The 72,089-nt window shown below is 43.4% G+C and overlaps 1 protein-coding gene across 2 annotated transcripts; it reads right to left on the bottom strand.

The window, feature by feature from the left end:
- Window positions 1–37,950: 37,950 nt before the first annotated feature.
- Window positions 37,951–61,273, bottom strand: LOC126346516 (uncharacterized). 2 transcript variants are annotated; one of them, XM_050002206.1, is made up of 3 exons: window positions 60,838–61,273; window positions 49,114–49,275; window positions 37,951–38,894 (listed from the first exon to the last, which is right to left on the bottom strand). In XM_050002206.1, the coding sequence occupies exons 1-3, from the start codon at window positions 61,194–61,196 to the stop codon at window positions 38,813–38,815; spliced, it is 603 nt and encodes a 200-aa protein (XP_049858163.1). In that variant the 5' UTR covers window positions 61,197–61,273; the 3' UTR covers window positions 37,951–38,812. The 2 variants fall into 2 exon arrangements, with proteins under 2 accessions (XP_049858163.1, XP_049858154.1); XM_050002197.1 differs by lacking the exon at window positions 37,951–38,894 and adding an exon at window positions 43,771–43,984.
- Between the last annotated feature and the right edge of the window lie 10,816 nt (window positions 61,274–72,089).

Here is a 72,089-nt window from a genome sequence, read left to right as displayed (position 1 = left end):
TGTTTGGAAACTCTTCACAATGCCTCAAACTCTTCCAGTTTCCATACGTTGTGATGTCTCCCATATTTTTGTCAATAAGAAACACCGCCTCTGCCTTTTCTTTCAATCCTCCTGTGTGTTGTGAGAGCAGAATAATTTACACCATGCGATGTCCAGCTATGTGTGAGAGCTAATAGATCGAATGTGTTAATGTCGCTTTAGTGTCTGACACAGTCCTCAATGTCATGCTGGGAAAAAAAAGTATGGCGATGTATGCAGCTGTAGGCTTACTCTGAAGGTGTTACAGCAGAAAAAAACGTGTATCAAACTGCTTATGAAAGAACAACACAGGGATCCTCGCTTGAGATTGATAGTCCATGGGGTATGGTCCTAATACAGTACAGGCGAAGAAACTTTACACTGGTCTGTGCTAGCGGCTTCGATCACTGGTCACCTGTTCCAGTGGATCAATATCTGTATAATTAACAGGATTTCCACATATGCACAATGCCAGCATGCAGACGGTATTTGTTTTCGATGTATTGGAAGAGAGGCACGTGGTAATATATTACTGAGTTCTCTATGTGATGACATTAGTGGAGTTTTTATAGTTCATCATTTATCGTTTATCGCTGTAAGGTAGTACAAAATAACACAGGTACAGGGAATTTTTTGGGTGACAGATATGAATGCCCCCTGAGGAATGCAGATCTCCTTTGGACTGCAGAACCTGTATGTAGTTTGGAGACACGCTGAAATGCAGTAGGAAAATCCTCGTCCTTCTTCCAGATCCCGTACGATGTGTAGTCTTCCTAACTTTCCCGATAAGAAACACCACTCTAACTTCTCAAACTGTCTTTTCTCTTACCTCGTGTTGCAGGCGAAAGCTTAGTTTGGCCTTACACACTGTAACGGTTGGCGGAGATACGGCAACATGTTGTCGTTTCCACAGAGTTGTCAGAAAACGGTTTTGTCACATTACCTCAGCTCACATAGTTTCTCCACGCGTCGCAGAACGACTCAGATATAGCGCTCTCTGACTTCCGTTCAGTTCGGACTTCAATTGGACCGATGGCATGGACAAAGCTGCAGGGAGGGCAGGGCAGAGACTGAGGAAGGGTTATAGGATGCAGAAGGACTGCCTAGAAAAACCACACTGGAGTTTTGCTGTATGGGGTCCTTAGCAGCTAGGTTCGAAAAAGGTGACTCGTGTAGAGATAAGAGTGTGCAACGAATATGATTCATCAGTGGCTGTAATCATTAAAAGACGTCTCCACAGGATCCAATGCAAGTATATGGTTGAATGGATAGACTTATTTCCAAATTGCACACAGCATTTCAGCCAGAAAGCGTAACACTGTAGATACGGAAAGTCAATGTATTGGTCATAGGATTCTTACGATTTCAATCTAGAGTTGCATTTTTAAGTGATTCCTTGCATAGCACACCATCTACTGTATGTGATCATTCTCAATCAACCATCATCCTCCCTCGCCTATAGCCCCATGGATATATCGTAGAACCTCTGTTACACTGTCCACATGGTGTCGATGTAGAAATCGCTACAAATACTGTTTGTTAGCATGGGAAACATCTGCAGCGAGAAGAGTGAGCTGCAAATATCGGCTTAATACCACGTTCCTTAGCTGAATCACTTTCTAAATTCGGTGATAAGGGTGATTTTATTTCGAGCTTCCAGCGCTGGCGACGTGCACCCACACTTTCGGTCTGTTAATACACACTCCACGATCACTGTCTGCACTACTGCCCATTAAAACTGCTACACCACGAAGATGACGTACTACAGACGCGAAATTTAACCGACAGGAAGAAGATGCCCTGATATGCAAATGATTAACTTTTCAGAACATTCACAAAAGGTTGGCGCCGGTGGCGACACCTACAACGTGCTGACATGAGGAAAGTTTCCAAGCGATTTCTCATACACAAACAGCAGTTGGCCGGCGTTGCCTGGTGAAACGTAGTTGTGAAGCCTCGTGCAAGGAGGAGAAATGCGTACCATCACGTTTCCGACTTTGATAAAGGTCGGATTGTAGCCTATCGCGATTGCTGTTTATCGTATAGCGACATTGTTGCTCGCGTTGGTCGACATCCAATGACCTTTAGCAGAATATGGAATCGGTGGGTTCAGGAGGGTAATACGGAACGCAGTGCTGGATTCCAACGGCCTCGTGTCACTTGCAGTCGAGATGACAGGCATCTTATCCGCATGGCTGCAAATGATCGTGCAGCCACGTCTCGATCCCTGAGTCGACAGATGGGGACGTTTGCAAGACAACAACCATCTGCACGAACAGTTCGAAGACGTTTGCAGCAGCATGGATTATCAGCTCGGAGACCGTGGCTGCGGTTACCCTTGACGCTGCATCACTGACAGGAGCGCCTGCGATGGTGTACTCAGGACGAAGCTGTGTGCACGAATGGCATAACGTCATTTTTCGGATGAATCCAGGTTCTGTTTACAGCATCATGATGGTCGCATCCGTGTTTGGCGACATCGCGGTGAACACGCATTGGAAGCGTGTATTCGTCATCACCATACTAGCGCATCACCCGGCGTGATGGTATGGGGTGCCATTGGTTACACGTCTCGGTCACCTCTTGTTCTCATTGACGGCACTTTGAACAATGAACGTTACATTTCAGATGTGTAACGACCCGTGAGTCTACCTTTCATTCGATCCCTGCGAAACCCTACATTTCAGCAGGATAATGCACGACCGCATGTTGCAGGTCCTCTAGGGGCCTTTTAGGACAAAGAAAATGTTGTACTGCTGCCCTGGCCAGAACATTCTCTAGATCTCTCACCAATTGAAAACGTCTGGTCAATGGTGGCCGAGCAACTGGCTCGTCAGAATACGCCAGTCACTACTCTTGATGAACTGTTGTATCGTGTTGGAGGTGCATGGGCAGATGTACCTGTACACGCCATCCAAGCTCTGTTTGACTCAATGCCCAGGCCTATCAGGGCCGTTATTACGGCCAGAGGTTGTTGTTCTGGGTACTGATTTCTCAGGATCTTTGCATCCAAATTGCGTGAAAATGTAATCACATGTCAGTTCTAGTATAATATATTTGTCCAATGAATACCCGTTTATCATCTGCATTTCTTCTGTGTGTAGCAATTTTAATGGCCAGTATTGTATATTCATTGTTACAGTATTGTGTGGAAGGCCACTTAATTTGGAAGTAATACCATAACTTGGTTTATAAAGCATATATATTTTTTTTAGAAAGGATATCGTTAGCGGTACTAGTGGTATGCCTGTAAAAACACGACCACTTTTAATGCAGGGTCACAATAACACGATCCTTGCGATCGTGTTTTCAACACCTGGTCATTTATAAGATGTTTTCGTCTCTGTTCCTAAGAGACACTGGTACCATTCGCAGGAAAAAGAAATGAACCATACTAGTATCGATACATCGCAGATTTTTGCTCAATATTGCTTGGTGCCACCAGCAACCACTTATTAGCAAAGTATTATACTTCGTACTGGGGTGTGATAGGTTTCCTGTGATCGGTAGGTTTATAAAGTTTGTTTTGGAGTGTAAAGTTACTGTGGTCATTGTCCAGGCGTGTCCTGTTGTAAGGAAGTTATAGATTTGGCGAGGGAGACTTTAAGGGATGATGAAGGATTTTACGTGGACAATCATGTTACGTCATAAATGGGATGTAAATATTAATATTGTTATTGATATTTCGAGAGCCACAGCCGTCAGGGGCGTGTATTTCCGGTAGTTCGCTCATGGTTGAATATCGTCATACAGGGGGTGCAATCGTAATATTTGACTGTACTTACAGTGATAAATAAATGGCTGGTTTCGACGACACCAAATGCCGAGGGGGGGAGGGGGAGGGGGAGCACGTGGCGGAGGTAGCTTGTGGGCAGAACGAACGGGCATTTTAGGATTAAGGCTCTCTAGAGTGGCGGTACAAAGAAATGTTCCAGCCAGTCAGCTAGTCACCCCTTGCCTGCAGTTGCCGGGGCAGGTACTGGTGTCAGCGCTCTTCGGATGGCTGATAGCGAACTAATACTCAGCATGCGTTGGGCTGTCTCCTTGATCGCCTATGTTGGATGTATTCTCCGTGTAAAATTGAGCGATTCAATATCGATCACTGCCAAGTATTGGCGCTGAATGCATTGGTAACATCCGAATTCCTACCAATACAGTCAATCCTCAATATCCTCCATGACCAGGGGTGGAGCACTTTAGCATATACGCACATCCACGATGGCGGCTGCAGCTGCGGCCATGGCAGTTGTTTTTACTGACCTCAGATTGGCGCCAGCAGTGTATGAGGGAAATTATATATTGCGTGTGGACATTGGGCCATGAGCTTGAGGGATGTGTGTGTGTGTTTATTGATCTCCAACATCTAGCCATGACAACTACCTGACTAAAAACCCTAAGAGATTGTAGTAGATCTAGTAGAAAGAGAATCAATAAGTGGGTCAAAATCATCTATTCATTCTCCCAGCGACCACACCGGCACCGAAACTTAAGATAACACAGAGAAGGCCAAAATACTGAATTCGGTCTTCCGAAGTAGTTTCATCGGGGATGATCCTAACACTGTCCCTCCTTTCAATCGTCGTGCGAATGTTGAAGTGTCAGCTACTGAGGTAACCGATTGGTAGTTGAAAACGAGCTACAATCTCTTTGTAGTGGAAAGGCTTCATGAACAGATGAGATACCTATAAGATTCTATAAAGATTATGCGAAAGAACTTGCTCCCCTTCTAGCGGTAATTTATCGTAGGTCGCTTGAGCAACGAGAGGTACCTAACGACTGGAGAAAAGCGGAGATCATTCTCGTTTTTAATAAAGGCCGTAAGACAGATTATAGACGTATATCATTGGAGTCAATTTGTTGTAGAATTGTGGAACACGTTTTATGCTCAAGAATTATGACATTCTTGGAAAATGAATATCTCCTCTATAAAAATCAACATGGATTCAGCAAACAGAGATCCTGCGAAACTCAGCTCGCTCTGTTCCTCCATGAGATCCACAGCGCAGTGGACAACGGCGCTCAAGCTGATGCCAGTTCCTTGATTTCAGTAAGGCATTTGACACCGTCCCTAACAGCCGTTTAATGAAAAAAAATACAAGCTTACGGAGTATCGAAGCAGATCTGCGATTTAATTCAATACTTTCTTGCATATAGAACTCAACACGTCGCTCTTAACGGAACTACATCGACAGATGTAAAGGTAATATCCGGTGTACCACAGGAAAGTGTGGTAGGATCGTTGCTGTTCACAATATATATAAATTATCTAGTAGAAAGCGTCGGATGCTCTTTAAGGCTATTTGCAGATGATGCAGTTGTTTATACCAAAGTAGCAATGCCAGAAGATAGCAAGAATTTGCAGAACGACCTGAAGAGAATTGATTAATGGTGCAGGCTCTGTCAGTTGATCCTGAACGTAAATAAATGTAACATATTGCGCTTACATACGAAAAGAAGTTCACTACAGTACAGCTACACTACCGATGACAAACAGCTGGAGACAGCGTCTGCCGTAAAATATCTAGGCATAACTATCCAGAGCGACCTTAAGAGAAATGACCACAAAAAACAGATAGTGGGAAAAACAGACACTAGACTCAGATTCACCAGAAGAATCTTAAGGAAATGTAACTCATCCACGAAAGAAGTGCCTTATAAGGCGGTTGTCTACCCGATTCTTGAGTATTGTTCATCTGTCTGGGATTCCTATCAGGTAGGACTGATAGAGGGGATAGAGAAGATCCAGCGAAGAGCGGCGCGTTTCGTCACGGGATCGTTTAGTTGATGAGAGAGCGTTACGGAGATGCTAAGCAAACTCCACTGGCAGAAGTTACAAGAGAAACGTTATGCATCACAAAGAAATTTACTATTGAAATTTCGGGACAGCACTTTTTTGAGTCAGACAACACATTACTTCCCGCCACATACATCTCGCGTATTGACCACGAGGAGAAAATTCGAGAAATTAGAGCCAATACAGAGGCTTACCGACAATCATTCTTCCCACGCACTATTCGCGAGTGGAACAGGGCTGCAGGGATGAGATAGTGGTACCGAAAGTACCCACCGCCGCTCATCATTAGGTGACTTCCAGAGTATGATGTAGATGTAGATATAGATGCTAAGGAATGGATCATGGTTTAAGTGTGTCGTGTTTATTGCTTCTCAGTATATTGCAGAGGACTCTGTCATGCAGTGATACTTACTGTTATCTCTATCCTATCAAAAAGTAGGCCCGACCTCCTTCTGAATGTCGCAGATAGAAGCAATTTAGGAATTCTATAGTGCTTTAAAAACCCAATCGAACGTCAGATTCCCGACTGACCAGTCGACTGCTTCCGATATCAGTATTGCGAGCATTCTTCTGTCCAGCCTCTCCTGCAAATTGTTTTAGGACATATCAGGCAACCGAGCTGATATCTCCAGTTTTCAGCTTCATTCAACATGATGGATGTCCAAATGACCTCACTGTGTTCGTATCCACCGATAGGAGGCAAGGGAAAATTAGTCCAGCATTGTTTGGAAACGGAGTGGTTGCAGGATAGAATCTTGCCAAATATTTCAGTCCTAGTATCCACCAATAAGAAGCTAGGAAGAACTGTCTCACACAAAGGGTATCGATTTAATTAATTAGTAAGGGAATATTTCCCGGACATCAGGTAAACATTGCTAGGTAAACATTGCTTTGTTTGCGATTTGGTCCGACCACGAACGACGACGAGTGCAGACCTGGTAGTGGCATACAAGAGAGAGAGAGAGAGAGAGAGAGAGAGCTCTTGTGTTTCAACAGGAATTTCTCAGGTGTCAATATCAAAGGGTTGCGGCAACCAGACGCTTTTGTTCGGGAATTAGCACAACATCCGGTCTGTCAGTTGCTGGGCCTAGTCAAATGTAATGAAGCCTGCTCATGTGGGATTAGCGATGCGGTCGATCTGGCGTGCGCTGCGCTGTGGTAATTGCGAAAGGTTTTTGACATTGTTGAGTGTTTCATGATGGTATTCATTGCGTGACTGGAATAAAACGAAGAGATTCATTTAATTACTTCTTTTCAAGGCATTTTACAAGGTCTGCATATTCCAAAACAGCAGAGAATGATGAACAAAAGCGATCCAGTCCCTGCAAACCAAATTTTTTATAAATAAACAATATACCCTCTGCTATGTAACTGAATTTCCTGTCGCGAGATCCTTACTCTCCAGTACGGAGCCGCTAAATTCCGGATAATATGGGAGGAGGGAACGGGGAAGGGGAGGGGAGAGTGGGGGATTTATAAGAGGAGTAGGATTTCTTAATTGATCAATTTAATTAATTGGCCAATCAAATTGATAGAGTGGGAGGGATATACTCGAATAACTCAGGTCTGAAAGTGTACTTGTATCGATTAGGGGAAGGAAGGAGTGTTGGAGGTTTTCAGAGGGGTCTGGAGGAGCAGGAGGAGGAGGAGGGGGAGGAGGAGGGGGAGGAGGAAGAGGTTCCTCAGAAAGACAGGTTATTCCCAGGAGATGATAATCTACTTAACAGAACAATAGGTTAAGGTCCTGACAATCGACAGATGAATAGGTTTGCTCCTCAATGTATACTTGTCTCTGATGGAGGCAATCTGCATTAATAAAATGTGCTACAATGAACATTTCCCACTATTGTAAGCTATAGGCAAACACAGGAGACAAACATGTACGAGAACCAAGAGGGAACAATAAGGGGTTCCCGGGTTCGATTCCCGGCGGAGTCAGGGATTTTCTCTGTCTCGTGATGACTGGGTGTCGTGTGATGTCCTTAGGTTAGTTAGGTATAAGTTGTTCTAAGTTCTAGGGGACTGATGACCATAGATGTTAAGTCCCATAGTGCTCAAAGCCATTTGAACCATTTTTTTTGGAACAATAGGAGTGGAAGACCAAGAAAGAAGTGGTCAGATTAAAGAGTGTAATACCGGAAGGTCGTCTTTCACCCTTTCTGTTCAGTGTATATGCCTAAGATGCAATGATGGAAATAAAACAAAAGTTCAAGAGTGGGATTAAAATTCGAGGTGAAACGATATCAATTTTAAGACTCGCCGATGACATTGCTATCCTCAGTGAAAGAGGAGAAGATTTACAGTATTTGTCAAATAGGATGAACATTCTAACGAGTACAGAATTTTGATTAAGAGTAAATCAAAGAAAGACAAAGTAATGAACCGTAGCACAAATGAGAACAGCGAGAAACTTATCAGGATTTGTGATCACGAAGTAGATGAAGTTAAGGAGTCCTGGCACCCAGAAAGCAAAATAACCCATGAGGGACGGAGCAAGGAGGACATAAAAAGTAGTTTAGCCTGTCTAAGAGAAGTCTCCTAATATCAAGCAGAGGTCTTAATTTGAGGAAGACATTACTGAGGATGTACGTCTGGAGCACAGCATTGTATGGCAACGACACATGGACTGTGGAAAAATCGGAACAGAAGAGAATAGAAGCATCTGAGCTGTGGTGCTACAGGAGAATGTTGAAAACAAGGTGGACTGATAAGATGAGGAATCAGAATGAGATTTTCACTCTGCAGTGGAGAGTGTGCTGATATGAAACTTCCTGGCAGATTAAAACTGTGTGCCCGACCGAGACTCGAACTCGAGACCTTTGCCTTTCGCGGGCAAGTGCTCTACCAACTGAGCTACCGAAGCACGACCCAAGCCCGGTACCCACAGCCTTACTTCTGCCAGTACCTCGTCTCCTACCTTCTAAACCTTACAGAAGCTCTCCTGAGAATTTTGCAGAACTAGCACTCCTGAAAGAAAGGATATTACGGAGACATGGCTTAGCCACAGCCTGGGGGATGTTTCCAGAATGAGATTTTCACTCTGCAGCGGAGTGTGCGCTGATATGAAACTTCCTGGCAGATTAAAACTGTGTGCCAGATCGAGACTCGAACTCGGGACCTTTGCCTCTCGCGGGCAAGTGCTCTACCAACTTGCGTTTCTTTTTTTTTTTTTTTAGAGAGTGTTCAGTTATGAGTAGGTGGAGACAAGGCGGGCAGGGGTCGGGGTCGGAACCCGAGGCCTGGCCGCGATGGTCCCCCTCTCGTCCCTGAATCACTCCCTCAAAGTGGCTTTTTGATTTATTTTTATTTTATTTTATTATTTTTATTATGTTTTTTTTTCACCAGGAACAGGGTAAATGAACAAAAGATCTTTATTGGTACAAACGTAAATACAACAGAGATGCCATCCTTCCTGCGAAAAAAAACACAAGACATTATACTCGTACAAGGCGAGCAATTTTTTTTTATGAACAAGGTGTAGGAAAAAAGGATAATAATACTGATTTAACCTAAGAGGTGTGAAGCAATGTACAGTGGATTGAGGGAAAAACCAGTGTTTTCTCGTATAGTGCATAAAAGAAAGGAGGCGCGTGTCCATGCGCCTACTCCACTGTGGGTTACAATGTAGAAAGCAGCGCGAGGGGTCTCAGATGTCAGCAGGGAGGGGGGGGGGGGGGGGGGGGGGACGGGAGTGCTGTCGGTGTGTGGCACCATCCAGCTGAGCGGTGCTGTCGTAAAGATCGCATGTAGGCTCGTAATTGGCGAAGAAGGCGCGGTAGCGCGCACGGTGTTCGACTTCACTGTGGGCGGTTTGTAAGTACTGCCAGAAATCAAGGCGTGATTTGCCGCCATCATTATACATGTAGGTGATCGTCCATCCCTTGACCCATACAATCGCATGATTCTTGGTGGCGGGGAAATAAGTATTCTCAGGATGGATAAAAGTCCTTGGGTCAATCGAGTCCGGCGGAACGCGGAGGTAACAGGCAACGAACTGTCAGGCAAGTTTCCAGACGTCACTGGTGGCAGCACAAGTCAGTTGGTGGACATCGTCATCCACGAGGTGGCAAATGGAACAAAGTGGAGAGTCTTTTAGTCCTATGGCGTGAAAACGATGATTTGTGGCGAATTTTCATTTGCGACTTGGTACCATGTTGCCCGGACGTTGGAGGGAAGAAAAGGCTGGTGGATGTGACGCCAAACCGTTGGCCACCGCGTGGACAGATATCTCAGTTCGATATTGTTGCTGGATATGAAACGAAGGAGTGGGGTGTAAAAATCTTTAGGTCGAGGAGAACACGTGGTCGGTAAGTGTGTGTGAGCATAACTGAAGTCGACGATGAAATCGGAAATGTGCGAGAGATGGTGCTTGATGTGTCTGACTGGTACTGGTGGTGTTATGGTCGCGGGCACAAGAATTTCCAGCAAGCTGCGCCTAAGGGAGGTGCCCCCGTGCCACTGCTTGTGCATGGTGGACATGTACAAGGACGCCGCGCGGAGTCGCACATTGACAAGACCGAGGCCACCCGCTCGCGGGGGAAGGGTGAGCGCGTCGTAGCGGACCTTAAAGAGCGTACCGGCCGTAAGGAAGTATCCGAAGGCAGCCTGGAGGCTGCGTCCAATAGTTGATGGCAGCGGGAAGACTTGTGCGATGTGGACCATTCTGGACGCCACATGTTGATTCAGGTATTGGACACGTTGTAAAGAATCAAGTCGTCGGAGAAGATTTTGTCGCACCGTCGTGCGGATAGTTTGGAGAGCACGCCAAAAATTGATGGCAGCGGAGCGGCGCACGGTGGAGGTGAAAATGATACCAAGGTATCGTAGTTTTTGTACACAAGGGAGAGGTGCTAAGTCGTCGTGTGAGAGGCCGCGCCCAATGGGCATCGCCGCGGATTTAGCCACATTCATGTTACTGCCCGCTGCAGTGCCGTACGTTGATATCAAATCAAGTACAGTGTGTGTTTCACTCCGCGAGCGGATCAAGAGGAGAAGGTCGTCCGCATACGCACGACATCGAAAACTGTGCTGTCGCAGAGTGAGACCAGAAAGGTGGCTCGTCAGACTCCCGATTAGTCGCTCCAGGCTTATGGCATAGAGTAGGGTCGAAAGTGGGAGCCTTGCCGTACGGAACGCCGGATCGCCACTGGTCCTGCCACACGGCCATTAACCTGAAGCAGCGATTCGGCGGTGCCGTACAGGCGCCGAATTACGTGGTGGAAAACCTATGCGGTTCATCACTGAGAACAGAAAAAGATGCCGCACTTTGTCGAATGCGCTGTCAAAATCAATGGCAACCACTGCGGCGTGGAGTCTGCACGCCGCTGCCAGTGCAATTAAATAGCGACATTCTCCCATGGCCATTTGTATATTAACAGTCTGAGTTAAGCAGAGTCAGGGGACGGTAATGTGCTGTCGCCATACCTGGTGTCGGTTTGTGGATGGGTATAATAATTCCCGTGACGAAGGACGGCGGTGCGGCGTTTCCCATCGTCAGCAGTTCATGAAACATCGTTGTCCACCATGACGCCATTAGTGTGAAGAAAGCGCGATAAAATTCTATCGGCAATCCGTTGACACCAGGTGACTTATTCAGAGCACCTTTTTTTGATTGCATCGTGGATTTCCTCACGCGTAATAGGCTCCATCAGCTCGTCCGCTTCGTCGCTGGTGAGGTGCGAGTTACGTGTGGTAACACAGACTCCTCAGCGTGGTTGTTGGTAGTCTCCTCCTGATACATTGTGCGGTAGTGGTCAACAAAGGCACTGACGATTTCGGCCTGGCAAGTGACGTGCTGTCCGCGACAGGTGGTGATCTCGGTAATGAGTTGTTGTCGTCGATGTTTCCTATCCGAGGCGATATGATGCATGGTCGGATGTTCTTGTTCCGCCGAATCTTGACATCGGGTTCGCACCATAGCCCCTTGCAGTCTACGGCGTGTCAAAGTTACAATTTTTGCCTTAATCCTGCTGCGTTCCCTCTTGGTGTCGGGTGTGGGCGGTTGGGCGTCCCGGTCGCGGAGAACGGCGTAGAAATAGTCGGTAGTGTGCCGGCGCCACATAGCAACTTCCTTTCCATACTGAATCAAAGTACGTCGAATGGCAGGTTTGGCACATTCCAGCCACCAGGTCAATGTTGTGCAGTATTTAGGTAAGCGACGCTCACAGGTGGCCCATGTCTCGGTAACACGTTGAAGACATTCGGGATTACGAAGATGGGAGGTGTTTAGCTTCCACGGTGTACGACTACGCCAGACCACTTGCTTGGGGAAAAGAATGTTGCAGATGTAGGCACAGTGGTCCGAAAAGGCCAGGGGCCAAAGTTCTGCACCTTGGACTGCAGGTGTGAGTTCCCGAGAGACGTAAATTCTATCAAGGCGGCTCGCGGAGTGACTCGTCTGGTAAGAATGTCCAGGCACGTCGCCGTGCTGAACTTCCCAAATGTCGCGGAGCAACAGATCTCGGACGACAAGACGCAGTTCTTGACAGGTGTTGTAGTGAGGCACTTGATCTTTAGGGTGCAAGACACAAGTAAAATCACCCTCAAGCAAGTAATGGTCGCAGCGTCCAAGAAACAAAGGAGCGATTTATTCTGAATAGAAGAGTGCCCTGTCGCGTCTGCGAGTGGAGCCTGACTGAGCGTAAATGTTGACGATACGCGTCCCCATGACGGTGACGGCCATGCCTCTGGCAGATGGGAGGTATGTGATATCGGCCACTGGAATGCCTTCTCTGGCGTAGATGGCTACGCCGCGTCCCAGGTGGTCACCAGGAGAAGGAGAAGTGTTATATCCCGCGACGTCTGGAAGTGTGGTCAAGTGTACTTCCTGTAGTTGTGCGATATCGACGTCTGACGCCCATCTCATCTCTCGCAGCAGTTGAAGTTTCACTGGTGAGCTAATGGTGTTAGTGTTGATCATCGCTCTTCGGTAGGTTTGGAGCCGTCCCCCGCCGTGGAGGGGATCTCCACCGGCGGAGGATGAAGAGGGGCGAGGCAACAGGCAACATCGAGTCGTGCCGTGCGCCACCTGACGGCGCTATCAGCGGCGTAACGATGCTGCCGTCTGGGGTAACTCTGTCCCCAGCGTGTGGTCCGGGTCCTCATCGACGTCCTCACTCCACACCATTGAGGGCGCTGTCGTTGTGATGGTCGTACGTTCCACTTCGGTCGTAGGGGCGGAGGACGTCTCGGCGGCAGTCGCATCGGTGGAGTCCATTGGGTCAGGATCACCTGAGCGAGCCAGTAGAGTAAGCATTGACACAGCCACAGTCGGCGTCATGTTGTCGTCATTCGTATCGTCGTGTAAGTTCTCCGAGGCCTCGTCGGGTCGGACGGCCTCTGGAGCATCAGGGGGAGGTGATCCGTCTCGTTCCGAGACTGTACGCCGCCTCCTCTTGCGCCGCACCCGGAACAGGTCTTGGGTTGGCCGTCGTATATGACAACCGCGCGGCACCCGCTAATTTGAGGTAAGATGGCACGTGGCGATGAAGGTCGATGGTGATCTGCCGTACACCGTTAAGAACGGGGTACGTTTGGAATTACGCCTAGCGTTCGGCAGTGTGGCCATGTACAGTGCCATAGGGGCGGAAAGCAGCGATAACGTCTTCCGCCGGAAGCTCGAACGGGAGTTCGAAAACTCGTATAGTGCGCATTCCTAAGCCGGCATGGTCGACAGTGACCGCTCCGACATTGCCGTCGGCGTGGCAAAAGCGTAATCCATGTTTGGTGTCACGAAGTATTCTTTCACATACCGCGTCATTGACGACTTTGACGTACACAGTACTGCTTAATATGGACAAATGGATGCCCAAGATGTCGGAAGTTGGGATCTTAGCAACGTCGCCTAGGAAGCGTTCCATTTCCAAGGCCTTTGGTCGTGCGTATTCGTTTGCAGAAGGTGAATCGTAATGTTGATTTTCGAAAACGGTTGGCCATGGCTCTAGTGCACGTAAGCGACACTTAAGTGACGGCCGCTGAAATGTAAACAACGGCGAGCGCGCGCGCTCCGCAGGCGGAAAAAACAACACGTCCGCACTGCGAAAGCCGGACTGCCCAACTGAGCTACCGAAGCACGACCCACGCCCGGTACCCACTGCTTTACTTCTGTCAGTACTTCGTCTCCTACCTTCCAAACTTTACAGAAGCTCTCCTGCGAACTGGGTGCTCTGCATGGGTTTCAGTTACCTTACCACTCAGCTATGGAGGCAAACGAAAGTAAAATCAGGCCAAAGAAACAATCAAGTCGGTAGGTGGAGAGGGGAGGGGGGCAGTAGGGTGTTCAGTGGACTAAGCATGCGACAGAGCTGCCCTCCCACTACTTGTTGAAGATGGTCTCAGTACCCTCCACCTCTGAGACAGTATAAGGACCTGCTCAATTTTTCTTTCGTCAGCAGTTAGTATCGAGTATAAGTCAAAGTCTTTTCTTTATTGGAATACTACTCCAAAAATGTAAAATAGGGTGTGGCAGAAGAAATGGCTAATTGCATCTGAAAGCAATTAAAACAAAAGAGAATGAGATTTTCCAGAATGTCCGGCACACAGTTTTAATCTGACAGGAAGTTTCATATCAGCGCACACTCCGCTGCACAGTGAAAATCTCATTCTGGAAACATCCCCCACGCTGTGGCTAGTCATGTCTCCGCAGTATCTTTTCTTTCAGTGGTGCTAGTTTCTGAAAAGTTCGCAGGAGATCTTCTGTAAAGTTTGGAAGGTAGGATACGAGGTACTGGCAGAAATAAAGCTGTGAGTACCGGGCGTGTTTCGTGCTTCGCTAGCTCAGTTGGTAGAGCACTTGCCCGCGAAAGGCAAAGGTCCCGAGTTCGAGTCTCGGTCGGGCACACAGTTTTAATCTGCCGGGAAGTTTTCAAGATAAGGAATGGCGAGGTTCTCTGGAGAATCTACAAGGAAAGGAATACATGGAAGTGGCTGACAAAAGGAACGGACAAGATGGTAGGATATTTGTTAAGACCTCAGGAAACAGTTTCCGTGGTACTAGAGGCAGCTGAAGAGAGTAAAAAATGTAGAGGAAGACAGAGATACAGATACATCCAGCAACAAATAATTGAGGACGTTGGTTGCAAGTGCTATTCTGTGATGCGGAAGGTTGATGCCGGCACGGTAGCTCAGCGTGTTCGGTCAGAGGGTTACGTGCCCTCTGTAATAAAAAAAACTGAGTTAATCGATCATCAACGAAGTTAAAAGGAGGTCTTACCACGTCCGCCCAGAGCAGACGAAACGAACAAAAGCTAACAAAATGAGATTTAAAAAAAGGGGGGTAGCGTCTTTGATTCATAATCAAAAACGTCTTCGGTTCCGGGTTCGATCCCCGCCACTGCCTAAATTGGCGGCCGAAGACTTCCGGCATAAGAAGTCAGCCTCATTCTGCCAACGGCCTTGTCAAAGAGGGCGGAGGAGCGGATAGAGGTTCAGGGCACTCTCTTGTCCTAGGGGTGGGAAATTGCCCCTAAATGCGGAAGAATCAGCAATGATCAAGGACATGAGGATGCAGAAGGCAATGGAAATCACTGCATTAAAGACACGTAACGTGTATCCACAGGACATGTGGCCTGTAGTTGAAGAAGTGTCATGATGATCTCTCCATTGGCAAAAGATTCCGGAATAGTCCCCCATTCGGATCTCCGGGAGGTTGTAGGGGAAGGAGTAGAAGAAAAGGTTAAAGGAGAATATGGGCTTCGGACAAGGAATGAAAGAGGAGAAATACTAATTGAGTTCTGTAACAAGTTTCAGCTAGTAATAGCGAATACTCTGTCCAAGAATCACAAGAGGAGGAGGTATACTTGGAAAAGGCCGGGAGATACGGGAAGATTTCAATTAGATTACATCATGATCAGACAGAGATTCCGAAATCAGGTACTGGATTGTAAGGCGTACCCAGGAGCAGATATAGACACAGATCACAATGTAGTAGTGATGAAGAGTAGGCTGAAGTTCAAGACATTAGTCAGGAAGGATCAATACGCAAAGAAGTGGGATACGGAAGTTCTAAGGAATGACGAGATACGTTTGAAGTTCTCTAACTCTACAGATACAGCAATAAGGAATAGTGCAGTAGGCAGTACAGTTGAAAAGGAATGGACATCTCTAAAAAGGGCTATCACAGAAGGTACAAAGAAAGTAGCTGCGAAGAAACCATGGGTAACAGAAGAAATACTTCAGTTGATTGATAAAAGGAGGAAGTACAAACATGTTCCGGGAAAATCAGGAATACAGAAATACAAGTCGCTGAGGAATGAAATAAATAGGAAGTGCAGGGAAGCTAAGACGAAATGGCTGCAGGAAAAATGTGAAGACATCGAAAAAGATATGATTGTCGGAAGGACAGACTCAGCATACAGGAAAGTCAAAACAACCTTTGGTAACATTAAAAGCAACGGTGGTAACATTAAGAGTGCAACGGGAATTCCGCTGTTAAATGCAGAGGAGAGAGCAGATAGGTGGAAAGAATACATTGAAAGTCTCTATGAGGGTGAAGATTTGTCTGATGTGATAGAAGAAGAAACAGGAGTCGATTTAGAAGAGATAGGGGATCCAGTATTAGAATCGGAATTTAAAAGAGCTTTGGAGGACTAACGGTCAAATAAGGCAGAAGGGATACATAACAATCCATCAGAATTTCTAAAATCATTAGGGGAAGTGGCAACAAAACGACTATTCACGTTGGTATGTAGAATATATGAGTCTGGCGACATACCATCTGACTTTCGGAAAAGCATCATCCACACAATTCCGAAGACGGCAAGAGCTGACAAGTGCGAGAGTTATCGCACAATCAGCTTAACAGCTCATGCATCGAAGCTGCTTACAAGAATAATATACAGAAGAATGGAAAAGAAAACTGATAATGCGCTAGGTGACGATCAGTTTGGCTTTAGGAAAAGTAAAGGCACGAGAGAGGCAATTCTGACGTTACGGCTAATAATGGAAGCAAGGCCAAAGAAAAATCAAGACACGTTCATAGGATTTGTCGACCTGGAAAAAGCGTTCGACAATATAAAATGGTGCAAGCTGCTCGAGATACTGAAAAAAGTAGGTGCAAGCTATAGGGAGAGACGGATCATATACAATATGTACAACAACCAAGAGGGAATAATAAGAGTGGACGATCGAGAACGGAGTGCTCGTATCAAGAAGGATGTAAGACAAGGCTGTAGCCTTTCGCCCCTACTCTTCAATCTGTACATCGAGGAAGCAGTGATGAAAATAAAAGAAAGATTCAGGAGTGGAATTAAAATACAAGGTGAAAGGATATCAATGATACGATTCGCTGATGACATTGATATCCTGAGTGAAAGGGAAGAAGAATTAAATGATCTGCTGAACGGAATGAACAGTCTAATGAGTACACAGTATGGTTTGAGAGTAAATCGGAGAAAGACGAAGGTAATGAGAAGTAGTAGAAATGAGAACAGCGAGAAACTTAACATCAGGATTGATGGTCACGAAGTCAAAGAAGTTAAGGAATTCTTCTACCTAGGCAGTAAAATAACCAATGACGGACGGAGCAAGGAGGACATCAAAAGCAGACTCGCTATGGCAAAAAAGGCATTTCTGGCCAAGAGAAGTCTACTAATATCAAATACCGGCCTTAATTTGAGGAAGAAATTTCTGAGGATGTACGTCTGGAGTACAGCATTGTATGGTAGTGAAACATGGACTGTGGGAAAACCAGAACAGAAGAGTATCGAAGCATTTGAGATGTGGTGCTATAGACGAATGTTGAAAATTAGGTGGACTGATAAGGTAAGGAATGAGGAGGTTCTACGCAGAATCGGAGAGGAAAGGAATATGTGGAAAACACTGGTAAGGAGAAGGGACAGGATGATAGGACATCTGCTAAGACATGAAGGAATGACTTCCATGGTACTAGAGGGAGCTGTAGAGGGTAAAAACTTTAGAGGAAGACACAGATTGGAATACATCCATCAAATAATTGAAGACGTAGGTTGCAAGTTCTACTCTGAGATGAAGAGGTTAGCACAGGAAAGGAATTCGTGGCGGGCCGCATCAAACCAGTCAGTAGACCGATGACCAAAAAAAAAAAGATTGCTTCGCTTTTCTACCTAAGGAATCGCACCAACAAACAGAAAGTGGTACAAGCATCTTTTGACGCGACATTATTCTTCAACTAGTATGGAAATAGCTTTGAGCGAGTGACGTAGACACATATGTTAAAATTAGCAGGACTGATGCCACATCTAGAGACAACAGTATCAGTAGTTGTACAACTTTAACAGCGACGTCGATTCATGTGTCTGAGTACAAAGTCGTTTACGATAACCATGTCACTGACGTACATAACGATTAAGATAGTTTTGGTGACAACAAATTTTTCAAACGACACTACACAGTGACACGTTTCTCTTCACACAGAATTTGCAGTCATTGCGACAATATGGTGACTTCTAAAGAAGGGGTGTATCAGTTTACCAATAAGTGGGCAACAAATCTTCTCAAATCCTGTGTCTTGAAGTATGTCACCACAACAGAGGACGTCATCAAGGGTCGCCAGCACATCGAAACAACGCAGCAGAAAAAAAGAGTGCTTCTGAATGTCGTACAAACGGCTGCCAAAATGTAACAGCGCACAACTCTGCCAGACCGTAATGACGACCAGACCTTCGTCGCCGCGAGCTGCCACGGACAAAGATCTATCGACGTAGCAAATCTTTGCACTGTTGAACCATTTCCGCGGCGACCTCCTTCAGAGTGACGACATCCGCACCTAGAATACTGGCTCCGTTCGAAACATATCGAAGTGATTCGGAAACACGGCTTCCTTCGCAAATGTCTGAGCCAGATAGCGGTATTTAAACACCTCTCCACATCCAATGCGTGCCAGTCAGCGCCATACTTATGACGTAGCCGCCACCACCGTCTCCAACCGCTGACTGCATGTCTGGGCTCCTCGGGAATTATGCCTCCACCGCTCCACATGGTACACTCTTTTTCTATACAGGATGGGGCCTCTCCACGCCCACACTTACGTGGTGACCAAACCAAAAGTTCTACTGCCACCTCCGCACGTGTTAGTTTTTGAATCGGGAGTCACATGATGTGGGCTGGGAAGTTGTCCATGCGTCTGGGTAGAATTACCCATTGACATGGTTCATCAGGAGACAGAAAGTGGACGAAAGCGATCGAAGGCTAGCAGTTTGTAAGGGCAGAGGGAACAAAGTGCCGAGGCAAGCGCCAAGGGGATAAAAGCTCTGCGACAGTAGGACGGACAGGAAGGGCAGTAGCGGCTTGCTAGCTGCGACAGCGCATGAAAGGTGAGGTTATGTTAGTGCGAGGTATCGTGCATCGTTACCTTTCTCTCTGTTGGGAGGGGTCAGTCCGGACCCTCAGCGACCCATATCTGAAAGCGTGGATGACGTCACGGAGAGAACTGCTGCGAAGCTCAGTACTAGTCCATGCGCACTGAAGAGAAAGCACTGGCTGCGCATATTCCCTTTCAGTCACTATCAGGCAGCCCGGTAAATCCTTCCAGTTCTCCATCTTCAGAAAGAGAATCAAAGAAGGGCAGTAGCGGCTTGCTAGCTGCGACAGCGCATGAAAGGTGAGGTTATGTTAGTGCGAGGTATCGTGCATCGTTACCTTTCTCTCTGTTGGGAGGGGTCAGTCCGGACCCTCAGCGACCCATATCTGAAAGCGTGGATGACGTCACGGAGAGAACTGCTGCGAAGCTCAGTACTAGTCCATGCGCACTGAAGAGAAAGCACTGGCTGCGCATATTCCCTTTCAGTCACTATCAGGCAGCCCGGTAAATCCTTCCAGTTCTCCATCTTCAGAAAGAGAATCAAAGAAATCGCTCTCGCTGTCAACATCTATACCACGTAAACTTCTTATTATTTCGTCTGTTTTATCGTCTAAAGAGATTTCTCCTTCCACGTACTGTCGCTAAATTTTTTTTTAGTCATTGAATTAAATTTCTCTTCACATACATGTTTCACAGATGAAAAGTTGCAGGGAACGTTCCTACAGGCTACCTACTCTTTCACAACAGATGAAAACTATACTCTATTGTATTTAATTCCAGATGGCAGTCGGCCGGGGTGGCTGAACGGTTCTAGGCGCTACAGTATGGAGCCGCGCGACCGCTACGGTCGCAGGTTCGACTCCTGCCTCGGGCATGGATGTGTGTGATGTCCTTAGGCTAGTTAGGTTTAAGTAGTTCTAAGGTCTAGGCGACTGATGACCTCAGAAGTTAAGTCCCACAGTGCTCAGAGCCATTTGAACCATTTGAACCAATCCAGATGGCAAAGAGGAATGGGTAAAGCTACACAACTAAATTCATAGCATCTTATCGACGGAATAGTCGACGGTCCTTGGCTCGGTTCTTCGAACAGGCTCACGTAGAACAAGTTTCAGCATGTCATCCGAGAAAGAGACATGTTCCTTTGTCAACCGTTTTCTGTCTGTGGCAGAAATAGACGCTGGAACTTTGTTTACTTTAACCTTGTGCTATCGAGCATTGTAGAGAATTAGTACACAGCTAGGTTTTCATTTGGGAATCACCTTTTCTGTCAACCACTTTTCATACTTTAGATTGTTCATGTGGTTGTGGAAATCTCTCGTTGCTTGATTTGACTTCTATATGACAAGCGCATTAGGAATAAAGCCATTTTTATCGCCTGCATGAGTTGTTATTAGGCGTTGTCCGTTTCATAGCGGTTTGGGGCGACCGTGAATTTTTTTAGAATTCCATGATTTCGTACTCACTTGTGATGAAATCTAATTTCCTTAACAACGGTCTTACGCTAGTGTTACTCATTGAAAGCCTACAACTTCTTTCAAATTCTGTTTAATTCCTTCCGTTGCAGGCGCTCGTTTTTCTGTAAGATAAAACTTGTATCCAGTTCTCCTGACAACGGCCTCATCAGAACTTTCAATGTCTATAATTGTTTTTTTGCTTACTTTTTTATCTTTAGTTACAATTTTCCTTCCCCTTCCAGATTCCTATAGCCTGTCTTCTGTCCTAATTTTCTGGATAGTGCTACCCAAAACCCCTATGGCCACTTTGGGCTCTCAGTCGAAATTGTTGCACCCGAATGTTCCTTCCCTCGTGGACGCAAGCTTCCATAACCATTAAAACGTTATTTACAATTTTCCAAGACAGACTATTTATGCCTTTGGATTATGAAGTACTAACAGTAGCCGTAATTTCAATCTGAAATCACTGTGCGCTAGTGATACAAGCACGAAAAAAAGACACAACCCACACACTTGGCAAACTGAAGGTAATAGATGTAGATGTAGCAGCCAAATATATTAGCGCTGAAAAGAAGCTATTTGTACATGTGCCCACCTGACAGTTACATTGTAACGGTCGCGCAGCATCCAGGTAGTTGGTGCGGAGTGTACGACGCAGCAGCGAGATCCAGTCAGCTCGGCACCTCCGCTCTCCAGGCTGCAGAGTGTGTTCTACAGCCCGAGCACTACCGCTGAGCGAACCTGCCTATCCCTGGCGCGCCGTTCTGTCCAAAACAGTAGTTGCTTGCCACAGTGCAAGAGGTAGCAAACGTTATTCGCCGCTCTTCTCGGGTCGCGCCTTTGCCAAATGCCAGAAGCAGGCAGCTGAAACCTGTGGTGTTGGTTTAAGGACCGTTCAGAGTATAACCAGCGAAGCTAAGACGTCTATGTAAGCCTGCGGCTCAGCTGTTTTCAAATCAGGAAACAACACAGCCGCAAAAAAGAAGTGTGTGAGGTAGACGATTTTGCGAGAAACCTTTTGCGGCGCATAGTGTTCAGCATGTATACTGAAGACGAGTATCCAACAGTAGAGAAACTAGTTCCGCGCATGAAAGAAGCTGAGAATTTTAACGGAAGAAAATGCACCATGTTGAAGATACTGAAAAGACATGGAGTTCAGGTATCAGAAAACGAGCGATGGTAGGAAGTTATTAATGGAATGAAGCGATATTGTAGCTGCAAGGACTGTGTCAGAGTCTTCAAACATGTAGAACTTAATTTAGAGAAATTATTTATCTCGATATTTTATACGATTTGGAATGTTGTGATTGAGTTCAGCATTAATTAATTCTATGTAGAAGGTTGTGTGTGCGCGCGTAAGGAGCCTCGTTAGTAAGAATGCAGTTCTTAGAGTTCACTGTGGAACGATGGTTATGCTAGCGCGCCGTCAGCTGTCTCAGTGCGTGAACTGACGGAAGGAAATTGGCAGTGTCGCAACGTATCTTCCCTCTCCCTCTGCGCAGAACGCGCAACGCAACCGCCTTCGTAGCTGCTCTCCACTCTAGCAATAAGTTGGCTGTCTACATCGTCTGCACCTTCATTCATTTCCGGCTGGAAGCCACTCACCCACATCTTCCTCTCAACACACATTGTATTTGGTGTTATAACTTTTGGAGGTTGAAATGGTGTACCACAGGAGGGCAGAAATGGAGCAGCAGTGGCAGTCAGCAAAAGAATTCAAGTAAGTGCTGACTAAGTTTTTGGGCCTATCATGTGTGTTTACTTTCCTTTCTTTTCCGTTAGATATCTTGTACGCTTCCGTAGGTGATGCTGGAAGTAGTAGTGGTGGTAGTAATAGTAGTAGTAGTAGTAGTAGAGAAAATATTTGCCGGCGCGAGGGCGGATGAGGTACCTGAAGTCCAAACTGATAATGATGCTTTGCATATGGAAATAGATAGTTTACAGGGAGAAAGAACAACTTAAAACAATAGGAATCGGAAGTAAGGTTTGGCGGAACATAACAGCAAACCCAATGTTGATATCTACGAGTTGACGGAGGATGATAGTGCTAGTAACACCATTTTACAGAGAGCAGAGCAAAAGGACCTTGATCCATTTTCGCGGGGGATCTACCTGCTGAAATGTTGCGGAGGGAGAAATCCAGGGCTATAGATGGAAAGATCAGTGGTGGGGAAGTGCCGTGTGCCACAGAGGTTTATGGGCACTGAAATTTCCAAGGAGAAGGAAGAGGGAGATGGGAGATAGCTGTCAGAAGAGAGCAAGAAGAGCAGGTACCATAGGAGCCCAACCTGTGGAGATATAACGAATACATATCATTAGCGCAGAGTCTAAATGGATCCAAATGGTCTCAGCTTGTAGTTTGAAGAGCAACCTAGGAACTAACAATGTCCATGCAGACCCACATAGACACCAGCAGAGGCTTGCAAAGAGCTGACCCAGTTCTGGCAGATGAGTAGAAAACAATGAATTGGTGAATGAGTAGTAACAAAATGAGATTTCTGCAAGACAGCACAATCTACTGAGCACAGAAAACCAAGAGACTGTAATTCTAATAATAACCATTACAGTTCGCTTGGAGGAGAGCAGTGTAAAAGGTTTGATGGACATCAAAAGGACCAGAATTGGTCATTTTGCCATCACTGATAAGAACAGAGTGACACCCACGAATGTAAGATTCGACCCTGGGAGATGTCAGAGGGGCCTCATCCTCATCCTACCTCTTGAAGGTAAGAGGAGGAGTGGTCAGAATGACAGTAAGTCACAGCAATATCAGTATCCAAAACAGAATGAACAGCCTTGAGGCCCACACAGCGTGGGTCCTGTGTCTGACTCTAAATAATAGGCTTTTGGTCCTGAAGACGCTGGGGAGGGGGTCCTACAGGGAGCTGCATGCCTGGTGGGTGCCAGATAAGAGAGTTTATTTTCTAGCCAAGGAGGAGGAGCGGTTCCATGAGGGGAGCGAATAGGACGACAGGAAAAGGGGACAAGAGGGAGGTAATGAGGAAGAAGGAGGAGGAAAAGATGCAACAATAGCAAAGGTAGATGCTAAAGGTACTAGGTGGAGATGGTTGAATTTCTGTCAGGTCTCTGAGTAGGATAGACAGTCTAGAGTTTTGAATTCCTGAATCTTCCTTTCTTTTTTATAGATCATGCAGGCCAGCAAGCTAGAAGAATGTGAACCAGAACAGTTCACACACTTGGACAAGGGGGAGGGCGGGGGGTGCAGGGACTCCCAACATGGATAGAATGGCTGCAGTCGTCGTAAATAGGATTCGCCTCACATTGTGAAGATGTATGACCAAAACGGGCACACTGGAAGCAGCGTATGGGAGGTGGGATATAGGACTTCACGTTGCAGTGCTAAACCATAAATTTTACTTTTTTCAGAAGCGTTTCCCCCCCTCAAAAGCGAGGATGAAAACGCCCATGTCAATGTGAATGTCCTTAGGATTTCTCTGGACTCACCAAATGAAATGAATGACAGGACATGTCAGATTAGTCCTGATTTCCTCATCAGACTGAAGGAGGAGGTCCGTGTGGAAGATAATGCCCTGGATCATATTAAGGACTGGTGAGGAATGATGCTCAACAGCAAGTCTCCTAAGCGCTTGCAAGCATGAAGAGAAGGCAAATGATTGGCAGAAGAGGCTTTACTCAGATGGGAAGTAGATCGCATCTTACTGAGCCAACTTCACAAAAACTATCTTTGATATGTTCTGGCAAAAAAGAGCAGTTTGATAACAGCGAAAGTCTTTCCATGTGTGTGGGAACAAACCAAGTGATGGGGAAAGGATTTTTTTTTTTACCCAAGCTGGCAAGCCAGCCCCCCTCCTAGGGGGTGCTAGGAAGGAGAAAGCCAAGGATGCAAAAGCAGGAGCAGAGAGAAAATAGTTTGTCTGAAGAGACAGCTGCAGAAGAGAAGTCATACGTATAGGTCTTAGCACGCATCATGTGCACAGCATCCAATCAGATACCACCCTCTCTGATCAAGGACTCACCTCATGGGCGCTATACAGCAGCAGCAAAGGCCGCATGGCACCGCTGCCATTGCTGGGATTTCTGGTGCCCCAAAAAGACGAGCAACCACTCCTATACATACAAAAGGCAGTGAAGCTAGGGTACCAAAAGTGTGACGTTTTTTCAGGGGGTCAACCAGATGGGTACACACAAACTGGCTGCACATGCTGTGAGCGTGGGGTTGATCTGCCATTCTGTTATTCTGCGCAACGGATTAATCTGAGATGTACCCTTTACCCTGTGGCTCCTTAAAGATGCAATTTCCACCCCCACAATACTACAGATGTCAGACAGACGCTTCTAACGTTCTAAAGAGAAATGCCTGAATAACTTTCAGCAATAAATATCTTCTGGAGTCGTTCACTGCAAGGAAAAGACACAAAAATTCACAAAATTTCTTATGTAACTAGTGGGATACTTGGGTACTGGAGTAGTGCTAGTTAGTGTAAGAAAAACATGAAACTAACGAAAATTATTATTTATTTTGCAAAAATTCTGAGAAATCGGAATGGCACTTTTAGTTATGAATTGAACAAGTTATATCCTGGTTCTTTTCAGAATGTGAAGTTACCTCTCAAGGATAGGATTCGCTAATGAAATTTCTATACATAGTTTAAGATTGTTATTGACTTGGCAGAATGGCTAAGAGGTGCGCCGACTCAGCTTGAATAATTATCCTTCAGAATGTTGCTAGATACGGTGGAGGCTGTCGCGTGTGAAATGCAGTGAAGAGTACTGTTGTGGAGGAAATACGGGGCTCGCAATAGCTGTAGCGCACAATACCATAAGCTGCGATGATTGCTGTCTGTGCTGCTCGCTGCTGACAAATAAGATAACTCTCGTTATGCCAACTAGCTCTGCAGATGATGAAGAAATTGAAGAAATGTACGATGAAATAAAAGAAATTATTCAGATAGTGAAGGGAGACGAAAATTTAATAGTAATGGGTGACTGGAATTCGAGTGTAGGAAAAGGAAGAGAAGGAAACATAGTAGGTGAATATGGATTGGGGCTAAGAAATGAAAGAGGAAGCCGCCTAGTAGAATTTTGCACAGAGCACAACTTAATCATAGCTAACACTTGGTTTAAGAATCATGAAAGAAGGTTGTATACGTGGAAGAACCCTGGAGATACTAAAAGGTATCAGATAGATTATATAATGGTAAGACAGAGATTTAGGAACCAGGTTTTAAGTTGTAAGACATTTCCAGGGGCAGATGTGGACTCTGACCACAATCTATTGTTTATGACCTGTAGATTAAAACTGAAGAAACTGCATAAATGTGGGAAATTAAGGAGATGGGACCTGGATAAACTGAAAGAACCAGAGGTTGTACAGAGTTTCAGGGAGAGCATATGGGAACAATTGACAGGAATAAGGGAAAGAAATACAGTAGAAGAAGAATGGGTAGCTCTGAGGGATGTAGTAGTGAAGGCAGCAGAGGATAAAGTAGGTACAAAGACGAGGGCTGCTAGAAATCCTTGGGTAACAGAAGAAATATTGAATTTAATTGATGAAAGGAGAAAATATAAAAATGCAGTAAATGAAGCAGGCAAAAAGGAATACAAACGTCTCAAAAATGAGATCGACAGGAAGTGCAAAATGGCTAAACAAGGATGGCTAGAGGACAAATGTAAGGATGTAGAAGCTTATCTCACTAGGGGTAAGATAGATACTGCCTACAGGAAAATTAAAGAGACCTTTGGAGAGAAGAGAACCAAGTGTATGAATATCAAGAGCTCAGATGGCAGCCCAGTTCTAAGCAAAGAAGGGAAGGCAGAAAGGTGGAAGGAGTATATAGAAGGTTTATACAAGGGCAATGTACTTGAGGACAATATTATGGAAATGGAAGAGGATGTAGATGAAGACGAAATGGGAGATACGATACTGCGTGAAGAGTTTGACAGAGCACTGAAAGACCTGAGTCGAAACAAGGCCCCCGGAGTAGACAACATTCCATTAGAACTACTGACGGCCTTGGGACAACCAGTCCTGAGAAAACTCTACCAGCTGGTGAGCAAGATGTATGAGACAGGCGAAATACCCTCAGACTTCAAGAAGAATATAATAATTCCAATCCCAAAGAAAGCAGGTGCTGACAGATGTGAAAATTACCGAACTATCAGTTTAATAAGCCACGGCTGCAAAATACTAACGCGAATTCTTTACAGACGAATGGAAAAACTGGTAGATGCAGACCTTGGGGAGGATCAGTTTGGATTCCGTCGAAATGTTGGAACACGTGAGGCAATACTGACCTTACGACTTATCTTAGAAGAAAGATTAAGAAAAGGCAAACCTACGTTTCTATCATTTGTAGACTTAGAGAAAGCTTTTGACAATGTTGACTGGAATACTCTTTTTGAAATTCTAAAGGTGGCAGGGGTAAAATACAGGGAGCGAAAGGCTATTTATAATTTGTACAGAAACCAGATGGCAGTCATAAGAGTCGAGGGGCATGAAAGGGAAGCAGTGGTTGGGAAAGGAGTGAGACAGGGTTGTAGCCTCTCCCCAATGTTATTCAATCTGTATATTGAGCAAGCAGTAAAGGAAACAAAAGAAAAATTTGGAGTAGGTATTAAAATTCATGGAGACGAAGTAAAAACTTTGAGGTTCGCCGATGACATTGTAATTCTGTCAGAGACGGCAAAGGACTTGGAAGAGCAGTTGAACGGAATGGACAGTGTCTTGAAAGGAGGATATAAGATGAACATTAACAAAAGCAAAACGAGGATAATGGAATGTAGTCAAATTAAATCGGGTGATGCTGAGGGAATTAGATTAGGAAATGAGACACTTAAAGTAGTAAAGGAGTTTTGCTATTTAGGAAGTAAAATAACTGATGATGGTCGAAGTAGAGAGGATATAAAATGTAGACTGGCAATGGCAAGGAAAGCGTTTCTGAAGAAGAGAAATTTGTTAACATCGAATATAGATTTATGTATCAGGAAGTCGTTTCTGAAAGTATTTGTTTGGAGTGTAGCCATGTATGGAAGTGAAACATGGACGATAACTAGTTTGGACAAGAAGAGAATAGAAGCTTTCGAAATGTGGTGCTACAGAAGAATACTGAAGATAAGGTGGATAGATCACGTAACTAATGAGGAGGTATTGAATAGGATTGGGGAGAAGAGAAGTTTGTGGCACAACTTGACTAGAAGAAGGGATCGGTTGGTAGGACATGTTTTGAGGCATCAAGGGATCACAAATTTAGCATTGGAGGGCAGCGTGGAGGGTAAAAATCGTAGAGGGAGACCGAGAGATGAGTACACTAAGCAGATTCAGAAGGATGTAGGTTGCAGTAGGTACTGGGAGATGAAGCAGCTTGCACAGGATAGAGTAGCATGGAGAGCTGCATCAAACCAGTCTCAGGACTGAAGACGACAACAACAACAATAACAACTATCTGGATTGACCTTCGCCAATCGAACTCTCCCTACGCCTTGATGAAGTCAAGGATTCCTATTCGCCCCTAGTCTAACTATTGACGTGGTAAACCGGTCAGATAACCAGTCCACCATGATGCCACTCAAAAATTAGCTCAAAGTTGTTTAACTATAACTCTGTCCGTTCACACCGCACAATAAGTGTGTTGGCCAAAACAGTGAACAACGCTTAATGCAAGGACTCAATATAGAGTCGCACTTCGATTCCCTCTCGACAGAGGTGCTCTCTCAGTGAAGTACTGAGGAGAGACTTGTTCCTCGCTCGAAGAGCAACAGCGAAACAGCGCCTCTCCACGCCAGACATGAAGGGGTATATCTTTCGGTCTCTTCTATTACTCCTTCAGTTCAAGGCGTCAGAAATATCGTCTGCCAATCAGCATTGCTCTTCTAAAATGAGAGAATGACGTTTCGTTTAAGGCGACCAATCTGGAAATCTGAAGTATCGGCGTTTAGCGTTTTCTGTCTCCCTGTGAAAATCTCTGAAACTGCGTGCTATGTGTAAAGAATGCGTAGGTTGCACGCTCCCATGCAATGCAGTGGAATTTGCTTTTAAGCCGAACACAGGGTCGTTCCCCCTTTCATTTGGGCACACACTGTTTGCTCCAGGGGCGGCTGAGATTGACTCGTCCTCTGAAGGGAACGGCCTCCTGGTGTGTGGTCTGCCTCTCTCGAACTAAAAGCTCCTGTGACCGTCGTGTCTGAAATGTATGTGTGTAAGCCAGCATCGAATATTTCAACCCCGGTGCACACTTGTTACTTCCAAATCGTTTACATGAATTCCTACAACATTGACTTTATCTTATCGAGTTCAGGTTCGAATGAAGTGTCTTGATGTGCGGAATATGATTGTGAGGGCGGAATATGTAAGCAGTGAAGGTCAGGAGACCACGACGTATTACAATGCTAGTGACCTAGTGATAGGGGGGGGGGGGGGGGGGGCTACAGCAGGGAAGAAAGGGGGAAGGATGGAGGGAGAGGAAACGATGCCAGAAATGGTGGGGAGGGATTTCTTCCCCAAATGGCTCACTCTAAGCAAACAATTTAGAAAGAGGGTCAAATCCTAAATGGGGTTAGAAAAAGCCAAGACAAGGAAGAGTGGAAAAACAAAACAAGAGCCGGCCGCGGTGGTCTCGCGGTTCTAGGCGCGCAGTCCGGAACAGTGCGTCTTCTACGGTCGCAGGCTCGAATCCTGCCTCGGGCATGGATGTGTGTGATGTCCTTAGGTTAGTTAGGTTTAAGTAGTTCTAAGTTCTAGGGGACTGATAACCACAGCAGTTGAGTACCATAGTGCTCAGAGCCATTTGAACCATTTTTTGAACAAAACAAGAGCAAAAAGGAATAGCTGACCTGAGGGAATAGCTGGATCCTCATCAAGGGAAACAGCAAGGGAGAAAGAGGGGGAGGAACTAGGATGGAGAGTAGTGGATATGGGGAAGGGAATGTATCCCAGAAGAGAAGAAAGGCTGCTGTAGCTCAGGGCCTAGTGTGCGTCCCACACATACCCACAAAATAGCTGTGGGCTGTCTGGGGGGGAGGGGGGGAGCATTGGGCATTAAAGAGCCCCTACAGCTAAGTGCAATCTAGGAAGGTCATCTTAGTGTGATAACAGAGAATCAAGGTATGTGAAGTATCCGGTTACACAAAGAATCAAGCTATGCTACCACAGGAATATGTTGTCCATCAGCCAAAAAGTCCCTCCGCCTAATGGCTCACTCTGTGAAAACAATTTAAAAAGAGGGTCGAGCCCCAAGCAGGGCCAGAAAAAAGGGAGAGTGGAAACATGAGAGAAGAGTGAAAGGGAATAGCGGAACTGAGGAATAGCTGAATGGTCATAAAGGGAAACACCAAGGGAGAAAGAGGGGAGTAGGAGAGGGAGGAGCTACGATCGGAAGGAAAGGATATGGGGAAACGAATGTAGCCTGGGAGAGAAGAAAGGCTGCAATTGCTCGGGGCTTCACTTGTGCCACGTATGTAACCACAAAAGAGCTGTTGGCCATTTGGGGTGGTGGTGGTTAGTGTTTAACGTCCCGTCGACAACGAGGTCATTAGAGATGGAGCGCAAGCTCGGGTTAGGGAAGGATTGGGAAGGAAATCGGCCGTGTCCTTTCAAAGGAACCATCCCGGCATTTGCCTGAAAATCACGGAAAACCTAAATCAAGATGGCCGGAGACGGGATTGAACCGTCGTCCTCCCGAATGCGAGTCCAGTGTGCTAACCACTGCGCCACCTCGCTCGGTATTTGGGGTGAACAGATGACATCTAACAGCCCCAGGTTTCCCCTAAGACTATGTCCATTTCGACAGCGAATAGGATAGACAATCAAGTTATGCCAAGGATTAGGCTTCATTAAGAATTAAGATATCGAAGGATAGGGCTACATTAAGAATAAAAGTACTCTGAGGAATGTACTATCCATCAGCCAAAAGGGCCCAGGTCGACCAAGGAATAACATTGGTGAGATTAGTGGAATGAGGCAGACCAGACGATCCAACAACAAACACATCAACATACGGAATCATCCCCAAGCCAGTCAATGCTTTTACAGTGGGCTGACAAAAGTCATGGGATAACAGTATGCTACACATACAGATGGTGGTACTATCGCGAATACAAAGTCTAAAAGGCCAGTGCATTGGCGGTGCTGTCACTTGTACACGTGAAAATGTTCCGACGTAATTATGGCCACACGACGGGAATTAACAGACTTTTAACGTGGAATGGTAGTTGGAGCTAGACGCATGGGACATTCCATTTCAGAAATCGCTGGGGAATCCAATACTCCGAGATCCACAGTGTCAAGAGTTTGCCGAGAATACCAAATTTCAGGCACTATCACTAAAAGCAGAAAATGTAGTGACCGATGGCCTTCACTTAACGGCTGAGAGCTGCGGCGTTTGCGTGGAGTTGTCAGTGCTAAAGTACAAGCAAAACCGTGTGAAATAATCGCAGAAACCAATGACTACAAATGTATCCGTTAGGACAGTGCTGCGAAATTTGGCGTTTATGGGCGCGAGTGACTTTGCTAACAGCACGACATTGCCTGCAGCGCCTCTCCTTGGCTAGTGAGCGGATCAATAGGACCCTAGCCGACTGGAAAAGCGAGGCCTCGTCAGATGAGTCCTGACTAGTTGGTAATAGCTGATCGTAAGGATCCAGTTTGCCAACAAGTCACTGTGAGAGCTATTGGTGCCTCCATAATGGTGTGGGCTGTTTACATGGAATGAAACCGATCATTGACTGAAACTTAATTATGTTCGGCTACTTAGAGACCATTTGCAGCCATTCATGGACATCATGTTTCCGAACAACGATGAAATTTTCATGGATGACAATGTGCCATGTCACTGGGCCACAACTGTTTGCAACTGATTTGATGAATATTCTGGACAGTTAGAGCGAATGGTTTGGTCACCCACATCGATGGACATGAATCCAATCGAACATTTATGGGACATCATCGAAAGTTAGTTCGAGCACAGAATCCTGTACCGGCAACACTTCCGCAATAATGGACTGCTGTAGATGCAGCATGGTTCAGTGTTCCTGCAGGGGACTTCCTATGACTTTTTGAGTCCAAACCACGTCGAGTTTGTGCACTACGCCGAGAAAAAGGAGGTCTGACACGATATTTGGAGGCATTTCACGATTTTTTCCGTCTCAGTGTATAGTGTATGTCTAAAAATGCATAAGGTAATGGAGAACGTTCTACACAGAGTTTGCAAGTCAGTTAATTTCATTCACCTTCCTAGTCTACCTAACATTATCAACAGGGAATTGTTCTCAGCATTGAAGAAATTGTGTATCAACCTATCTCTCTAATATACTAACTGTAATTATAACAGTAGACACTATTTTTATAATCGCAACAATGTTAATGCTAAATGTATTTACTAGTAAGGTCGAAAGAGCGAGGTGGCGCATTGGTTAGCACTTTGGACTCGCATTCGGGAGGACGACGGTTCAATTCCGCGTCCGGCCATGCTGATTTAGGATTTCCGTGATTTCTCTAGATCACTTCAGACAAATGCTGGGATGGTTCCTTTGAAAGGGCACCGCCGATTTCGTTCCCTAATCCAAGCTTGTGCTCCGTCTCTAATGACCACGTTGTCGACGGGACGTTAAACAGTCTCCTCCTCCTAGTAAGGTCGTGCAACCGTTATATGGGTATTATTGTGCAGCAGATCCAATAAACTTCTTTTTTGTTCAGTGAACTTCACGTAGGCTAATTGGCTCCATCTGGAAAGTTAATTCGATAGATATAGACTATACTTATTTAAAGCTTGTTTTATAATTTGACTTTAAATATTTATATTTTAAAAGCTATCTGTGTTTCTATAATTATGAGGAGATAAACTATAAGTGAGAAAATAAAATTTGAAGGTAATGTCTCCCACCCTAGAACCACCTGTCAGCCAGACCTTACATCTCTGTACAAAACTTTTTGATCTAACTTTTTAGATGTCCCCATGAGGCAAAGGTTTTGATACTGACGCAAACTTATTTCCTCCTAGTGATTTTGGTAAGCGTGCTTTTGAAAATGTTATTAGCCCCTCTTTAAAATCCTAATTTTTTCACCTAGTGTACCTTGTACAATGAACGCCTGTCACCCTGTGTCCCTCTAATCTTAACTGCATTCGTCTGATGATGGTGGTGGTGGTAGCCCAAACTCCATAATAAATGAATAAACTTTAGTAAGCTGCCTAGATGGTTTTATTCACAAACTTTGGTAAACAGTTCTGTACAAGGATGTTCGAACCGTTTACATAAAAACTTTAGTCTTAGTTTCAAATTGTATTACAGAAATGGGCATACAGACAAAACTGAAGAATAATTCAGATAATCGTTGCTGGCCTTATCATCGACTAAAATCACAATGAACAGGTCACTCTTGTGTTTAATAAATGTGTACTTTCAGAACTTAGTATGCTCGAGGCGAAATAAGCGCTCCATCATTGTGTGAGATACAGAGGCGAGCCAGTATGTCGGGGCTTACCCCAGTTCTCTACTACCAGCGCAACGTCATGATATCGTGCCTGTGCTTAACACACAAAGAATTGCGCCATAACCTAAGACAAAAATTAAAGTAATTTTTCCAAACTTCGTCAGTGTTTACTTCAGTATATTAATGTTAACACTGTAAGTTCTCAGAACGATGAAATCTACGCAAAATATACAATCTTAAGGAAAAAAAAGTGACGCTAAGTAACTGGTCAGAATATGCAAATGTATGTCACAATTCAAACTTACAAGTCCCGACCTGACCAGAGAAACATTTTTGGTCAAAATCGGCGTTTTTACGAAAAATTGAAGACGTTAAATATCAGACCCATAAAGATGAAAATACTTATGTAGCCTCGCTTTGATATAGAAACACGAACTATAAGACTCCAATAAGATACCTCTATTAGTTTTAAGCTATTTAGTAAAAATCAAATTTGGAACAAAAATGTCTTTATTCATGGGAAAGTAAATATAATTTGTATTTCTAATAGAAGTTCTAATTACAGCACCATTACATTAGGCAACAATACTGTTGTACCAACTTTCAAGACTTTATTGTAAATAACAACAACAATAATAATAACAAGTAATCTTAAAGAAGCGGTTCAGGAGTCATGTTCTACTGATAGAATTGTAGCTGGTGTAGTTTAAATGCAGTCAAGCTAAAACTTTTTTCAGTAACTAAATCAAACTTAACTATTTGTATAAAAATTGAGAAAATTGTTAAACCACAGAGATATTAATTAACATATGTGTGAGAAAGGGGCCATTTGAATCCTGCTACCAGCGCCTAGGGCGGCTCATAGATCTCCGGTTCGCTGCGCCCATATACACAAATACAGTCAGAAGCAGGATAAGAGAGACTTTACATCGAGGTATCAATCTGTCCGGGTCAGTCAAAATGCTGCTTCGGATGGCGTCAGAGCTGGGCAGACTTTAATGCGTTTTCAGTAAAAGTAGGAAGTGAACGAGTGAGGATCGTACACCGCCCTTGATCTCTTAGATTTCACGGAAGTAGCTTTTGTGTGCCACCCGTAATGTTGACAAAACCGCATGGCAAGTGGCGAGACTTTTTCCCGCTTGTAAGGCAAGCAATTAACTTTTGATCAGTATAACTTAAGGCGATAGACCATTTTTTTTGGAATTTCCCGTAGAGGTCCCCTCTGAATTGTCAATACTGTTCTTCCCAGTAGGTAGGCCTATTTTAGAATACTGATACTTTTATTTTGTGCGTGTGAACTTTTACTGAATAGATGAATCAATTAACACTTTTACTTAAAATCATAGTTCCTGATCCCACTGAGTAAATAGCAAGTAGGAACATTTTCTTTCTGTGAGCACAGAGAGTAATGTGGACTTGCAGACTTTAAATTATGGTCAGCATGTTCTCGATCGCTTTCTGGCTGACGGCAGTAATAGTTTTCAGGCTCTTGTAAACGGCGAATGTAGGCACAGACAATGTAAGTGTCTTTTCATAACGACATTGATGAAGTGACGACGTTTTCATTACTCACCTGTCGCTCCCACATGTTCTCTCTGCAAAGTCAGAAAACTTTCAGATCCCTTGTAACCACTGTTTACTGAACAATACACGGGTCCTTGCCTGCATTTCAGTGAATGGGAAACATTAGCATCGTTTGTGGCTCAGGAAAATTCAGCCATCGAAACATACTTCAGTGCGCTCTATCGATAATTTTCTCGACAACATTTAATTTTCAGGTCTAGTTGTTAGGTATCTGGCCGACTTCTTCACATACGTGTCTTCTTGATTTTTAGATTCGGAGTTCAAATATAATGAAGTATCTAAGAGAATTACCAACTCCAAGTCAAGAAGCATGAACTTTGAAAACAAGCACGTGATATTCAACTTGCATTTTTGTTACATGACATACTGAAACTGCCGATCAAGACAAGTGGATGCAGTATTTCTCGATTTCCGAAAAAACCATTTTGCTAGGTATTATACCTACGCTTATAGTAAATAGTACGATCGCATGGGGTATCAAGCAAAATGTGACTGAACTGATGGTTTGTGATAGGGAGGATTCAGCAAGCTATCTTGGAGAGTCAACAGATGTACACTATGTGATCAAAAGTATTCGGAAACCTGTCTGAAAGTGATTTACAAGTTCTTTCCACCCTCCAGCGGTAAAGCTGGATTTCAGTATGGTTTTGGCCCACCCTTAGCCTTGATGACAGCTTCCACTCTCGCAAGACATACGGTCAATCACGTGCTGGAAGATTTCTTGGGGAATGGCAGCCCATTCTTCACGGAGTGCTACACTGAGAAGAGGTATCGATGTCTGTCGGTGAGCACTGGCACGAAGTCGGCGTTCCAAAACATCCCAAAGGTGTTCTATAGGATTCATGTGAGGACTCCGTGCAGGCTAGTCTATTACAGGGATGTTATAGTCGTGTAACTACTCCGCCACAGGCCGTGCTTATGAACAGGTGCTCGATCGTGTTGAAAGATGCAATCACCAACGAATTGCATCAACAGTAGGAAGCGAGAAGGTGCTTAAAACATCAATTTAGGTCTGTGCTGTGATAGTGCCACGCAAAACAAGGAGGGCAAGCCCCCTCCATGGAAAACACGACCACACCATAAACACCACCGCCTCCGAATTTTTCTGTTGGCACTACACACGCTGGCAGATGACTTTTACCGGGCATTCGCCATACCCACACCCTGCCATCGGATCACCACGTTGTGTACCGAGATTCGTCACTCCACACATCGTTTTTCCACTGCTCCGTCGTGCAATGTTTCCGCTCCTTACTCCAAGCGAGGCGTAGTTTGGCATTTACCGGCGTGATGTGTGGCTCAGCAGCCACTCCACCATGAAATCCAAGTTTTCTCACCTCCTGCCTAACTGTTATAGTACTTGCAGTCGATCCTGATGCAATTTGGAATTCCTGTGTGATGGTCTGGAGAGATGTGTGCCTATTACTCATTACTAGCCTTTTGAACTGTCGGCGGTCTCTCTGTCAGACGAAGTCGGCCTGTACACTAATGTGCTGTACGTGTCCTCCACGTTTCCACTTCACTATCACATCGGAAACAGTGGACCTAGGGATGTTTACGCGTGTGGAAATCTCGCGTACAGAGGTATGACACAAATGACACCCAACGAAGTCCGTGAATTCCGCGGAGCGCCCCATTCTGCTCTCACGATGTCTGACTACTGAGGTCGCTGATATGGAGCACCTGGCAATAGGTGGGGGCACAATGCACCTAATATGGAAAACCTATGTTTTTGAGGGTGTCCTGATACTTTTGATCACGTAGTGTATATTATCTTTGGGTGTCCCAGGGAAGTGCGTTCAGACCCTCGTTGTTCCACTTGCGTAGTAACGATTTTGGTGACAATATTAATAGTAACCTCAGGTTTTCGTAGATGATGCAGTTCATATAGTTTAGTACCATCTGCAAGAAGCTGCCAAAATAGTCAGATCTTACATAATACATCGTTCACAGTTAAGATATAAACGTAGAATTATGTATGGATAACACAAAAAATTAGATCTCTGGTATAGTTCCACTGATGTCACTTGATTCCCCTTCCTTTAAAGGTATTCGTTCACTCAAATGTGATACTCCAGTAGCCTACGAAACTACTCCTTACTGAAAATTCGACATTGCTCTAGTTAATTGCTTTGTGGGATGTGATGCATGTTCGTGGCTACGACAGACTGCTTGTTTTGTGTTGAGATAGGTCAGGTTCTCTCATTAACTGTGCGAAACATTCCAAATTTTATTACAAACTTGCTTTCTTGTCTTTAAAACAATATATATTCTATCTAAAGAGAAAATGACTGTTCTGACTGTAGTTCCCAGATGGATGAAAAAACAGCATTCACAACAAAGTAAATATTTAAATATTTTAGTTTTCAAAGTATTTTTACTTTGCTTATTTTGTTCTGGTTCATTTTCCATCAAGTATTACTGGATACAGGTATATTTGATGAATTAGTCCCAAAATCATCTTCGATAAGATCTAGGACACAGTTAAACTGGACAATATTGAACCTGAAGGAATCGTCGAACTTTGCCTTTGTTTAATAAAAAAAAAAAGGTTCAAATGGCTCTGAGCACTATGTGACTTAACATCTATGGTCATCAGTCCCCTAGAACTTAGAACTACTTAAACCTAACTAACCTAAGGACATCACACAACACCCTGTCATCACGAGGCAGAGAAAATCCCTGACCCGCCGTGAATCGAACACGGGCGCGGGGAGCGAGAACGCTACCTCACGACCACGAGCTGCGGATTTTGTTTAATAAATGGCCATCGATAGGAGTAATGAAGAAACTTGTGAAACTTTGTCCTAAGTATTCTGTATGTTCCAGCTTTTCTGTTCTGTAACTGTCGGTGTAGAATGTCTTTTGCATCATTTTCTTCCAGCAGTAAGCGTAACAATGAATCATCACTGATTCGAAAATTTATGTCCGTTTCCTCTAGCTTTTCATGGATGAGCTGCAGGCTAGTCTCGCGTGGCGCACTCTGGTACTGCGCTCGAACAAAATATTTTAACAACCTCTCTCCACACTGTAGTGAGATATGGCTTTCGTTCCAACTTTAAGAAAAATTTCGATATGGTAGCTACATTCAATACACGGCAATGTATCACCTCAAGTGAACCAAGGTAGCCAGAAACCACATTTTCACTGCAAACCGTTCAAATTTTGTTACACAATACTTGGAAATTGTCAGTATATCTATGACTAATATCTGAAAAGTAGAATCAAGCTGTGACATGGAACTGATTCGAAACAAGTTAATTGCGTGTACCACTCAGTTTCCTCAGGATCGAGTGAGAAGTCTTACATAGTGAAGAAAATACACAAACCTGTAACGAGTCCCTCCTAATTTTTGGAAGGAAAATAACCTCTAAAGATGAACAAATTCCAGGAGTTTATGTTTTACTTTATTCACATACAGTATTTTTTATAGCAAGAAAATTAGGAAACTTTCCTCATCCCCGTCGTGGAAACTGCCTACGTGTGGCGTTCCTTGCCAGTGAATGTCACTGCCAACCACACTATCTGGCCAGGTCTGAAACTCAGCAACTGGGCGGTCACACGGTAACCTTTAGTCGACGAAGGGCATGGGCTCATTTCACTCATGATTTTCACCATGGTCACGCCGCGATAGATTTCGACACGCAGAAGCTTATTCACGAAGTAAAAATCGTCCAACAATCTCTAGTATGAACGCGTACGAATAAAGTCACAGTTTTATAGCTTAATATGTGGAAGGAGATTGACATATTTGGAGGAAAGCATTGTCACAAGATGGAAAGAAAAAGCTAGTTATGTCTTTCTGGTTTTATTTTTATAAATTTTTTTTACAGGTGTTTCAATCTGTTACATCATATCAAACTAATCGATCTTGCCATTTCAGTTGATTTCATTTACCCAATTATCTACTAGTCCATGTTTCTAAGTAACTTAAGTTTCCTCTCTGAATGTCCCTTTTTTCAATATGCTCCAACTCCTCTTGTGGTGTGTGTAAAGTCTGCTAGAAATTAACACAAGTGTTTCACGTATAAAGTACGAAGCGTACAAATTTTTACACTTTTTTGGCAAATTCATGTTAACACTGAGGTCGATGTAACATCCGCCATTAATTAGACAAAATGGCTTAAATGCATTCGCTGAATACACAAAATAATAGCTACGGATATCCTTCTCTACTACGACTTCTATAGGATGATGGTAATTTGCTCTGGATTCAAATATTTCAGCTTAATGAAGAGGCATTCTGCTCGCGTATTGGTACACATCGTTCCATAAACTTTTTACATAATTTTACTGATTGAAGTTCTTCCCAATCGAGAGGCGTAGTGAAGATCAGCGAAAGAGTATCCAGAATCGAAGTACCTAAAACAAAAAAATATATTTTTTCAAGTCTGTTGCACTGCCAAAGACGTGATAAGTCAGTTTCCTCAAAGAGTATCGGAAAGCCAGCTATTCCAAAAGCAGGTCAGGTTCTACATGGAAGTGGAGGTTACAGAAGAACCACATGATATTTCGATATTAAAGTCATCTAGGCTGAAGGAAACAAAAGCTAGTGATACAAACTGAGAACATAGTACACCTTGTTGAGGTATTGGAAGAAAAGTTGTTCAAATGGCTCTGAGCACTATGGGACGTAACTGCTGTCGTCATTAGTCCGCTAGAACTTACAACTACTTAAACCTAACGAACCTAAGGACGCCACACACATCCATGCCCGAGGCAGGATTCGAACCTGCGACCGTAGCAGTCGCGCGGTTCCAGACTAGCGCCTAGAACCGCTTGGCCACTCCGGCCGGCTAGTGGAAGAAAGACTGTCAAGAAATGACGATGACTGGCTGTCACTTTCTGTTATTTCTGAACAATTTCGAAGTAATTCCTGAGCATCTGAGACTCAGAAGGCACTAACGAAATTAATGCTATCGAAGTCTTCAGGAATGCTTCTTGTCAACTGAACCCACTACCTCCAAAACTTAAGTTACATTAATGCTGGCCAGCTACCAATTAGCTAAACACATTTGTGAAAATATAGCAAAATTAAAGTGTCCAGAAGCTTCATGTCGGACATCATATCACATTCCCAAGCATGGATCGTTTTTAACTGTTTAATATGCGCATCAATATATCTATATTAAATTTCAATGAAAATTTATTACTTATCTATATATTTAATTAAATGAAACCTAATATTTAAATAGAATATAGCGCTTACCTGATTGTTATAGTAGCTTTTCTGTAGGATCTATACATGAGCCCAAGTTTGTTGTTCCAGATACTCTTCCCCTAATTTTCTGAAGTAATTCGTCTTATATGTCATTCTGCTGTAATGAGGAAATTTATCCGCATATTTTCTTAGAGTTTTGCTAAAGGTAACTAAAGCTCCATTGGTATTTGTTTTGCGTAGTGAAGCGTGTTTACAGTATGTATGTGTTTTCTGCTTCTGTGGCGTCTTTCCTTCTTCGAACGGCGCACCAAGATACAAATGACCACTGCATTCCGCAGACACTTTCCAAAAATGAGCAAAAGGAAGTCCGTCGTCCACCGTCCTGATCGACATAAAGCAAGAACTACCGCGGGACTGTAGAACTGATCACAAACTTAGTCCACACACCGCGGCTTTCGCCGGATGAGTGCTTTCTAACTTGTGGAGATAGCTTAAATACGTGGCGCGCATTGCGGCCGTTGGCGGGTGAGTGCTTGGTTGTGCGTAGACTGCGGTCACTGGGACATCGATATCGGCGGATTCAGAGGACGATCGATCTTTCCAAATCAGCACGCCATTGCGTGCTCTGTCGCACTGTAGCCGATCTCATAGCGTGAACGTACAGACTTCGGACGACAATAGTAGAAAGTCAGATCTGTTTTTCTCCGGTAAATCGACCGACGTTCTCACATACGAAATATGGACTGTGAGAAACTGGTAAGTTCAGGCCAAGAGTAAGTTCGTTGTATCCGGAGGATGAAAAATATAGTCTGAATATAATGCAGAATTTATCGACCGAGATCAGGGGTTTATTGGAAATCTTGCGTCAGCAAAATCTTTATCGGAAATTTGAGGTGTTAATTATATCAAAAAATATTTAGTTCAAATGAGAAGGGTGGCGGACCTTACGTTTGAAGTTACTGTAGTATATGTTGTGGCAGGTGGGCATTACCGTTTTCATATATATATATATATATATATATATATATATATATATATATATATATATAAAATAGAAAGAAACTTCCACATGGGAAAAATATATTAATTTTATATGTGTGTGTGTGTTCAATTTTTCGATACTTTAGTTTCTAACAATACCACCACTTGCAGAGTAGGTTAGAAATCAGATTAATAATGTTGCTCACGCAGCGTATGCTCGCTTTATCGAGCAATAACAAAGTTATTGACTGTGGATGGTATCGTCAGAATGGAAATAAAGTCACTGTAAAAAGAGTCAATTTTGGCACTTATCTCGAATGGATTCCCACGTAGATTTCGTCGAAGTTATGGCTCATCTTGTTGATTCTAGGGTGATTCCACTTTGACTGCTAGAAGGTCCAGATCTGTATTTTAGCAATATTCGAAGACCTAACAAATGCGTTTTGCAGGAAATTCTTAATGGTAAAACAATCCCAGATCAGAACAATGGTATGGTAGAAATAATTTTTGACTTGGTGTTCACGATCCACATTTTTATTAAACTTATTGTAAATTCACATATACTTCTTAATTGTCACATCAAGAAACAGTTTTGTATCAATCTTCATATATTTAATTTCCACTTTGACCGAACAAGACCTGACTGCTCTTTTACAAAGCGGAATAACTTCTACAACGTAAAACAGAGTGCTCTGTGCGCATTTGCGCCAAAACGGTTACAAGTAAGTCAAAGATTATTACAATATCACAGAAATAAGACACACAAGAACCATGTCACTAATATATCGATACATCGGAGTACCTATACTTTAATAAAACCAAATGTGAATATTGTCACAAAAATGTGTTACTTCGCAGAAAAGTAGTACGATATTACTGGTATCGAGAACTGGCGTTGGAGTGCCGTAATGGTCACTTACAGAACCAATACAAGGTGTACAGAGTGTGCTGTTCTAAACTTTATATTTGTCTTTCACACGTATGCTGAATGAGCCATTGAAGGTTAATAAACGCTTGTCTGTACAACTTTAAGTAACTACAGCAAAACAGTGTGATCTTGCTTTTCAAGATCACCACGAATCACATTCGTGAAACTTTTCGGGTTATTCCAGTAACTGAGGACTAACCACTCTTTTCGAGACAGCTATAGCTCATTCACATGCATTGGGCGTCTTTTGAAGAGCATAAACCTCAAGCCAACTCTAGTGAACAGGAGTTTTCTGGTATCCATCCCACTCTGAGGAGGCTACAATGCAATCTTCATACATGGAATAGATTCTAACCTAACGTAGCCTCCTTGGCCCCACCAAAAACTAAGGAAATGGAACTCACTTTGACCAGACTGTCAGCCGATGCCGCCGGGCGACCTCTGGCGACGGCAACTGACGATCACTATCAGTGGCATCGAAGCGAGCGAGCATGTGCGCAACTTTGAGCTCTTAAATCACACCGCGGTGCCAGCACTTACGTGGACAGAGTTTCAGTGAACCAGACGAACTTTGTCAGTTTGATTAGAAGCCAATAAATTCTGTTTCCGTGCAAAACAGTGATGTTATTGGATGATTTTTTTTCCTTTATGGACGCTGAAGTATAGTTTTGTTTCATTATGTCCAGATTAACTGCGGAAGTTGTTGAAAGCCAACTGGAGACGGCAGATACTGTAAAGTGATGTACATATCCCAGTGCAGTGGTTGCAGCTATCACTCTTCAGGAACGTGGATAGCTGAAAGGACGCTTAATTGTTGACTTGAGATGAGCAGTTCAAGCCCGTCTCGCGAATCACAGGGAGGACGGCGGCTCTTATCTATGCATATTACTAATTTAAAGTCCCCCGACGCTTTTTCTGCCTGTATGTGAAGGCTGATCTCAGGACTTACTGCAGGGATTTTGTTCCGGTTTTTACCAATTGACCCACGATGAAGCCTTGTGTATGTAATTTATTACAGCAAAATCGCTTGGCCCTAAATTGTTGGAGCCAGGCATCCGAAGCTGGGCTAGGTCGCTAGCTTATACTGATTTTAGATGTGTAGCAGTGCAGAGTTACTCCGGATCCACCAATGAACGTATCCAGTTAAAAATGGAAGAGACGTTGCTGATGCTCTGAAGAACAGAAAACTTATCCATTATGGACGAGGAACATTGCAACTGTGATGAATAAAGGTTTCTTGAAATTACTGCAACCAATCGCAGGAGAGCTTCTGTAAAGTTTGGAAGGTAGGAGACGTGATACTGGCAGAAGTAAAGCTGTGAGTACCGGGAGTGAGTCGTGCTTCGGTAGCTCGGATGGTAGAGCACTTGCCCGCGAAAGGCAAAGGTCCCGAGTTCGAGTCTCGGTCGGGCACACAGTTTTAATCTGCCAGGAAGTTTCATGTCAGCGCACACTCCGCTGCAGAGTGAAAATCTCATTCTGGAATCTCCATTTGTTTTGGTTTAACTTTTTGTTACTCCATTACTGGTTTCGAGCCGCCTAGCGATCTATCATCAGATGATACATACTTATTGTTTGCAGCACTGTGGGAGTCGCGCAGCTGTGGCGAGGTGTATAAACGCAACATGCAAGCACCGAGTGTGGCGGGAATTATTCACATTATGAGAGATTTTGTAGCTTTACTTACAGTAGTTCTCGTCCGTTGGTTGGGTGTTTCTGTACAAAGTATTGTGGAAAAGAATGTTTTCCAGTGTCATTAATTGCACTGCAGTACAATTAATGTCACGACAAATTGCACGGCATTGTCATTCCATTCTACAGTTGTTGGTTGTCATTATTCGCAATTGCGAATATATTTAAGGCAATTAATAAATATGTAGCATCTGATGAATCGCTAGGAAGTTCGAAACCGATACTGGAATAAAAAAATTGAACAAAACGTAGGGCGACTGGATGCAGTAATTTCAAGAAACAGACGAAAGAAACGTTTCACTGTCACTTATGTTACTCCATCTCTCAAAATGTGTACAAATATTTCCTGCTAACAGTACTTCTCAAGAGTGAATTTGCTCTCAGACTATCTGTGCCACTTCATAAGAGTTTCGTTTTCGTACTTTGAAGAACGTAAGCAGCAAGCAATTAGGCTATCTTCCGAAGCAGTCGTACAGAGTCTCTTCACCATGAAAGTTGCCCATCACCGTAAGTTGCCAGATATTGTGGATTTTATGAACAGATTATTCATTTCTTCGGGCATGGTCCTGTAATCAGTTGGAATCTTAGTCCTTGTTCAAATCATTCAGCATGTCGTTGTCGTTGTCGTGCACAGGACGTTTGAATTTGAATATGAACGGACAGCGGGCTTCCCACATGTAGATCACGTGCCTGCGACAGAGCAACCGAACACCTTTGAGTTTTGAATGGTAAGTTCTGACGCAAAAAGATCACATGCAAAATTTTCACTTCTAAAAACGAAACTAATAATTAAGTGGAAAGTGACGTGTAAGTGCTTAAATTTCATCAGGAGAAAGCTGTTTTACACGAGAAAGCTGCTTTTAGTAGTAAAACATGAATAAAAGCTTTTCCCGATCTGTAGCTTTTACGTGTTTAATACCTATTTCAGAAACCATACTTGTGTAATTTTTTTTTTTTTGCATTATTGAGGTTCACTTCCACGCAGTGGTGAAATTTTAGATAGGGAAAAGGGCGGGCTGTATTAGTGTAAAGAGATAAGCGGAAAATGAGATCGCACTCTAATTGCACACTTCAAAAAAAGACAGAACCATTTCGTAATTTAATGAGGGGGAAGAGACTTCTCCAGCTATGTTTACGATATTCTCTACAAAGAACCTGATTGGCACATAGAAACAATCATTCCGGGTGTAAACTGGAAACCAAGAAGAGTAGGTTCTTGGATTTCGCTTGCTTTCCTTCCATGGCGTGGCAAAGGACGGGGACTACTTGGTGTCTTAACGATCTGCACTGAGGCATTCCATTCTGTGTGCCGGAGCCTCACACCTACCGGCTAATTACTCTTCGTTTCACTGCACGAGACATCTGCTATGGTGCCACCTACTCCGAGCGATGGCTCTTCCCAATGGTGGCACCCAGGCAGAGCAATGGCCACCTGGCTTGATGGAAATTTCCCATGAGTGTGTGTCACCAAACTGACTATTACATACTCTTAAGCATGACTGAGGAAGTAACAGCTCCGGCATTTATCGTGTGTACATGACGGCACCCGTACAGACTGCTTAACATGCCTACAGTCCGTAAACATATTTGCAAACGTGGTCAAACCCGGATGCGAGGGCCTAACTTTAAGTAAGTAGTTTATAACAAAGTTGGACAACCTATAAATTCCTGTCCTAGTGGCCAAATCAGAAAATTTAGTCGACAATATTGCAGCATGGGACAGTTTTAAGTACTGTAATGATTCGTCTTCCCATATTCGCCACACTAGGTAGTTGTGAGTTACCTTGAGGGAGGTGGTGGAAGAAAGTCGGGACAAGAACAATACTTAGATAATTCATTGAATGCCATTTCACACTGGTTATCGTTATCTGGATTGAAGTTTATTCTATTTTATAGTCTTCACACTCACTTTTATGGCTGTGTAGCCATTTTGAAGTGCTTAGTATGACGTGTGTAAAGAAAGTGTTAGGGTTATCTAAAAATATATTGATCACATCATCTTAAGAAGCAGTTGAGAAGTCGGACTTTAAAATGGACATGACGCTAAGTGTTTGCTGAGCAGCTGTTACGATAACTCCAAACCCTCTAGGAGAATTTCGTGGCAATATCTGCTTGCCCTTAGGGGTAGATTACACACGTGGTCAAGGGGAAGCTCAGCGCGTTCGGTCAGAGGCCTGGCTGGTCTCTGTAATAGAAAATGAAGCGACCAACAACTAACTCAATGGATGTCAACCCATTGCAGTGAACAATAATGAACAAAATGCAAAAAAGAAGAAAGGAGGTAGCGTCTTTGATTCATAATCAAATGTCTTCGGTCACGGGTGGGAATCCGTCCGCTTCTTAAATTTTGATGAATAATCAGCATTGGCAGCCGAAGACTTCCGGCATAAGAAACCCTCATTCTGCCAACGGCCTTGTCAAAGAGAGAGGAGGAGCGAACAGAGGTTCACGGACCTTGTCCTAGGGGTGGGAAACAGCCCCTAAAGACGGAACAATCAGCAGTGATCAAAGACATGAGGATGCAGAAGGCAATGGAAACAGCTGCATTAAAGACACGTTAAGTGTGTCCACAGGACATGTGGCCTGTAATTGTGTCACAATGACCTCGACACTGGCAAAAGATTCCGAAATAGACCCCCATCTGGATCTCCCGGGGGGGGGGGGGGGGGGGGGGGCGGCGGCGCTGCCAAGGGGAGGTTACTATGAGAAAAAGATCGAATAACCAACGGAACGATAACGTTCTACGAATTGGGGCGTAGAATGTCACAAGCTTGAATGTCACAAGCTTGAATGTCACAAGCTTGAATGTCGTAGGGAAACTAGAAAAATCATAAAATAGAAATGCAAAGGTTCAATCTAGATATAGTAGGAGCCAGTGAAGTGAACTGGAAAGAAGACAAGATTTCTGGTCAGATGAATATCGTGTAAAACCAACAGCAGCAGAAAATGGTGTAACAGGAGTAGGATTCGTTATGAATAGGAAGGTAGGGCGGAGAGTGTTTATGTGAACAGTTCATTGACAGGTTCATTCTTATCAGAATCGACAGCAAACCTACATGGACAACTATAGTCCAGGTATATATGCCGACGTCGCAAGCTGACGAAGAGAAAGAAGATATGACGATATTGAAAGGGTAATACAGTATATAAAGGGGGATGAAAATAGTCATTGGGGACTGCAGTGTAGTTGTGTAGGAAGGAGTAGATATGGGCGTGGGACAAGGAATGAGAGAGGAGAAAGACTAATTGAGTTCTGTAACAAGTTTCAAATAATAGCGAATATCCTATCCAAGAATCACAAGAGGTATACTTGGAAAGGCCGGGTGATACGGGAATATTTCAGTTAGATTACATCTTGGTTAGACAGATTCCGAAATCAGATACTGGATTGTAAGGCGTACCCAGGAGCAGACAAAGGCTCAGTCACAAAATAGTAGCGATGAAGAGCAGGCTGAAGTTGAAGAGTCAGGAAGAATCAATACACAAAGAAGTGGGATACAGAAGTACTAAAGATTGACGAGATACACTAAGTTCTCCAACGCTATACAAACAGCAGTAAGGAATAGCTCAGTAGGGAGTACAGTTGAAGAGGAGTGGACATCTCAAAGGGGCCATCACAGATGTTGGGAGGGGAAACAGGTACAAAGAAGGTAACTGCGAAGAAACCATGGGCAATAGAAGAAATACTTCAGTTGATTGATGAAAGGAGGAAGTTCGAAAATGTTCCGGGAAAATACAGAAATACAAGTCGCAGAGGAATGAAATAAATAGGAAGTGCAGGGAAGCTAAGACGAAATGGCTGCAGGAAAAATATGAAGACATCGAGAAACAAAGGATTGTCGGAAGGACAGACTCAGCACACAAAGACAGAACAACCTTCGGCGACAAAAGTAAGGGTGGTAACATTAAGAGTGCTACGGGAATTCCCTATTAAATACAGAGGAGAGAGCAGCTATGTGGAAAGAATGCATTAAAAGGCTCTATGATGGGAAAAATTTGATGTGATAGATGAAGAACAGGTAGTTGATGCATTATTAGAATCAGAATTTGAAAGAGCATTTGGAGGACTTAAGATCAAGTAAGGCAGAAGGGATAGTTAACATTCCACCAGAATTTCTAAAATAATTCGGGGGAAGCGACAACAAGACGACTGTTCACGTTGGTGTGTAGAACGTTTGAGTCTGGCGACATACCATCCGACTTTCGGAATAGCATCATCGACAATTCAGAAGGCGGCAAGAGCTGACAAGTGCGAGAATTATAGCACAATCAGCTTAACAGCTCACGGAACCAAGTTGCTTACAAGAGCGCTATACAGAAGAATGAGAAAGAATATTGAGCATGCGCTAGATGATCAGTTTGGCACTAGGGAAAGTAAAGGCACGAGAGAGGCAATTCTGACGTGGCTGTTAGTAATGGAAGCAAGACTGAAGAAAAATAAAGATACGTTCATAGGGTTTGTCGACCTGTAAAAAGAGTTCGACAATGTAAAATGGTGCAAGACGTTCGAAATTCTGAAAAACGTAGGGGTAAGCTATAGGGAGAGACGAGTCATTCATAATATGTACAACAAGCAAGAGGGAATAAGAGTGGACGACCAAGAACGAAATGCTCGTATTAAAAAGGGTTTAAGACAGGGATGTAGCCTTTCGCCCCTACTCTTCAATCTGTACAACGAAGAAGCAATGATGGAAATAAAAGAATGGTTGAGGAGGGGAATTAAAATTCAAGGTGAAGGGATATCAATGATACGATTTGCTAATGACATTGCTATCCTGGGTGAAAGTGAAGAAAAATTACATCTGCTGAACGGAATGAACAGTCTAGTGAGTACAGAGTATGGACAGAGTAAATCGAAGAGAGACGAATGTAATGAGAAGTAGTAGAAGTGAGAACACCGAGAAACTTATAAGGATTGACAACCACGAAGTAGATGAAGTTAAGAAGTTCTGTTACCTAGGCAGTAAAATTACCAATGACGGACGGAGCAAGGAGGACATTAAAAGCAGACTAGCTATGGCAAAAAATGCATTCCAGGCCAAGAGTAGTCTACTAATATCAAATATCGGCCCTAGTTTGAGGAAGAAATTTCTGAGAACGTACGTCTGGAGTACAGCATTGTATGTTAGTGAAACATGGACTGTGGGAAAACCGGAAAAGAAGAGAATCGAAGCATTTGAAATGGTGCTACAGACGGATGTTGAAAATTAGGTGGACTGGTAAGGTAAGGAATGTAGAGGTTCTACGCAGAATCGGAGAGGGACGGAATACGTAGAAAAGGCTGATAAGGAAAGTGACAGGATGATATGGCATCTGCTAAGACCTGAGGGAATAACTTCCATGGTACTCGAGGGAGCTGTAGAGGGGAAAAAACTGTTGATGAAGACACCGACTGGAAAACATCCATCAAATAACTGAGGACTTAGGTTGCAAGTGCTACTCTGAGATGAAGAGGTTAGCACAGGAGAGCGTGGTGGGCCGCATCAAACCAGTCAGAAGACTGACCATAAAAAAATCTGTTTTCGTTCTTGACCGGAATGAAATTACTACTCAACCACGATATTATTGCACTTGGCCGTCATCGTAAACACGCGGTGATGTTTTAGAGAACTAGCGCAGTGGTGACTAAGTAAAAAGTATCGCGCTGTCGGTGCTTTCAGACCAGTTGTGCGCATACAGTACTAACAAATGCGATCGCGCGCTGACTCATGATAAGCAAACCGGAGTGCCCTCACTCCCAAGTATAATAATATTGTGGTCGACTAATAGATTATAAGCTTTCTCGCATTGGAAACTAACGAACAGTATGTCAAACTTACGACCAGAGGTCTTTGCACGCGTCGCTGTCCTCTTCCACCTTGGCCATTTCGAGGGCGATTTGCTTCTCTATGCGCCTGCGCACCACCGGTTGGTGGCGAGACACGTCCGCCAACTTAGGTGAGGCCATGCTGATGCGCAGCAGCGACTCGTCGTCCAGGAGGCTGCAACAACACACCAGCCCACTCCATGATTAGTTTATACGCAACTCTGTACTCAACAAAGATGCCTCTGATATATCCGGCTGCACACCCTCTGCTACGATTCGGAGGGTACTCATATCAGGAAAGATACACGATACCAATTGAAGGAAAGCTGTGGCCAAAGTGATAACTGAAGAGGAAGATTAGGCGGGGAGGTCAACTGGAACAGAGAAAGCACGCCTTTCCACGTTTAACTATCATACCAAAGTCTCAACTATCTCTGAATAACTACTCCATCATCCATTTGCACTTATTTCAAAAGCCATTCTCCGGTCTCTGAACTATGCACCATCCATGTTTTACTTCTGTAAATAGCTGCAATTCCAATATCCGCACTGAACACTTTGTTGCATAGATCTGTATTCTATGTTAAATTTATTTCATCACAAATGTTCGTGCTATTGTCAGTTTGCACTTTATACCTTTTTTACTTCTGCCATCTTCATTTTGCCCATCATCTATTACTTTTAGTGCCATCTACTAAGCCTATCCCTCAGTATCTCCCGATTTAATTCCAGTCACTTGTTTTACTTTGTTTTTACCTTATAACCTCTTTTACACTTTGTTCCGTTGAACAGATTTTATTCATTCCGTCTCGGAATTAGACTTCAGCAAACCTCAGTTTTTATTTCTCTCCGTGATCAATTTCCTTCCTGAATTCTTGTCATTCTTGTCATATGTCAGAAGAACAGTTTCACAAACCCACATTGAGAACATCTCTTAATTTCTCCTAGGCATACGACATATGCACAAACTGAACGTGTAAAATATCTTGTGCGAACGTAAGGTACTAATAAAATTTATAGAAGCGTTAGGATCATGCACAACAAGAAAAGCGAAAGTGGCATTCAAGCACTTCGATATTCATGAAGGTTTCTAATATCGCATTACTGTTTCACTGGCCCTGTTTAACATTGTGTTTGCCTTAATGGAAGTACGAGATGCATACTGTTTTGGGTGGAGAACTCTTAGTACGGTGCTTGCTGGAAGGCAACGACCCGACAGAATTCAGCTACAGGAAACATACTTGCGGAAAGTAGAACCGACTGGCAGTTGGCAATCAGGGCCGTCACTTAGTTGCAGGAATGGACTTTTTCCATTCAGAAATGACGGTGGCGGGAAGAAATGCACAGCAGAAGCGTAGAGAACGCGAGTACAGAACGTTCTGTGAACTACAGCAAGTAGCCGGACCAATGGAGAAATGAGTGCCACGAAATTCTTGCACGTGGCCTCCTATGGCGGTTATGGGAAACACGCGTGACTTTACAGTAAAGAAGTCCAGTGCAGACTAAGGAAAACATCACAGTGAATGCTATCCGGACAGTTATACAGATACCATCAAGTAGTTCAGCGTGTGCTCTTGAAATATCACGATAATAACTCTCGATAAGTCGACCAAAGTGCCCTACTTCCATGTAAAATAAAATAGTGGTCGGCTAATATTATATACTTTAATAAACAATGGAGTTGAAACGAAGAAAAATTATACTATCGCCTAGTGCACAAAACCGCTACTGTATCAATTCGTGGGAATCAGTTGTCTTAAAAATTAACACAAATGGAAAAAGAAGGGTGTGTCTGTACCACATTCAAGGTAGACAGTTGTTCAAATGGCTGTTCAAATGGCTGTTCAAATGGCTGTTCAAATGGCTGTTCAAATGGCTGTTCAAATGGCTGTTCAAATGGCTGTGAGCACTACGCGACTTCTTAGGTCATCAGTCCCCTAGAACTTAGAACTACTTAAACCTAAGTAACCTAAGGACATCACAGACATCCATGCCCGAGGCAGGATTCGAACCTGCGACCGTAGCGATCACGCTGTTCCAGACTGTAGCGCCTAGAACCGCTCTGCCACTTCGGCCGGTTGCAACAGTTATCGCTCCTGAAAGGCGATCTCTGGCATGAACACTAACATACAAATTCTATTTCACAAAGGCCACAAACATTTGTAAGTAGCTGGCAAGAGCAGGGGCGAGGAGTGGGGTGGGGTGGGGGTGGGGGTCGGAGGGGCTAGCGAGGATAATCCACATGCAAACTCAGCTCCCGATATATGCTCTTTACTCGGCATGGCCGCCGCGGCTGTATTCCGTATTGCGGCGGCTTTAGTGGCGGTGAAACAATGAAATCGCGGCGCGATGTTAATTTTCCGAAGATGATGGCTTTGCAATGGAATGCACTACTTACTCTACTAGCCTGTATTTTCACAACATGGACGCCCTAGACTAATGGCTACTCTATTAACGAAGCGAGGCAGAGAGATCGGGGCGTGGTACACTTGCAGTTTTAATAGCTGTATTAGAAAAAATGACCAAGTCTCTACGCCACCAACCAGAACACGCTGATGGTGCCATCGCCTCCAACCCCTCACCAGACTAGGGAGGGACCGTTTTAACTGCACCCGGTTGGCACCTGCTGATAGTCTGGCGGGAATCCGTAACGAAGTAGCCACGCTCAAACGAGCAGCGGCTGCTTTTCAGTAGGCGCCATCTTGTGGATTTCATTAGTGAATTAACTTCACGCCAGCAAACAAAACTGTAGGTTTCTAGACTGCTGTACCTGGGAGTATTACTGACATCTCTCTTTGCCCAGTCCAGCCAGATAAAATATGTGAAACTCTCGCAAAAATTTCGTTGAATGTAAACTAATTAACATGTTAAATTTTTAATTTGGTTTCAACATTCCTTCTATTTTTATTAAGTTCGATATTAGAGATGCTACAATTCAACATGTCGTTGAACAGGATTTGGAGGTAAAACAGAATTTTAGTATGACATCACATACTCTGCCGAAACGAAGTTATATAATCCAATGATAGTTGAGGTGGTATCGGCAAATGTTATTAAAAATAACACGAAAGTGGCTAAGGAGAACCTTCACTTTTCAGCAAAATACTTTAGAGCCGTCACTGGCTCAATACGAGAGTGATTTTAGAAGGAAGAACCAAGAACTTTTATAAATGTTATAAGCAAATAAAGTACCAAAAAAATCAGTGCCAGAATATTTCAATGGGCAATACGTATCACTCCTACGTTAGAACACCTTCGATCGAAAACTGACGCCAGATGGGCCAAAATGAGTAAGTACAGTAAGCAGAACAAGGAATAGTGCGTTAACGAACTCGTGAAAGAGCTACGACAATGGAGGCTGACTTCAGCTGTATGGAAGAATTTCAAGCAAGCAGTTACTGGAGCAGGATGTAAGCACAATTTTCAAGATCTACAAATGCCGGGAAGTGTATCGCGCGGCATGTTATGTAATCAAGAATCTCTTCGTGTGATGGGAGCGTTCAAACTGATGCATACTCTTGTCCCAATGCAACAGGCGTAAAAGTCAATTGTGTGTACTGAAAGTGATCTGGATGCAAACAGAACGGTAGAGCTTACAATATGATTGATGTATTAAGCACCTATTTTCCTTTCTACCTGCAATATAACTAGTTTTTCTCGAATACACAATTCGAAACTTTTACCAAATATCAATACTGAGATTATTAACAAGCTTGCTGAAGACATTGAAACTTCCCCTTTGTATGTAAAGAATGAAAGAGCTAGTAAACTCACGTTATTTGATTTTCAAGCAGCTGAGCAAAACTGAACATACTCTTAGTTCTCTCTTTACTTATTCTGACCGCTAAACTGACATTTTTAGCGCAACGCAATCTGACTCAATCCCTACAAAAGAATAGCCCTGACTAACAATAGCCTATACCTTTAAAGAATGTCACAAAAACCTTCGTTACTCGAACTACTGCAATAAAGCGAGCGCCAATACTGCCAGCTAAATAACAGATTCTAACAAATGAAGGCACTAAATACTGAAGCATAGTTAGTAAATGAAAGATTTTGATAGAGAACAAACAATGTATTTACCTTAATAGTGTTCAGAAGTCATAATATATACCACAGATCATGACAACCAGTCTTACAAATTTCCTTTTTCTGACGGAAACGTTCAGATCATCCGCTGATAGTAGCCTCTCAAAACTCTGGCATCTCTTCCAACATCCACTACTGCTGGCAGCGCAGCTTCAGCTGCCCAACGCTACGCGCTGGTCGCATCCAACCGCTCAACGCTGTACTAGCTAATATTCGAACAGTGAGTCCAACCAGCCACAGACTGCACACAGCACAGTCAGCGATTTTCATACAGAGCACTACGTGGCGTTACCAACATAAAAACCTAAACAGCCTACTTACAACGTTAAATGTGAAAAGTTATTCGGACATAACTGTAAAAAACGTTGAAACTTCCAAAGGGTCTGTGGAAACATTTCCTATCAGCACAAATTCGTGTGTTTACATAGGTAACTGATCACATAGGATACATAACGCCAGTACAACAGATTGATAACGAGAAAAAGGAAAGGACATCAACTTCAACGCACGACCCCAGCACTGAAACAACAGCACGGAACTGCACGGCCTGGACGATCGCTTGGATACTTGACAGCTGTTTTCGAACGTTAGGACAGTGACACGCAGTTCTCCGCGAACTCTATGCACAGTTTCAGTCTGCATTTTTAGCATAACGAGGTGTGTAAGTGTGAGGGCGGTTACATTGCCGAAGTGCTGTTGTAAAAGATGCGCTTACACGTGCAGTGCCAGTTTGGATCTTTCACATAAATAAAACATCACAAAAGAACACAAAATACCATCTGCATCTAAATCCTTTCCACTTAGATCCAACCCTATTAGTTGTTCTTGCAGACAAGGGAAGATGTATTAGTTTGGACGTATGACAGCAAGGTCCGGAAACCAACTGCTGCCTATGAATTCAACTCAGACTAGCAGCATCTGTAAATTGTATGAAACATTATTCCCGGCGGGCACGTATAATTCTGCTTATGACTATACTGTGTGGCGATAATAAAACCTTGACAATGTAAGCGCAACGGAACAGTCTATCGAGAATCACCAAATATGGTCAGTCGTGACAAAGATTATTTAGGTCAGAATTATAGAATGTCCAGCTGGGAGCTTTTTAGTTTGAATGCAGTCTTCGTTATAAAAATGGTCGTGTCACGAGTATGCTGGTTGGTTTAGGGTTACAGGACTAAACAGTAAATTGATGTGTCCCTCAGTGAACAGATGAGTCATTGAGTTCGTAACGTCAGCCATAAGTTTCTAGAAATGGTGAAAACTAAGCATTAAAAGCACTACTGGTGCCAGATCTTAGAAATGCTTTAAAAAGAGCTGAAAGGTACTCTTACAAATGAAATGACAATTTCAGAGACCTGCACCTGGATATCAGGCTGGATCCCCATTTACGTTCGATGCTGAGGTGCTATTTCAGAATATAAAGACCTTTGGCAATTATGACCGTGTGTGAGGGAGAATTTAAAGTAGAATAGGGCAGCAGTGAGAATTTTAATCGAGGAGGGGGGCCATGCCAGAGTAATCCGTGCAGTTGTGTGAACCGCTGTGCCAAGGGGGCGTAGTGGCTAGCCCACTTACCTACTAAGCATGAAACCTGAGTTCGGTTCCAGGCCTCAGTAAAAACTTTTCACTCACTGCTTCAGTCTGTATACATAAAATGCTATCTGTATGAGACCAGTGAAGTATCATGAATTGTGTCATCCCATACCAGGCCTCCACGAACGGCCTAGCAGCAGTGGTACCACTGATCCCCGTCAGATCACCGAAGTTAAGTGCTGTCGGGCTGGGCTAGCACTTGGATGGGTGACCGTCAGATCTGCCGAGTGCTGTTGGCAAGCGGGGTGCACTCAGCCCTTGTGAGGCCAACTGAGGAGCTACTTGATTGAGAAGTAGTGGCTCCGGACTCGGAAACTGACATACGGCTGGGAGAGCGGTGTGCTGACCACATGCCCCTCCATATACGCATCCAGTGACGCCCGTGGGCTGAGGATGACGCGGCGGCCGGTCGGTCCCTTTGGGCCTTCACGGCCCGTGCGGGAGGAGTTTTATACCAGGCCTCCCACCAAGGAATACTCCCTTACAGTACCAGGAATTGAACTGGGTGCTCTGCATGGTATTCAGTTACCTGACCACTCAACTATGGAGGCAGATTAAAGTAAAATCAGGCCAAAGAAAATCAGATCGGTAGGTGGAGTGGGGGCGGGGGGGGGGCAGCTGCCCTCCCACTGCCGTCCAACACTACCTGTTGAAGATGGTCTCCGTACCCTCTGCCTCGGAGACAGCATAAGAACCCACTCAATTTTTCTTTCGTCAGCAGATAGTATCGAGTGTAAGTCGAAGTCTTTCCTTCATTAGAATACTACCCAAAAAATGTATAATAAGGTGTGGCAGAAGAAATGTCTAATTGCATCTGAAAGCAATTAAAAGAGGGGTGACCAATTCAGCTGGCAGGTAAGGTAATCTCAAGGGTTTCCCGAACCCATCGTTTGGTGTGAGACCCAACCCCAAAAGTAATTTCAGACCTTACGTCAGAGAAAAATCATTTCCTCAGTGAAAACGTTTCGGCCGAGTATGTCGTCCGTCAATATTGGAGGCAAAGAGTCTAAGATCATGCTGAGCATGGATAGCCATGAGGAGAGACTGTTCCACCAGAATGTGGGAAGTGGGATGTGAACTATTTTCCGTGAGGCTCTATAAATAATGCGGGAATGGCTGATTACACGAGACAAGCCTATGTGAAAATTTTGAGTGCTTTTAGCAACACTGCATTTAAATCCAAACTTTCTGATTGAGAAATCGAAAGCCGTCTTCCCAGCCCATTTGTTCAGAGGTCCGATTCTTGCGGACCTAGCCCGCTGTTTGCTATTCAGATACGACGAAGTTATCCTGTTCTGATCTGAACATTAGTGCTATGCCTTCCACTGATAATTGGAAAATGCACTCTTACATTAAAATAATAAATTTACACAATTTCTTCTGTACGTGACTAACGAAACAAGAAATGGATATACAAGAAATGAGGTACATCTCACATATACGAACACTGTGGGAGATGTCGTTTCCTGTATTTTCGTCTGTACTTCTAAGTATAAAACATCCTACAGCATGCTGAGTATAACAAACAACTGCCAGCTTTCGTTGCCAGCAGGCTTTGAGGTTGCGAATCTCACCTCGGGTAATAGTCTAGGTTAAATGTGCCGAAACTGTGCCCACCCATAAGCGTGGCAGAAAATGATGATCATGAATACCTATGAGATGGTTGTATGGCCTGCTTTAGGGTGCCAATAAAATACGAGTGACGATTTTTATTGTGACCCAACAATGCGCGATTTGCACAATGTTTTGCTCTTGTTTGTGGTGTAGGGGCTACTGCGCTAGTGCCATTGAATTTTACAAATATACCAGCAATCACTTCCATTGCCCGTATTTCGCAATAGGCTGATGAAAAACTCAATTTGAAAACTTTGCTAAGTGATGTTTAGTTTGCAATTCACCCTGTTCGAGTAAAGGAGTACCTTACGTCACCGGTATCGTCTCAGCACTTTAGTAGGCACTGTTCGAAGTTTAACGGCCTCGTCCCATATCGTTCTTGCCCCTCTCCGCGAAAAATAAGCGTAAATTGTTAAATTATTTGTAAATGGATAATACAGTTATTCACCAGGAATGTATTTAGTAGTTCTAACATTTGTAAAAGTAACAGCCGCCCGACACAAAATTAATGCCGTAACTGTGAGAAGTCAAGAAACGGAACTCTCTGCCTTGTGAAAGTACAGCGGTCACTTTAGCGTCAATCTTGTTTCTGTTCCTACGAGACTAAACAGCTCTGACGCAAAATTAAATATGAAATGTTGCCAGGAATACAGTGAATAAATTTAATATTTTTGTATTTTAGTATTTTAGAGACTATATTAGAACACAACAGGGCGTTTGGTTCATTTTGAAAAGTTAAAATCTTCGACCTCAACTGGATTAGAACCCGTGAAGTGATCACTCATCTATCAGCCATATACGATCAGTAATAAATTCCGATTAGAGGCACTAAACTAATTATAGGACCTGAACAGACACCAGCTGAACGAAGTACTTAGAAACTATGAATGAAAGAAAAGTTATATACATATACAAAATTAGTAAGTACAATTGAACTACTCGTATTTATCGAAAGCACCTTAAACCAGCGGTTTGACTATACATGACATTTTTTTTATAGTGTGATCGTAAGCAGAGAGTCGTAAACAGCGTGGCAAGAAAATTCAATCTACTGAAGTTTGGAACTGCCGCCCAAAATCTGACGTTAAAATTTTTGCACGAGGCATCTACTAAATTCGCCTTTGCACTAGAACCGTATAGCACAAGACCACTTACTGAAGAAACACCCCGTGCAAAGAAAGACGAGCAGCACAACAAATGCAAACAAAGACCAGGTAATCTTTAATTACACCGTCAATCATCAGAAACAGTATCGTAAGGAAATTTCCAACTGGGGTGATTTAATGTGGAACGACAATAGATTAGTGCGTAAGTTCGTAACCTATTCCGGTTAGTTTAATAAATGCAACACACACAACATACTTTAGTCATCAATAATATACTCTCACTATTAGCAAAATCTAACAAAGGTGAGACGACTTTTCGATTCCGCTACTGTAGAAATCACGTGCTTCTGAGGCGAAAAACTCTTCGATCCACGTTCGGGGTGCATTTTCATCCGGAAAGGGAGTTCAAAGGTTGTTCGACAGAGTGGAACACAAATCTCAGCGGTAAGGTCAGGTGAATAAGGTGAGAGTGGAATGACTTCCCAACCCAACTCATGTAAAATTTTTTTCTTTCTTTTTCGGTTTCTACCAGGACGGTGGAGGCCGTTATCATGGAGTAGCTTCAGTTCATGCAAGTCTTTCTTGGATTGTGCTACAAGATGTTTCAGTTTTTGACAAGTGTCAGCAGTGATGGGTACACCACACAGTCGCTGTTCCACCAGACGTATAACCTTTTCTGGATGCGGGCAGGTCGGAACGGGGAGTTCCTGCTTTGTTGGGGCTCAACCATTCCTTTGTTTCCATATAAGGACACCATTCCTCGTCACCAGTAACGATTCAAGATATAGGAGGGGTCGGCGTTATTCACGATCCAATTGACGAGGAAATAGAGACGCACATGCGGCACCCGCTGATTGCAGTTTTGGCTTAGAGCACGCGGTACTCCTGCACCCGATTTCTGAAACTTACTCGTTGCATTCAAACGTCGCACATTGGTGGAAGTATCACAGTTCTTCACATTTGCCAGTTCTCGAGTGTACTGTGATTTTTGATAAATGAATAAACCATCATCTAATACCGAAGGTCTTCCTGAACATGGAGATAACGTCAAAATTATCTTCCTTAGAGCTACTTCCTGACTGTGCTCTGTCTAATGGAATTTTCCCCATAAACGGAGCAAATTTTTCTGACTGCCTCCGCTGCTGTCACCCGTCCACGAACTCTGAGAAATACGTTGAAAATGTTCCGATTTATCCAGCTGGCACTCCGTTTTCGAACGTCCACAGCGCCATTATCTCCAAATGACTCAATGGCAATATGTAAACTCAAATAGCACAAGTGAACGACAAATAAAAATGAACCCGACATGCAAAACAAAAATCTACGAACTAATACACGAAAGTAATATTTGGCCGTAAGGGACGCAGACATTTGTTCATTTTAGTGGGTAGTTTGCAGAGATCACATATCGAATTTAGATTATACTAGCTCGAGGCGCTTACAAGCTGTATTAACGAATGAGAGCAGATTCGAAACAGATGAACGATTTGTGTGATCATTACAGGAGAGAGAGCTGGCCCAGAGTGGTACTTATAAATATGTTGTACATCACGTAAACTATTTCTCGAGCTATTTTTCTGCTTTAAGATGTCACTGATTTACCAAGCTCCAGGCTACTTCGACAGTAACATTAAATTGGGACTTTTAGTCGTACCGACTGTCTTACTTCCTCCACGAAGCTCGCGAATGGGACTGGAAAAACGGGGAAAGGAGGGTGGAAGATTTTGCTGTCTGGAGGTACCACGACATATGGAACACAGAGGGAGATATAATGGAAAAGCAAGATGATTCGTAGCAAACAAAAATTCTGACGATGTTTACGCTTATTTGTTAGGCTAATGTGGTATTAATGACTTGTTCCTCGAATGCCTCGAGAACATCACTGTCTCCTGTATTGTATACTATGTTTCGGAGCCGTACCAGGCAATCAGCGTGAGTGTGAAGTACCCATCGTTCAAAACATTTCACAGTCCAAACTTGCGCAGCCGTATTTGCGTTCTTGGTGAACTCTCTCTTGCGGACATTTGGCCGTGGTCCGAGGCATATTTCTGCCTAAAGTGTCGTCTCCTAATGCTTTACACATCGTCAGAGATTAAACATTTGGATAGCAGTTTCAATTTTGGTTAAGTTTGAAATTGCTATCCGTGCGTTTATAAACTTTGACGATGTCTCCAGCATTAAGAGACGCTACGTCAGGCAGTTGGACCAAGGCTAAATGCCCGTAAAAGAAAATTCGGCAAGGACGACAGTGTCTGGATGAGCAAATAAAATTGATGTACAGTTGATTAAATGCTTCAACGACGTAACATAGGTAACGCAGTTCATTCACATTTAAACGTACGGTAGAAGAAATATAAACGATTGTTTCCTTATCTCTGTGCTCCGGTCAGCTTGCGCTTTCTTGACAGATCAATGGAAGTGAAACAGCCGCATCATGTTTTCAGAGTTTCTGAAAGCACCAATCGATGTCAGTACCGTTCATTAACAAAAAAAAATCCTGTTTTCAGTCCAAGCTTGCGGTTTGTCTAACTACCTCGACATTGACGGACAAACCCCAACCGGGCTTGTCTCAGAAGGGCGATTGTTTCAAAATTCGTCAGACTATCCTAGAGGAAAGAAATGAAAACACGTTTTGTTTGGTGTAGGTAACGAACTTTCATTACGGAACAGAAACAAGTGATCTAGTATTTGACCAACATATTGGTAGTCAAGATTGCATTGACCTGAAGGGAACAAACAGGGATAGTAGAACCGTCTCAGTTTTCAGCATTCGAGTAATTATCCTTTACTGGCAAATTTCGGCTATTATGCGATTCTGAAGCCTTAGTTTACGTGCACGAACATTAGCCACCAAGCTGTTGAGCCACCAGCTTCTGACGAACCAATGCTTACTATTGTGTTAGCTTGTCATATGCTGGTGGCTGCGCGTCTTAGTCTGCTCGTGTCCGGCCACGTCAGTTACCGTTTGAAAATCCCATTATAGCCGGTAACAGGAAAATGTGGTCAGTTCAGAAATCTTTCGCAATTGTGATGCTTGGCCAAAGAAAAAAAAATAACAGACTGGGTATAGTATAACTGGTTGTGCCTTACAGGGAAATAAAATGAACTAGTGGATTAACACGAACATCTCCGCATCGTCTTACGGAGTGTTCATGATCCTCCGTCTAACGATGAAACCCTACAAAGCGATGTGAGCGGAAGGTTAGAACTATGCTATTTACGTTCATGTTAAGCTTCGGTTTGGGATTGCCAGGCGATTCTTTTTCTTTTTTACGCAACAATATTTGACTGCATAACGTGCGGTGTGTCCACGATTTAGTACTGTCACAAACCTGACGATTCTGATGAGTACTTCCGATGGGAGGAGACGGAGGGGGTCTCTGGAAGCAGCGCAAGTTTCCGGCAAGTCCGCCACCACTTCGATTTCCGCCATCGGTTCATCCAGCGGGGCTGTCGTAAACACAGTCACGAGGTCCGGCGCAAACGTGACTACGCGTCGACGGCCAGCCGGCGCACTGCTGGCCTGGGAGGCAATAGGCGCGTCAGTGTCTGCCATTGCGGCCTCTCCAGGCGAAGAGGCCTCCGTAGCTTCCAGCGCCGCAAGGTCCGAGAACCAGATGGCACCGTCTTCGAGCAGTTGCTCGCGCTTCTCACAGAGAGCGCAGTCGAACATTGAAAACGTGCAGCCCATGGTGCTTCAGAAACCACCCCTCCCCTTCGCGGAAGCGTCGCTGTTGCCGCTTTCTGCGAAGCGTGGTCGCCACGCTTTAGTTTGCTTATTCATACGTCCAGCCTGTGACGTCATAGGCACAACCAAAGAAACTATTTGGGAGACCGGGAAGAAATGTCGCTTTTAGGTTACGGAACTTCAGTAGGTAAAAATGGAACCGTTGTAGGTTGACTTTGGTGACTGTCTGTCTTTCCGAGGGTAAAAACCCTTTCTGTCACGAACTGGTAGACATCAACTTGAAATTTCTGTCACATTTTAAGGTCTACGGTCCCTCGGGCGTGTAAAACATCGAAACTTCTAAGTCACTGCAGTCGAAAGATGCGGCCATTTGTGTCTCAAATTCTGATACTCCCAAACTCACTCAGCAAAACCTACAGGATGCTTCCCGTTGACCTAGAATCATGAAATTTGGCAAGAAGCAAGGTTTCACAGTATAAGTAAAGGGAAAAATCCGAAAATGTTAATTTGTAATTATATCACACGAAAAAAATATTCTTTTTTGTCATTTGTTATCCCACTGTCTGCCTGTCAATCTCAGAAGACCACCTTTTCTCAGAGACCGTTTGACATATCAAGTTTAAATCTATATCTAAGGTCTCTTGCCAGTGTAAAACATTGAAGCTTCTAAGTCAATGTAGTCAAAAGATACGGCCACTTATGTCACAAATTTTGATACCTACAAAATTACACGTCAAATCCTATAATGTTCTTACCGTTAACCTAGAAGCATGTTATTCGGCCAGAAGCAATGTTTCACAGTAAAGGTAAAGGAAAAACCAATCCAAGAACTGCCACTTTGTAATTGCATTACACGAAAAACTTTTTGTTGTCTTTTTTTATCCGACTATCTGTCCTGTTAAGACATCTTTTTCTCAGGAGTGGGTAGACCTATTTGTTGCGTGTATCGATATGAACAACAGACAAAAGTCGTAGACATTCTCGATTCCTGAGAAGGATGAAATATCACTATGCAAAGTTTGTACGGAACCCTCTGTTTCGCAACTTCTACTCACACTTAATTGTTAACGAGTTTTTATTTTTAATCAGTCAATGATTTTAAGCAAAATATGTGGTGGAGGCATTAAGGACATCAACCACATTTTCACATTTTTTTGCCGCTTAGAAAATATTGTAGCGATCGGAATAAATGGAAAACCGATGGCGCTGTATCGGACGAGTATCTCCCACCATAGGTCATTCATTTTTTTCGGGGCTCGTGTTGCTCAGTACAGTCTTGCATTATCGTGTCGTAGAACAACGCCTTTTCTGTTGGCAATCAGTGGGCACTTTTCAATCAAAGATTGATTTACTCTATCCGGTTGTCGACAGTAAAGGTTTGCATTCACAATTTGTCCAGGTTTCAGCACTTCAAAATGAACGACCCCATGAATACGCGGAACACACAAAGCCCCTTTTTGGGTGTAAACCTGGCTTAGCTGTATTTGATGGCGAATTCATTCGGAAATAGCGGTTGTCTTTTGCTTTTTAGATTATCCTAGAGGACCCATTTTTCATCTCCAGTGATGAAGCGAAAACAACACTTCCGTATATGGATACGGTGTCTGTTCTTTCGGACATGACCAAAAGAACAGACACCACTGACCTGCAGCCGTCTAGAACGAAATTAGAATGATATATTAATACATTCATCTGCTGACGGGCGTTGATGTCTATCAACGGGGACAGGTGAAAATGTGTGCCCCGACCGGGACTAGAACCCGGGACCTCCTGCTTGCATCGCAGACGCCATATCCATCAGAGCCACCGAGGGCGCAGAGGATAGTGCTACTGCAGGGACTATCCCGCGCACGCCTCCTGCGAGACCCACATTCTCACCATAAAAGTATATAGTTCTGGCAATACCGCCCATGACCTTCTTCTTCGGTGCGGATGCACACGTATTACCCGAACTCCTACGGGACTTGGTAAGAATGTCTTCCAGGAGTAATGAGGGTGTTCGGTAGGGACACTACGAATGTAGTGCGTGGACATATAAGGTCAGAATGTGGCGTGCGCGAGATAGTCCCTGCAGTCGCACTGTACTCTGTGCCCTCGGTGGCTCAGATGGATAGAGCGTCTGCCATGTAAGCAGGAGATCCCGGGTTCGAGTCCTGGTCGCGGCACACATGTTCACGTGTCCCCGTTTATAAATGCCAACGCCTGTCAGCAGCTGAAGGTATTAATACATAATTCTAATTCCTTTTGTATTGTATCACTGCAGAAGTAAGTTGCATGTAGTGGATCGGTTAACTTTGTTTGTCCTTACCAACCTGCTGCAAATGTTCTTGGAAGGTCGAACAAAGTTGGTTAAGAATGTCTGACAGTTCGTCAATTGTCTGACACGGATTAGCGACCGTAATGTGTCATTGTCTAAAGTTGTTGGTCTTCCTAATCGAAACGAGTCGGTAAGATCAAAACCACCGGATCTGATCTTAGAAAACCACCTTTGGCTTTTACGAACGTCTAATGAACTTGGATAAACATCCACATGTCTATGGTAGCAACTTCGCATTACTATCCTTGCGAAACTTAAAAGGTATATGATGACGGATATGCACTTCTCCTGGTATATGGCTGGCCAGTTCACCGTAAATTCCAGAAACAAGTTTAAGCCACTCTAACCTTCAAACGTCTTTGGTACGATTTTGAAGTACGCAATGAACTGATAAGTGACAAACAAATTTCGACTTGCGCAGTACCGACATTACTTTCCGGCCTCCCTAATAACAGTGGTCTGCGACTCATCCGCATCGTTACCGCGAGGCACAATGTTTCAGAGGATATAGACGATGCCTAGACCTACCAACTATTACCGCAATTTATGTGTAGATGATATCAACATTAAAGTAAAGGAGCTGGCGTGCGTTGCTTATCTTTTTCCATCAAACGAGTATTGTACGGGCTCAGCAAGCCAGGCTAAAGGTTCACCGAGTTAAAAAAGCGTGTAATATAAACTGCTGATGGTATGAACTCAAGAACGTCCTGCATAGGTGTGTTCAATGTATTGGGAATACTAATTATCAATGGCATACCCACGAGAGGAAATGAAGGGCAGTAGCGCCACTTCGACCCCCCCCCCCCCCTCCCGCCATCTGGGGAACAAAAAAACTTCGCAAACTGAACTCGTATCTTGCCCCGCCAAACGGACAGATGTGTTAATTCAATATGAGTTTGAAGACAGCCAAGAAGTGTAATGAACGCGTAGTACTAGCAGGAGAACCCCAAGCCATTTGTCGTGATATCTCATTACTATCCAGTCATTCACCACGAAACTAGAGATGAGCTGCCACCCTTCACCTAACTCAGGTAATGGATACACTCTTGTGAATTGCTGCTTCAAAATATAGTTATTCGTAAGCGAAATTTGTTATAAGTAAAATATCACTTCTTTAAATCAACAGCTCAGTTCATGAAATCAGTATTATACGTAAGAACAATCTACATAGGGATTTAAAATCACCTGTTTTGGTCCAAAAAGTGATTACTACACAGCAACACATTTTCAATACTTTGTCAGCAGCCAAAATGTTTGTCTACTAATACTCTCCTTAAGAGAGGTTCAAATGGTTCAATTGGCTCTGAGCACAATGGGACTTAACTGCTGAGGTCTTCAGTCCCCTAGAAGTTAGAACTACTTAAACCTAACTAACCTAAGGATGTCACACACATCCATGCCCGAGGCAGGATTCGAACCTGCGACCGTAGCGGTCGCGCGGTTCTAGACTGTAGCGCCTAGAACCGCTCGGCCGCTCCGGCCGGCTTTAAGAGAGGCCTGAAGCATTTACTGAATACATCTACTCTTTTATTCAACTTCAGACGACTTTGGCCCAGAAAAACGATTAGTTTCCTGATTAGTTTTTTCTTTTACTCCCAGAATCTCTTCATTCTTTCACTGACGTTCCTCCTCCTTTCCTCTGTCCAGATGGTCATGGACCTCGCACTTTTGTTTTTCTGGAACCCCTTGACGTTGTCAGTCTTGATTCGATACACCTCTTTATCCCACATTTCTTTCTGATTAGGCCCCTACTTTCTCCATGTCCTTTCTTATTTTCTCAGCTCACTTTGTGGTCGCTTTTAGTTTGGTGATGTGCGACCTGAAGATTTTCTTTGTCAGACTATTCACTCATTCGGAAGAGATATCCATAAAACTTCGGCCTTGTCTTGCTAAGTGTCTGTGATCTTCTCAACCTGTTTATACAGATCTTCATTTTCGCTCTTTTTCATGTACAATGCGGTCTGATCATCTTCCTTAAAATTTTTATTTCCTTCTTCTCTAGTCCTTCAATTTCTTCGTTCTTTTTCAGTATTAGTCAGGCTTAACAATCGTCGTCTAATACCAAATCTTTTCATTGTAGGAGACTGTCCTTTTGTTTTATGTCTTCTGTACTGACCTGTATGCTAGTTCATTCTCGCTTGTCCATTGTTTGCTTTTTTATCTAACCCATTCGGTAGGGTCCATTTACCAAGACACTTCAATTTATCTATTCGTTTGATTTTTTCGATCGTTGTATTCAGACGAGTATCTCCATCGTGTCTGTGTTCCCTGCATTCTGTTTCTTGTAGCAGATCAAGAGTACTGTTTTTATTGTCTCGTGTAGTTTTTCGTGCCTTATTAGAGCTTCTTTCTTATCGTTGGCCAAGTTATAAGAGCAGGCTAGGCACTACACCTTCAAACTCTGCTTTGGACCTAAATAGATCCCTATAACTCCAGTCAATCAGGGTAACTTTTTACCAGTCATGGTATACTTGTACTATTTACAATTTTTGTTTCAAATTTCTGCTGCTCCACCTAGTGGCACTATTTGCACTAGAAGTAACAGTTTCATTGCATCTGTGATTTCTAGTTAGTATTTCAGTTGTCTTTCCAACTTTGTGCAACCCTGTAGGCTTGTGATTATCCTGTAATTGCGTTGGATATGAAGAGAGCATCTGGCGATCGCGATTTAAGTTTAACAATAACACGTCGACACAAATATCTTGGTATTTGAAATTAAACCTGCAGTACTGAATTAACACTGTATGTTTTTACTTCTTGTTATTACCTGATTTCCTTCTGGTATGATCTAAATTTGTCCAGGGCATTAGGAATAGGAAAAATTCTTTGTTTTTTAAAACTGGTCTAAAGTTATCCTGAATGACAGTGTAACATTCTACCACCATTAAAATTGATATTATGATCTAATAAAGCTTAGTTAAAAGGAAATTCCGTGGTAACCAGTTCACAAACAAAGTAAGCCACACTGTTGAAAGTAACCTACATATCAGTTCTTCAGCGAAGAAACTCCCACATGGCAAACTTCCTCGTGATTCAGATTTTTCTTTTAACAATGACGCTGTTTGTAATGGATTTGTTGTTGTTAATTTGGGAACCTTATCTTCTTTGATAAAGGAAGTGGCGAAATGTAAACAATGTGCTGATGTAGGCAGTCTGGAAGTAACTGAACAACAAAGTAGCAGGATGGGTTTATCGTCAAAATTAATTGTTCTGTGTAGATCCTGCAATAAACCTCGAAAATAATTCATATGATGTGAATTTGAAGTTAGTGTATGCAATGCACGCAATAGGAGAAGGAAAAAAGGCTGCTAAATGTTTTGTGGTTTGATGGGCCTTCCTCCTCCTCCCAGTAGGTTCAGCAAGTACATAAAAATACTTTCAGGTGCCTTGACGGTTGTGTCTAAAGCATCTATGAAACGTGCAGTAGAAGAAACTGTAAATATTAACGGAACCAGGTATACTGCTGTTGCACTTGATGGGACATGGCAACATCGAGGACATCGTTCCTTGAATGGTGTTGTAAGTGCTACATCTCTGGAGAATGGAATAGTTGTTGATGTTGAGTGCTTATCTAAGTACTGCCTCACCTGCCATGTTAACACTGAAGGACATACTGAACATCAGTGTTCTAAGAATTACGATGGTTAAGTGTAGGTATGGAGAGTGATGGAGCTCTAAAAATATTTCAGAGGTCGGTGCTCGTTTATAACATAAGATATAAGAAGTACCTAGGCTATGGGGACTCTAAAGCTTTCAATAAAATTAATATATGTTTACAGGTGCTACTTATTTTTGCCATTTTTCTAAAATTGAGCAATATATGTAATTTTTAGTCTACTGGATTCCTGAATTGCACCAGACAGTACCGAAATCACACACAATCCTACCATTACACGACTTTTTTTTTGAAAATTTGTTTTTTCGAAAAAAGGGTTTACTTCATAGTAATTACCTACGTATTTCACTGCATATCCCATACAAATGCCTTAACCATATTCAAAATGATATGTTGTTTGTTGTTGTTGTTGTGGTCTTCAGTCCTGAGAATGGATTGATACAGCTCTCCATGCTACTCTATCCTGTGCAAGCTTCTTCATCTCCCAGTAACTACTGCAACCTACATCCTTCTGAATCTGCTTAGTGTATTCATCTCTTGGTCTCCCTCTACGATTTTTACCCTCCACACTGCCCTATAATACTAAATTTGTGATCCCTTGATGCCTTAGAAAGTGTCCTACCAACCGATCCCTTCTTCTAGTCAAGTTGTGCCACAAACTCCTCTTCTCCCCAATCCTATTCAATACCTCCTCATTTGTTATGAGATCTACCCATCTAATCTTTAGTATTCTTCTGTAGCACCACATTTCGAAAGCTTCTATTCTCTTCTTGTCCAAACTTTTAATCGACCATATTTCACTTCCTTTACATGGCTACACTCCATACAAATACTTTCAGAAACGACTTCCTGACACATAAATCTATACTCGATGTTAACAAATTTCTGTTCTTCAGAAACGCTTTCCTTGCCATTGCCAGTCTACATTTTATATCCTCTCTACTTCGACCATCATCAGTTATTTTGCTCCCCAAATAGCGAAAGTCCTTTACTACTTTAAGTGTCTCATTTCCTAATTAATACCCTCAGCATCACCTGACTTAATTCGACTACATTCATTATCCTCATTTTGCTTTTGTTGATGTTCATCTTATGTCCTTCCTTCAAGACACTGTCCATTTCGTTCAACTGCTCTTCCAAGTCCTTTGCTGTCTCTGACAGAATTACAATGTCATCGGCGAACCTCAAAGTTTTCATTTCTTCTCCATGGATTTTAATACCTACTCCGAATTTTTCTTTTGTTTCCTTTACTGCTTGCTCAATATACAGATTGAATAACATCGAGGATAGACTACAACCCTGTCTCACTCCCTTCCCAACCACTGCTTCCCTTTCATGCCCCTCGACTCTTATAACTGCCATCTGGTTTCTGTATAAATTGTAAATAGCCTTTCGCTCCCTGTATTTTACCCCTGCCACGTTTAAAATTTGAAAGATAGTATTCCAGTCAACATTGTCAAAAACTTTCTCTAAGTCTACAAATGCTAGAAACGTAGATTTGCCTTTCCTTAATCTTCCTTATAAGAAAAGTCGTAAGGTCAGTATTGCCTCACGTGTTCCAACATTTCTATGGAATCCAAACTGATCTTCCCCGAAGACAGCTTCTACCGGTTTTCCATTCGTCTGTAAAGAATTCGTGTTAGTATTTTACAGCTCTGACTTATTAAACTGATAGTTCGGTAATTTTCACATCTGTCAACGCCTGCTTTCTTTGGAATTGGAATTATTATATTTTTCTTGAAGTCTGAGGATATTTCGCTTGTCTCATACACTTTTGCTCACCAGATGGTATAGTTTTGTCAGGACTGGCTCTCCCAAAGCTGTCAGTAGTTCTAATGGAATGTTATCTACTCCCAAGGCCTTGTTTCGACTCAGGTCTTTCAGTGCTCTATCAAACTCTTCACGCAGTATCATATCTCCCATTTCATCTTCATCTACATCCTCTTCCCTTTCTATAACATTGCCCTCAATTATATCGCCCTTGTATAGTCCCTCTATATACTCCTTCCTCCTTTCTGCTCTCCTTTCTTTCCTTAGAACTGGGTTTCCATCTGAGCTCTTGATATTCATACAAGTGGTTCTCTTTTCTCCAAAGGTCTCTTTAATTTTCCTGTAGGTATTATCTATCTTACCCCTCTTAAGATAAACCTCTACATCCTTACATTTGTCCTCTAGCCATGCCTGCTTAGCCATTTTGCACCTCCTGTCGATCTCATTTTTGAGACGTTTGTATTCCTTTTTGCCTGCTTCATTTACTGCATTTTTATATTTTCTCCGTTCATCAATTAAATTCAGTAGTTCTTCTGTTACCCAAGGATTTCTACTAGCTTTCGTCTTTTTACCTACTTGATCCTCTGCTGCCTTCATTATTTCGTTCCTCAAAGCTACCCATTCTTCTTCTACTGTATTTCTTTCCCCCATTCGTATGAATTGTTCCCTTATTCTCTCCCTAAAACTCGGTACAACCTCTGGTTTAGTCAGTTTATCCAGGTCCCATCTCCTTAAATTCCAACCTTTTTGCAGTTTCTTCAGTTTTAATGTGCAGTTCATAACCAATAGATTGTGGTCAGAGTCCACATCTGCCCCTGGGAATATCCTATAATTTAAAACCTGGTTCCTAAATCTCTGTCTTACCATTATATAATCTATCTGAAACCTGTCAGTATCTCCAGGCTTCTTCCATGTATACAGTCTTCTTTTATGATTCTTGAACCAAGTGTTAGCTATGATTAAGTTGTGCTCTGTGAAAAATTCTACCAAGTGGCTTCCTCTTTCGTTTCTTACCCCCAATCCATATTCACCTACTACGTTTCCTTCTCTTCCTTTTCCTACTATCGAATTCCAGTCACCCATGACTATTAAATTTTCGTCTCCCTTCACTATCTGAATAATTTCTTTTATCTCATCATACATTTCTTCAATTTCTTCGTCATTTGCAGAGCTAGTTGGCCTATAGACTTGTACTACCGTCGTAGGCGTGGGATTCATGTCTTTCTTGGCTACAATAATGCGTTCACTATGTTGTTTGTAGTAGCTTACCCGAACTCCTATTTTTTTATTCATTATTAAACCTACTCCTGCATTACCCTTATTTGATTTTGTATTTATAACCCTGTATTCACCTGACCAAAAGTCTTGTTCCTCCTGCCACCGAACTTCGCTAATTCCCACTACATGTAACTTTAACCTATCCCTTTCCCTTTTTAAATTTTCTAATCTACCTGCCCGATTAAGGGATCTGACATTAGACGCTCTGATCCGTAGAACGCCAGTTTTCTTTCTCCTGATAACGACGACCTCTTGAGTAGTCCCCGCCCAGAGATCCGAATGGGGAACTATTTTACCTCCGGAATATTTTACCCAAGAGGACGCTGTCATCATTTATCCATACAGTAAAGCTGCATGATCTCGGGAAAAATTACGGCTGTAGTTTCTCCATGCTTTCAGCCGTTCACAGTACCAGCACAGCAAGGCCGTTTTGGTTATTGTTACAAGGCCAGGTCAGTCAATCATCCAGACTGTTGCCCTTGCAACTACTGAAAAGGCTGCTGCCCCTCTTCAGGAACCATACGTTTGTCTGGCCTCTCAACAGATACCCCTCTATTGTGGTTGCACCTACGGTACGGCTATCTGTATCGCTGAGGCACGCAAGCCTCCCCGCCAATAGCAAGGTCTATGGTTCATGGGGGGGGGGGGGGGGGGCGGGGTAATGATACGTTATTGTTACTAAGCAAGGAAATACGTTTTTCATTGTCTAGGTCCAGTGTGTAACTTATGCTCAAAGCTGAGACTGAAAGATCATTTCGAGTTTTAAAACTCCAATACAGATTTCATAAGCCAATTTTCTCCAGACTGTGCATTGCACCATATCATCCACCACACTTTCCTCACAAATGAAGCAAAACCGTCACCTATAGCAATTTAAACTGGAGCATTTTCAAGATATGACGTAGATGAACAAGTCACATTTTCGTTGATATTCTGCTTCTTTGTGCTGCTTTCTGTTAATGTTCCTGGGTCACCAATTGACTGCAACATTTTTTTTTTTTTTTTTGCTACCTGAAGAGGTTTTTTGTCCCTGATCTCTTGTAATGTGTTCTTATAAGGGCTTGAAATCAACATTCAGCCTTCTGATCACTTTTCTGCAATCTTTTTTCTTGTTAGATAACCGATTGTTGCAAATGAGTTAGATAATGGTCACAACAAGGCTCCTTTAAGGGCTAATTTGTAGTGACTGTAGTACTTTTATAGTACTACTATGGTATAGGTCTACTTTAGCTTCTTGAGGCCCATTCTCAGCATTGACATTGGGAATAGTTAGTCATATTGCGTCTCTTCAGATTGATCTGGGTTGCTTTTCTGCAACAAAGTCAGCATCGGAGAATAAATTTCTAGCTACAATCTAGATTCCAGTGGGTCTGAAACCAATCACTGCATTGCTAAAGATTGCTGCTCTGCTGTATGCTTCGGAAAGCACAGAACAAATCTGAAACTGAGTAACAGCTGGCTCATTAGTTCGCAGCCATTTAAATAGTGCTTCTTCATAACAGGTTTGCATTGGTTTGAATGTTGCCATATCGAGGGGTCGCTAACAGCGATTTGTGTGCCCCAGGAGTTGTAAGAGTGAAACACCATATGATCTTGCCAGTTTAATAGCTTGAGATTCTTAGAGTCTGTCGAGGGGCCATCCGACACAAGAAGAGCTTTTTTCTGCTGCTGCTTTGACATAAGCGATGAAATGTTCCAGCCATTTAATAAAGAGCTCACTATTAATTTAACCAGTGTCGGATATTACAACAAGAGAACCTTCTTGCGCGACAGTTTTCAAGGAAGAATGCATCCTAAGACTCTTAAATGTTATCATTGGGCAGGAGGGGGGGGGGGCATATAATTGCCACTAGCACTCGTACAGTCAGTAAGACTATTGTGTTGTTAGTTTCTCTTACCGAGCAAGAAACACTAC

Source organism: Schistocerca gregaria, chromosome 1 (genome assembly GCF_023897955.1).
Source record: "Schistocerca gregaria isolate iqSchGreg1 chromosome 1, iqSchGreg1.2, whole genome shotgun sequence".
NCBI classification, from domain to species: domain Eukaryota; kingdom Metazoa; phylum Arthropoda; class Insecta; order Orthoptera; family Acrididae; genus Schistocerca; species Schistocerca gregaria.
This window is presented reverse-complemented; position numbering and strand designations above follow the sequence as displayed.

Excerpts from the sequence above, each read along its gene's own strand:
- LOC126346516 (XM_050002197.1), bottom strand. The coding sequence starts at position 61,196 with ATGGGCTGCACGTTTTCAATGTTCGACTGCGCTCTCTGTGAGAAGCGC. Across the intron at positions 49,276-60,837 it reads GTACTCATCAGAATCGTCAG|CCTCCTGGACGACGAGTCGC; the intron begins GTTTGTGACAGT and ends GTGTTGTTGCAG. Across the intron at positions 43,985-49,113 it reads GCGTGCAAAGACCTCTGGTC|GCACGTGATCTACATGTGGG; the intron begins GTAAGTTTGACA and ends GCTCTGTCGCAG.